The 70865-nt window shown below is 47.3% G+C and overlaps 1 protein-coding gene across 3 annotated transcripts; it reads left to right on the forward strand.

The window, feature by feature from the left end:
- The first annotated feature begins 8557 nt into the window (after nt 1-8557).
- On the forward strand, nt 8558-58355 carry ZCCHC2 (zinc finger CCHC-type containing 2). 3 transcript variants are annotated; one of them, XM_040985085.1, is made up of 14 exons: nt 8558-9580; nt 22876-22987; nt 25660-25736; nt 27720-27791; nt 29576-29688; nt 37215-37309; nt 42394-42477; nt 43650-43707; nt 45547-45682; nt 47075-47139; nt 47422-47516; nt 52238-52366; nt 54659-56158; nt 57093-58355. In XM_040985085.1, exons 1-14 carry the CDS (start codon nt 8693-8695, stop codon nt 57158-57160), a joined length of 3492 nt encoding a protein of 1163 aa, XP_040841019.1. In that variant the 5' UTR covers nt 8558-8692; the 3' UTR covers nt 57161-58355. The 3 variants fall into 3 exon arrangements, with proteins under 3 accessions (XP_040841019.1, XP_040841020.1, XP_040841021.1); XM_040985086.1 differs by having other exon boundaries at nt 45550-45682; XM_040985087.1 differs by lacking the exon at nt 8558-9580 and adding an exon at nt 12638-16228.
- Nucleotides 58356-70865: the final 12510 nt, after the last annotated feature.

Genomic DNA, 70865 nt, shown 5'->3' on the forward strand with positions numbered 1-70865 from the left:
AACGCATGTGAACATTTTTTGTTATATAATTTTCTTCCTCCCTTAAAAGCATTCCTTAAAAAAAAATAAAAACAATGTTGCTATTTAACCCAGATCTTGATGTTTATAAATGTATGTGTAGATATTAGTATGGCATCATGATCAAGAGGTGGGGATTTGCTTATCATAAACAAAATTCTCAATTTTTTTGTAAAGACGTGTTAACTAAGTACATTATGAAAAGGTGAGGGTGCCTATTATTTCCCTACAGAAAATGCTTTTTTTTTTTTAAAGGTGACCGCCTAGTAAAGTAAAATTGCAGGAAATCGTTTAAAACCACTTTTCAATGTTCTGTAAAGTGGAAGAATTCATTGGGGGGGGGGGGAGAGGGAAGCAACTTAACTTCTAGGAGAAAGCTTGGAGAGCCTGCAGTGTTTTCGCCTAGAGCTGTGGTGCTCAACCAGCTCCCTGGAATGGCAGTCCAGGGCAGAGAAGGTCAGCAGGGAAGCTGAGCTGCCAGAGGGGGAAGATGTCAACCAGAGCAGAGCTTGAAAAAAACAAACAAACAAACAAACAAAACAAAAACAAAAACCGAGTGCTCAGGGGAATTGTCAGAAACCCTTCAGACTGCAGTGGTACAGGCAGGGAACTCCAGCCTTGCATCACGTGTTGCAACACTGTTTGGGGTAAGAACAATCAGAATGCAACAGTGTGACCTGCAAAGCCAGCCAGCCCTCCCACGGCTTCGGGGGCTCCTGCAGGCAGTCTTCTAGGAGTCTGGAGGGCTGCTGGAATCTGCGTGGTGTTCCCAGGTGCTCCAGGAGACAGCAGAGAACTTAGCCAGCCACCAGCTGGTGGAGTGTGAAGCTTGGAGACACAGGGAGCTTGTGTGTTGTCTTAAAGAGCTTGTGTATTATATGCAATTTTGAACCTGAACACAATTCTGTCCATTGAAAGTGTAAGCTCTATTAGACCAGGGTGGTTCAGTCAGGATAACTTCTGATTGGCCATTCAACCAAACTAACCCGGAGAGAACCCCTAGGAAATACAGCTTAAAGTGACAACTAGAAAAACAACGATAACCATGATCTGAGCGGAAATCACCAGCAGCTGCATGTTGCAGGGAGGCCAGACCCTACAGTGGTCCTGGTCAGTCACTCAGCCGGGCTATTCCAGTCCAAAGACGCTAGAATGTATTTTTCTAGAATGTTCGGTTTTCCATAAAATGTTAAGAAATACAGGAAGAAAGAGGAACTGCGTCCTGCAGAGAGGGAGGGAAAAGCCGATGACGGAGGCTCTGCCCGAGGACTAGGGTTTTAGATGCAGCAAAAACTAAACATGTTCCAAGACCTAGAGGAGACATTGTCTAAAGAATTACAAGATGACAATAATGTCTTACTACACACAGAATATGAATAAAGACAGAAGTTACTGAGGAGAAGCACATTAAAATCCTAAAATTGAAAAAGTGCAACAGCTTAGATGAACAATTCATTAGGGAGTTCACTGGCTGATTTGAGAAGGCCAGAGTCAAGAGATGTGAGGATAGAGTAAGAAAGATTATTCAATCTGAAGAAGAGAAGAAAAAAGAATAACAAAAAAAATTGAGAACACTTTAGAAACCAAAAGATACCATATGTATAATGGGAGTACCAGACTATGCATAAAGAAATATAGACAAACAGACCTGGCATGTTAGCCTAGCAGCTAGAGTCCTCGCCCTACATGTGCCAGGATCCCATATGGGCACCGGTTTTAATCCTGGCAGCCCCGCTTCCCATCCAGCTCCCTGCTTGTAGCCTGGGAAAGCAGTTGAGGATGGCCCAAGGCCTTGGGACCCTGCACCTGCGGGGAGACCTGGAAAAAGGTCCTAGCTCCTGGCTTCAGATCAGCTCAGCTCCTGCCATTGTAGTCACTTGGGGAGTGAATCATCGGATGGAAGATCTTCCTTTCTGTCTCTCCTCCTCTCTGTATATCTGCCTTTCCAATAAAAAATAAATAAATCTTAAAAAAAAATAAACAACCTTTAAAAAGAAAAGAATCATCAGGCTGTAAAAACCAATGTTCTGATGTGTGAGTGAGCTCTGAGATAAAATATTATTTTCTTTGTTCATACCTGCATAGCCCCATGATTAGCAGCTGAAAAAGTAAAAGAGAAAAACACTTCTACATCACAAATTGTTTTAATTGAATAGTTCTTAAATCGAATAAAGAAATTCACCATTGGGGCCAATGCCATGCGGTAACAGGCTAATTGTTGCCTGCGGTGGTGCCAGCATTCCATAGTCCCAGCTACGCCACTTCCAATGGAACTCCTTGCTTATGTCTTAGGAAAACAGCAAAGGACGGTTTGGGGACTTAGGCCGCTACACCCATGTGACATGGAAGAAGCTCCTGGCTCCTGGCTCCTGGCTCCCAGCTGTGGATTGACTCAAGCCCAGCCATGGATCTGAAATCATAGTTTATAAAAAATCCTTCCAAGCGGGTTTATTTTAAAAAAATAGTGTTCTGAAATGGCATTGTTTAGGATCTAAATGATTATTTTCTTACTTGATGTGTCAGTTAAAATGATGCAAAGAGCAAGAACAGCAGCTTCAATTTGTCACCCACAAGAAGCTCTGTTTATCCCAAAGTGATGATTTAGGGGACAAGTGTGACCTCTTACTACGACAAATAAGCGGTTGTTAATTCAGTCACAGATTCAGCATGCGGGGTATCCTTTTGTTGGGGGAGTTAGTTACATAGATTCATTCTGCAGCCTTAAGGCCCAAGGAAAGTGAACTGCTAATCAAAAGGCTGTAAGAATTTATATCAGAAACACAGTGTGGAGATTTGATGCTTTAGAGAATTTTCATGAGGATGAGGGGACCCCCCCCCCAAACACTAACTTGTCTCCAGGGCATGTTTGGTCCTTCCAGTGATGGAAAAGTCACGTCCACCAGGCATTGTGCGTCTACACTGAAAATGCTGAGTCAGTCTTTACAAAGCCACACACTATCTCCTCCACTTTAGATAAGCAGCCTCCTCAAATCCCTTTTGAAAGATGGCAGATAATAAAATTATTTAATTAAGAAGACTTAATTAGAACGAACTCCAACGTGATATTCATGCTGCTTCCTGGTGATGTGATTACTCTGCAGCCTTTTTCAGCAGGGCTGCTGAGGACTAGCTGGTTTGGACTTGGCTGTCTCAGCTTTCCCTTAGAGCAATAGACAATGCGCTTCCTGGAACACCTTTTGACTCTAAAGCCACTGTGAGTTGATTTCAACCAGGTTCATGCTGCCATTAAAAAAAAACAACAACAATGCAAAACATTATATTGACATTAACACAATCAGAAAGCCTCCATCAAGCCTTTTGCCATCCCTTAAAAAAATCTTACTATTCTATTTGACATTAAGTTTCCAAGAGACTTCGTGAAATGTTTTGTCTCAATTGCAAAACCAACTAAGCCGCTTGACATGTGTTACACTGTACTTACTTATTTAATATAGACATGCCCCACTCCGCAACAGGGTGATGCTCTACGAACCACGAACCACGTCGTCAGCTGATTGTGTCGTGTGAACACCACACAGCACACTCACGTAGGTGAGGGCAGTGGCCACTCTGTGTGACCCCTCAAGGTGGTCAACAGACGTGGTAAACCCGAGACTGCTGCTGGCATCACCTGGCACACTGTTCCTCGTAAGCTTATTTAAAAAGGGGGTACACTCCAGGACGACGATTGACAGTAAGTACATGAACCAGAGTCAGTCATTTCGGGTGTTGTCGAGCTTGCGTATCACACCACTCTACAGCCATCCCTTCACGTGACTGACAGCAGAGGCGCATGTTCACCAGCGTCACCCCAGACGGGCGAGGAATACAGTGGGCTCTGGCGTCAGCACATCATGAGACAACAGGAGTCTTTCAGATCCATTATAACCTAGTGGGACCAATGGTATCGACTCCCCATTACCTTGTTCCTGTTCATCCTCTAGGCAATGCTTGCCTTCTTTGTTCATTGTCAATATTTTGCCAGATGTCCCTTATTTCTCTTCACATTATTCTTTTTTTGGAGCTATGTGAAAAGAAGTTACAGGTTCCATGTCATTTCCACTGTCACTGCTTCAGCAGGTATGTCAAAAAGAACAAATCAGCACTGGCATAGTAACTGCTAAGAAGTACATATTCAAATTGGCCTAATTATCAGCAAAATATGCCTAGAATTTAAATTTTTTTAAAAAAATATTTGTTTATTTAAAAGGCAAATTTACAGAGAGAAGGAGAGTCGAGTGAGAGAAATTTTCCATCAGCTGGTTCATTTCCTAAATGACCACAAGTGCCAGAGCTGAGTTGATCCAAAGTCAGGAGCTTCTTCTAGATCTCCCACGTGTCCCAGAGGCCAAAGGACTTGAGCCATCCTCTGCTGCTTTCCCAGTTCATAAGCCAAAAGCTGGATCATAAGTGGAACAGCTGGGACTAGAACCAGTGACCACACAGGATGCTTTCACTACACGAGGAGAAATAGCTTACTGAGCCACCACACCAGCCCCTAGACATTTTATTAAAATCCAAGATTCAATCAGATTGTAAATTGAATTTGGTTGTGATATTCTAGCTCTCTTTCATATAAAATAGTTTGGGCCCAGCGCAATAGCATAGCAGTTAAAGTCCTCGCCGTGCACGCGCCGCGATCCCATATGGGTGCCAGTTCTAATCCCTGCAGACCCGTTTCCCATCCAGCTCCCTATTTGTGGCCCGGGAATGCAGTAGAGGATGGCCCAAAGCCTTGGGACCCTGCATTCGCATGGGAGACCTGGAAGAGTTCCTGGCTTCGAATTGGCTCAACTCCAGCCATTGTGGCTGCTTGGGGAGTGAACTATTGGATGGAAGATCTTCCTCTCTGTTTCTCCTCCAATCTGTATATCTGCCTTTCCAATAAAAATAAATCTTTTTTTTTAAACAGTATAATATAAAATAGTTTGTGTTTGCTTTCATGACAATAAGATTTTTTTAAGCTTTTTTTTTATTACTATTTTTATTGGAAAGGCGGATATACAGAGAGGTGAGACAGAGAGGAAGATCTTCTGTCCAATGATTCACTCCCCAAGTGATTGCAACGGCCGATACTATGCCGATCCGAAGCCAGGAGCCTCTTTCAGGTCTCCCACGTGGGTGCAGGGTCCCAAAGCTTTGGGCCGTCCTTGACTGCTTTCCTGGGCCACAGGCAGGGAGCTGGATGGGAAGTGGTGCTGCTAGGATTAGAACTGGCGCCCATATGGGATCCCTGGGCGTGCAAGGCGAGGACCTTAACCACTGCACCACCGCGCCGGGCCCAGCTTTTTTTTTTTTAAAAAAAGATTTATTTTACTTGAAAGTCAGAGTTGCAGATAGAGAGAAGATCTTCTATTTGCCAGTTTACTCCCCACATGGTTTCAATGGCCACAGCTCAGCTGGTCTGAACCAAGGAGCAGGGAACTTAATCTGGGTCTTCCACATGAGTGCAGGGGCCTGGGGCCTTGGGCCATCCTCTGCTGCTTTCCCAGGCCATTAGCAGGGAGCTGGATTGGAAATGGAGCAGCCAGGAATCAAATCAAATCCCATATGGGATGCTTATGTCACAGGTAGAGGATTAGTCTACGACAAGGCATCAGTCCCTGTCATCAATATATTGAAAGATGCAGGCTAGTTGTTGCATATAATGTCCTGCAATGCTCAGCTGTCTGATTTCCTCATGATTAGATCCAACTTCAACATTTTGGTTGGTCCGGCGTGGTAGCCTAGCAGCTTAAGTCCTCACCTTATATGTGCCAGGATCCCATATGGGCACCGGTTCTCATCCTGGCAGCCCTGCTTCCCATCCCTGCTTGTAGCCTGGGAAAGCAGTCAAGGATAGCCCAAAGCCTTGGGACCCTGCGTCCACGTGGGAGACCTGGAAGAAACTCTGGGCTCCTGGTTTCAGATGGGCTCAGCTCCTGACATTGCTGTCACTTGGGGAGTGAATCATCGGATGGAAGATCTTTTTCTCTCTCTTCTCCTCTCTGTATATCTTTCTATGAAAAATAAATTAAAATAAAAAAAAAACATGTTTGCAAAACTACATACAACAAGTTGTGTGTACTTCCAAAGGCATTCATGACACGGGGAAGATGTAGCGTTAAACTGTCCCTAGCTGTGGACTGGTCTAATTGCACTGGCTGTAACAGTGTGCCTGAGGCTCGGTACTTTATTTTTAAAAGCCCATTTGTTTAGCTCACAGTTTTAGAACAATGTCCATGGAGCATGGAACTAACTTTTTGGCTTGTGAGGATCTCACGGTGAACCGCTTGTTGGGCCCACATTGCCGAGCAGTGACAGGAAAGGGGGTTTTAGAACAACTGAGAAGTAACAAGGGCCCTCTGAAAATTACACCAATTCCTTGTGAGGACAGAGCCTTCTGCAATCTAATTACTCCCCACCAGGCATAACCACTTCATGGTTCTACAGTGAGCACCAAGCTCCTGCCACAAAAATCCCTGAAGGACACAGTCAAACCATAGCCAAACCATGTGGATCATTCATGTGTTGCTGTTATTACTGCAGTCAAAATTTTTTTATTTCTCTTAAAGGGAAAGAGAGAACCAACACACTTCCCTGTGTTGGTTCACAACAGCCAGGGCTGGGCCACGCCAAGCCCTGAGCCAGGAGCTCCAACCCAGTCCCAAGTGGGTGGCAAGGACCCTTCCCACGGCCTGCCCAGAGGTGCATGCCGGGAGCAAGCAGGAGCCCCAGCATCAGGAGGTGGGTCTTTTCACTGCCAGCCAAATGCCTGCTGCAATCACTCTATTTTTGAATGTTGGCCAAAGCTTAAAGGACAAAAGTCACTATTATTGATCATAAATCTGCTTTTGATGCAGAACTTATGGATCAAGTGTTGTGCAGTGCTCATACCAAATGGCTTCTTGTTGCCAACTAAGATCCAAGGAAGAAAGAAAAACAGAGGGAGGTAAAGCATGGGCCTCCCCAAGCAAGACAACCTGGCTACTGTCTGGGCCTGCCCAGACCAGGCAAGGCAGGCTCTGCTCGCGTGGAAACGGGGCACCCAGCCAGGAGGGTGCAGGTCGGTGGAGCTTGACAGCCAAAGCTAGACAAGGATAGTCAGCCACTCTCAACAGTGAATTCTGCCCCAAAAATAGGTTCCCTGATAAAACGCATTCATGTTTTACCAGCCCAAAAGAGTGTGAAATATAGTTTTCCATCTTGTCCCTTTTATTGCTTAGACTAAGTGTTCAGCTTAGCTTTTTTTTTTTTTTTTTTGCTTGATTATAAGTCTTTGGGGGGCATAAAGCTGTGAGCTAAGGAGGGCTCAGCACGTGCTAAACGGGTATCTGAACACTCCGGGGAAACTTACACACGTGTGATTACCTTTCCAGGCATTATCACCGTACAGCTGTAGGAGTTTCAAATTTAAAACATTTTTTAAAGCCACCTTTTCCTGTTAGCCCTAAGTTGCGTTTTCAAATATCGATCTCCATCACCATAATTTTTTTTTTTTGGTAAGAGACGGGACATCTTGGAGGTCTTCACACAACTTCAGAAGTTGAAAACCTGTCAAGGCAGGTAGCTTATTAAAACTCCTGCAGTCCCAGGAAGTTCATGTTCGTGTGAGCCACCACCAAAAGACAGAAACCTGCAAAGATACGTTTCCCCAATAAATGGAGGCGTGAGGGGGGTCGTGGGTCGTTTCTGAGGAGCCTCAGAGGCCACAGGAACCGTTAGCCCGGCCTGCCCCTCTGCGGGTCCGCGGCTGGCTCAGGTGCCCGGCGCACCTGCGGGCCACGACCCCACACGCGCGCGGGCTCCGGGCTCCCCTCAGCAGCGCCCCACGCCCAGGGACCCAGTCCCCCAGGCGGGGTCAACTCGAGTGGCCTGGGCGAGTTCCCGCAGGTGGGAGCCATCCCCTAGCTGACTTCCGGGGAGCCCGCCAGGCGGTGGAAGATTCTCCACGCCGGCTGGCGCGCCCTCACTGCGCTCCCCGACCCGCCGCGTCCCTAGGCGGCCCGGATGCTGCGGCGGCGCCGGACGCCGGCACGGGCGGAGCCCGGGGGAGCCAGCAGCCCGGCCAGAGCCCGGGGAAAGGCGCAGCTGCGCGCTGCTCTCCTCTGACGTGGGGCCCGCACGCTGCCCGCCGCGCTCGGGTGCCCTCGCCGCCCAGCCCGGCGCGCGCAGACCTTAGGACCGCGAGGAAGCCCCGAAGCGGGAGGTGGCCTGGCGGCAGTTGGGCGTGGCCTCTCCGCGAGGGGCGGCCCCGGGGGCGGGGAGGGCTACGTCACCGTCGGCTTCGGGCGCTGATTGGCTGCGCTGCGGTGCGCGGAACCGCAAGCCTCCCGGCCCGCTCGGCCCGCTCGGCCCTCAGCAGCTCGCGAGGGGAACCGCTGAGGCGCCGCCACCGCCCCAGCCCAGGCCGGACCACGGCGTGAGGGAGGCGGCGAGAGCACCCGCTCGGCCGCTCGCTGCCACCCGCCCGCTCCGGCGCTCCGGGGCGGGGAGGAGCCGCCGCCGGCACGCCCCGCCTCCGGCCCGGGACGACGACGACGCCCGCGACCCCGCCGGCCGAGCCGCCGCCCCCTCGCCGGCCGAGCCCCGGCCCTCCCCCGGCGGCATGGAGGGGCCTCGCTCCTGACGGCCGCCGCCCCGCCCGCCCGCCGCCGCCGCCCCCGCTCGCATGTCCGCGCCGCCCTAGCCGAGGATGCTGAGGATGAAGCTGCCGCCGAAGCCGACGCACCCCGCGGAGCCGCCGCCCGAGGCGGACGAGCCTGAGGCGGACGCGCGGCCGGGAGCCAAGGCACCGGCGCGCCGCCGCCGCGACTGCCGGCCTCCGGCTCCTCCCGCGGGCCCGCCGCGGGGCCCCCCGCCGCCGCCGCCGCCGCCTCCGCCGTCTCCGCCGCCGCCGCCCCGGGGGCTCGGGCCGCCTGTTGCTGGCGGCGCGGCGGCGGGGCCGGGCATGCCGGGCGGCGGCGGGGGGCCCGCGGCGGCGCTGCGCGAGCAGGAGCGGGTGTACGAGTGGTTCGGGCTGGTGCTGGGCTCGGCGCAGCGCCTCGAGTTCATGTGCGGGCTGCTGGACCTGTGCAACCCGCTGGAGCTGCGCTTCCTGGGCTCGTGCCTCGAGGACCTGGCGCGCAAGGACTACCACTACCTGCGCGACTCGGAGGCCAAGGCCAACGGCCTCTCGGACCCGGGCCCGCTCGCCGACTTCCGAGAGCCCGCCGTGCGCTCGCGCCTCATCGTCTACCTGGCGCTGCTGGGCTCGGAGAACCGCGAGGCGGCCGGCCGCCTGCACCGCCTGCTGCCCCGGGTGGACGCGGTGCTCCGGAGCCTGCGCGCGGCCCGGGCCGGCGCGGACGGCGACGCCGAGCAGGACGGCTCGGGCCCGGAGGGCGGCGGCGCCGAGTCCCGGGCGGCCGGCGGGCTGGGCTCCAGGGCGCAGGAGGAACTGCTGCTGCTCTTCACCATGGCCTCGCTGCACCCGGCCTTCTCCTTCCACCAGCGGGTCACGCTGCGGGAGCACCTGGAGACGCTGCGCTCGGCGCTGCGCGGCGGCCCCGGCGAGGCGGAGCCGGCCGGCCCCAGGCCCCAGGTAACGCGCCGGGCCCGCGCTCGAGCCCCGGCCGGGCCGCGCGGAGCGCTCTGCAAGGGTCTGGGGCCGGGGTGGAAGCAGGAGGAGCGGGGTGCGTGGGGCGGGCGGCCTGGCGGTGTGGCCGTGCCCTCTTCCCCGGGGTGCCCGCCGACAGGTGGGAGGGGAGACGCCCGGCTGGCCGCTGGCACGGGACGGGACCGTCGTGGGGGGGGACGGGGTCCCCGTGGGGGGACGAGATCCACGTGGGGGGACGAGATCTACGTGGGGGGACGAGATCTACGTGGGGGGACGAGATCTACGTGGGGGGGACGGGATCCCCGTGGGGGGACGAGATCTACGTGGGGGGATGAGATCTACGTGGGGGGACGAGATCTACGTGGGGGGACGAGATCTACGTGGGGGGGACGGGATCCCCGTGGGGGGACGAGATCTACGTGGGGGGATGAGATCTACGTGGGGGGACGAGATCTACGTGGGGGGACGAGATCTACGTGGGGGGGACGGGATCCCCGTGGGGGGACGAGATCTACGTGGGGGGATGAGATCTACGTGGGGGGACGAGATCTACGTGGGGGGGACGGGATCCCCGTGGGGAAGACGGGATCTACGTGTGGGGGGACGGGATCCCCATGAGGGGACGAGATCTACGTGGTGAGGACGAGATCTACGTGGGGGGACGGGATCCCCGTGGGGGGACGAGATCTACGTGGGGGGGACGGGATCCACGTGGGGGGGGACGAGATCCACGTGGGGGGACGAGATCTACGTGGGGGGACGAGATCTACGTGGGGGGGACGGGATCCCCGTGGGGGGACGAGATCTACGTGGGGGGGACGAGACCTACGTGGGGGGACGGGATCCCCGTGGGGGGGGACGAGATCCACGTGGGGGGACGAGATCCTCGTGGGGGGACAGGATCCCCGTGGGGAGGACGAGATCCTCGTGGGGAAGACGGGATCTACGTGTGGGGGGACGGGATCCCCGTGAGGGGACGAGAGCTACGTGGGGGGGACGAGATCTACGTGGGGGGACGGGATCTACGTGGGGGGACGAGATCCCCGTGGGGGGACGGGATCTACGTGGGGAGGACGGGATCCCCGTGGGGGGTACGAGATCCACGTGGGGGGGGCAGGATCCCCGTGGGGGGACGGGATCCCCGTGGGGGAACCGGCTCGTGCCCTCAGCTGAGGGGAGCCCCGGGGTGGCTGTCCACCCGCAAAGCTCACAGCCTGGAGCCAAAGCCGAGCTGGTGATGGCGTGGATGCGGCTGGTGGCATCAGGGTGTCTGGGGGCTGGAAAGGAGCAGCTCCTCCAGGGCGAGTCCCCGCTCTCCGTGCTCCTGCCTTGGGCTGCGTGTCCTCCCGCTGCGCTGTAGCATGCCAGCGTGTGTGGTGACGCTTGTGCCCTTTCCGCCCCTCAGCCTACTCGCTAAAACATCCCTGCAACTATTTCTGTCGCACGGCCATCTCGCCAAGAAAAGGCGTGAATGCGGAAACGTCTCAAACTCGGTCTCTAGTGCTGCTGTCCCGCGCGGAGCCCCGCACGCAGTCTGCCCTGCCCCAGACGTGTGCGGTTAACGCAGTGCCCCGAGGCAGCTAGGGGAGGAGGAGGCGGGTTTCCTCCCGACCGCAGTGCGTGGCCTCTTGTGGCATCCTGGGCGGGTGGGCCGGGCCAGGGGGGCTTCTCCGGCAGCGCCCCGCGCTCGGGCCCGCGGTCGTAGGGGTCGCCCTCTGCGGAGGAGCCCTCGGGCTGCAGCTGGGCTCTGGGGTCAGCGACCCTGCAGCGGGCGGGGGGGCTCTGCCTTGGGTGGTGGCCCCCGAGGGTGCCCCAGCTGAAGGCGTTTTGGCGGACCTCGCTCAGGCTCAGCCTGTCAGTCCAGAGCCTGCCGATTGGCCGCAGCCCGGCCCGCTGCCCGTGCCCACCTGTGCGCCTGCAGGGAGGAGTCCTCGCTGCCCCGCGTGACCGCGAGCCCGGCCCGCCGCGCTTCCTCCCCCGCCCTGCAAGATGGCGGCCGCGGCGCCGCCCACGTGACCGGGGGCTGTGCTCAGCGGGGAGGCCGGTGCGGCCGCGTGGGGACCTGAGCCCGCGTGGAGGGCCGCGGGGCGGTGACAGTGAGCCCGCGAGTGGGAAAATGCGGGTGGCAGCGTCTTTTCCCGGAAGTAACCTTTCAGGCAGAAGTATGCAGCTTGTATTAATAGTTCAGGAGTCATTCATTTTCTTACTGCCGGCGAAGCTCTTGGGCGCTCCAAGTCCTGCATCCCCACCAAGTGCACCGTGTGAAACCAATTTCGTTTCTTTGTGGGGAGGGGGCGGGAAGTATGTTGGCGGGGCAGTTCAAAGCCCTTGAGGAGGGGCATCCGTGTTTAGTAGAGCTCTAGGCTGCCAGGTGTAAAATTCCCACTCCCCCACTAATTATGATGCTAACCTGACCGCCTAAGCCTCAGTCTTTCCTCCTGAGGTTGTAGTGGTTGGTGAGTTAGATATGAAGCAAAATAACGCGCATCCTGCCTTGAAGATGAATTCTCTCTTGGTAAGTGTTCAGGGCAAGTTTCTTATCCATCAGTCAGCAGCTTGTTTTTAGGAATGTCCCCCCGCTTAGCAGTACTCAGTATCATTGTTACCATCCCTCTAAACAGACGGGTGACTGGAAAGGGAGTGTTTGAGACACGGTTAGTTGGGGCCTTTAGTTTTGTTGGTCTTTATATAATAAACCGAGAGGAAGCAGTGCTCTGGGTCTGTAATCAAGACATATTCTCCCTGTGATGGATTTGGGGGTGCGAATGGAGAAAGTTGATATTTTAATGTGGATTATCATTAATTTGCATGCCACTGTAATCTTCTTAAATCTTTATTTAATTTTCACATTTTGTTAGAAAGCTGTTCTATAGTTCAAAGTTATTCTACAGTTTTGCTGAGGTACTTATTTTGAGTATACACTGAAATCTATGGAACATTAAGGGAACATTTTAATGTCATTTTTTACAGATATTGCTAAATTGGCCACTTTTTTAGCTTATTTAGTATTTTTGTCTTTCCTTGATAAAGAATTTGTGTATTTTTTTCTTCCTACAAGAGAGAAGCGCCTTCAGTACTTTCAAAGTAGACAACCTCAAATTTATGGACTGTTTTCATCGTGGAGGATTGTATGTAGCAACACTTTATGGCTTCCCTCCCCGCCCCCCGCATATACATGGCTAGCTGAGTCAGAAGGTCCTTTGGGGTGTTGAGTTGCAGGTGGGGAGGCAGACCCAGTCCCTTTCCTGGGGTTTTCCTGGGCTCCAGGCTGCATGTGACCCTTACTGCCCTACACAAGTGTCATGCGCTGTGTCAGTTTACTGTGTTTGAAGTGAGATTTAGGCTTTGCAAAGGTCCGTGGCAAGTCCAAGACTACAGAGTGCCCAGGATCCATCAGCGAGGTTATCTGTGCTGAAGGTGAATCTGATCATGTTTGTGAAGACACGAGTAAACAGGAGGGAGATGTGGGTGCTGTTGACTGAGTCAGTGGCATGATTTGGGTGCAGTGGAGGAACAGAACTGTGGGCCCAGATGACAGTGGGCTTGGAGCGCACGAGCAGAGAACTGGGTGTCAACAGGTTGTGTGAGAGCCGTGAGTGCCTCTGAAGGTAGCCTATGTAAAACACCATCCTTGATTTAAAAGGTCTTCCAGGCCTGTCCGTTTATCTCTGTGGTGCCCTCCCACAGGTGGTCACCCCGACTTGCTTAGTGACCTTGATCTTTACACTGCCCACCTCATATTTGAATCTGCACTGTCTTCATCTTTACCGGCAGTAGTTGTGAGAGGCTTTTTGTCTAATGACAGCCTCTTTATCGTTCCCCTGCATTCAGTTTTTGTACCTCTTGCGGGGGGGGGGGGGGTGTCCTGGCACCAGATAGTCTTTCTGAAGCCGTATATTGAGTTGTATTGCATTGTTCTTTCAGTGCCTGTTGGGTGACCTCTGATAGGTCTTAGGCTCCAGATCCTCTGTGCTGTGGGTCTCACGTGAGGCTGGGTTCTTTCTGTCATGTCTTGCACCATGTTCTCTGTGGCAATCAGGTAAAATTCCTTGCTGCCTCTTAACTTCAGTAACACACGTGTTCTGGTTACTTCTGTGATTCTTTGTATTAAGTTTATTGTGTAAGATTGGCCCGGCCTCAGGCATCATTTGGCATTGAACTTGGGCTTTTCAAATGTAGCTCCAAAAGAAAGTATCAACGTAAGTGTTGTTTTAACAAGTGTGTCATGCAGTTATATCTCTCTCTTGTCTCATTTTAAACTATATCTACCAAGTATTTTACAAAAATATTTGTAGCTCAATTGTTCTAGAAATAATGAAAGGAATTACTTTCTTATACAGTATGAACTTACACATTTAAACTGAATCATCAGTGTCTTTCAGTGTCAAACCATTTGCAGTGTCTCAAACTGCTGAATTGGTGCAGACCTGGTAGTTTTTTTTGACAAGGATGGATAGGTTGTAAATCACTGTTTTCTCTTTGGACAGTTGGCTGTCATAGCCTCAGTTTACCATGTGTTTGGGGGTGGGGTGGTGGGAGTTAGATTTGGATAGTACCCTGCCCATGATTAGAAAGTAAAAAACTTACTTAGGTTACTGAAGTGAGCAGTTGGTAATGAAAATGCTGTGAAATTTTTATGTTTCTTGTCAGTAGGTCTGGATTGGGATCTTTTCTTGCAGTAGAGTTGATTTTTGTTTTGTATATGAGGTAGTTGAAATTCACTAGCGAGCCTAGGGAGAAGGTCAGCTGTGGTGTTTGAGAGTACTTAAAAAGAGGTCTTCAGGAAGAGGTTGTGTTATGGTGTCGAGTTTCTTGATCTGGGAAGAATGTCTGTTCTAACAGGTGGTGTTATTCCTGATGCGGTGTTTCCCTATTACACTTGCGATCTTATGAATCGTTTAATTGCCAGAGATCTTTCTTGAACCCTCAGCTCACGTTCCTTCATGTATTCAGGAATGCTTTGCCCTAGGAGCAAAGCCTGACTGCCTGGGCTCACTTCCTTCCTGGGGCATCCAGGGACACCTTGCACTCTTCTCAAAGGGCGAGGCTGTAGAGATGAAGACAGCTCAAGGCAGAGGTAAGCTGCAGAGGGGAAAGGCCTGCTTACCTCTAGCTTCCCACACTGATGCTTTAGTGTGTGTGTCTCACCTTTGAAAATACTCTGTTGAAGGGATTTAATGGCTTGTGGAGGCTGCTGGAGTGGGATGTGGCAGTTCCTGGTCCAGTCTACCCGTTGCCAGGGTGAAAGAGGAGATCTTTTTCTTTTTGTAGTGAGAGCAGGAAGGGACACGATGCTGCTGCCCACTACAGCTCGCAGCAGTGCTTCCTGGGCGGCCATTCCTCTGTCCCTAGCTGGATTCCTATGCCTTTATTCTCTGATCCAGTGCTGAAGTTGGTGCTACTCTCTGGTCTGCTTGTCAGCTAACAGGTGGCATGGTTTGAATTGAAATGGCAGAAGCATAAATGGAGCTGTACTAGGAAAACATCAAGACCGGTTCTTGAGCAGAAACTGCTGCCTTTGCCTCTCTTTCATCCTCTGCTTTGCTCCTCTCCTGTTGTATCAGACTGTTCTTCAGCATTCTTTTGCCCCATTTTCCTGAATGTGCAACCTACAAGTTAAGTTCTCTAAAAAATGACAATAATGTTAGCAATTTAAATTTCCCACTTTGAGTTCCCCCAAAAAATACATGAAAGATAATGAAGACTCCCTTCCCAGCTTGTGCCACTCACTCTGCCTTCTCATATAGTGCAACCCTCCCACTGCACAGGCAGGCAGTGTTGGTTCACAGACATGAACTTCCATGGCTGTTGGTGGTGGCCAGGTTTGAATTGTAGGCTGTGAGAGCAAAAGGTGTACGTGGATTCAGCCACTTGTAACTCTACTGAGTCCCTCGTTACTCCATGGCTGGTGTACATTGTTCAGGGCTAAGATGGCTAATTTTGTACCTGTGCTGCAGAATCATCTCCTGCCCTGGTGTCTACTTCCACTAGACAGGAGGTAAGCTCTTGTATCACAGGAATGTGTCGAAGTCGCCAGGGGGCCGTTTCTGAGCTGGTGATTGAGAGGTCTTGCCCCACTCAGAGTTCTTTAGCCCTGTGGTTGTTGGAGCACAGCTGTGCTATTTGACCCCAGAGCCATGCCTTTTGTCAGCTTAAATGACTCTTCCTTTGGGTTGAGTTTGGCATTTTATTGAGTAGCAAAACTTGTACCTCTTTTGCATCTTCAGTTAGAGACAGGTGGTAAATAATCCTTAAATTCTCCCTGGCTCCCTCCCTCTTCTTCCACAGAAATGGAACAAATCTGACAGCTCAGTGATGTTCCTAAAAATGAATCATTTTGTAACAAAGTAAGACTTTCTATGAATCTTAAACAATAGCATATGTTTTGGTTATGACTTTGGTTATTTAAATGAAAGTATTTAAAATATATGGCTATAATAAATGACCCCAAAATTTAATGACTTAAAGCATAAGTATTGGAGCAAGCATTGTGACACAGTTGGTCAAGCCCTTACTTTAGAGTGCTTGGGATCCAGTCCGCAGTCCGCTCCCATCCAGCTTCCTGCTCATGTGTATGCTGGGAGGTGGCAGGTGATAGCTAAAGTGCTTGGTTCTCTGCCACTACTGTGGAAGGTCCAGATGGAGTTCTGGGCTCCTGGCTTTAGCCCAGACACAGCTGTTACAGGTATCTGGGCAGTGAACCAGCAGGTGGAGGAGTTCTCTTTCTCTCTGTCCCTCTGCTTTTCAAATAAGCAGAAAGATTAATAATTTATTATTTTTTGGGGGGGGGGGATATTTTATTTACGAAAAATCAGTTTGTTGGGCCCGGCACGATAACCTAGTGGCTAAATCTTCACCTTGCTTGCGCCGGGATCCCATATGGGTGCTGGCTCGTGTCCTGGCTCCTCCACTTCTCATGCAGCTCCCTGCTTGTGGCCTGGGAAAGCAGTCAAGGACAGCCCAAAGCCTTGGGCCCCTGCACCTGCGTGAGAAAACTGAAAGATCTGGCTTCAGAGCAGATGGGAAGATCTGTTTATCTCTCATTCTTTTTGTGAATCTGACTTTGCAATGAAAATAAGTACATCTTTTAAAAATTGTTAATTTGGTTTTCTTTTACTTCTGCTTTGGTTTCTTTTTTTAATTTAATAAGTTTATTTTTGGTGTTGATGTAGTTGAGATGGGTGTGTGCCCATGTGTACCACTAATTAGTTTGGGAAGGGTTGAGGAATGGGGAAAAGTAGATAAGTTGATTGCTTTCAATTGTTCCTGTTTCTGGGGAAAGGGAGAAGAGAAGGGGAGGCAGAGAGAGGCTCGTTTCCAACAGCCTAGCATCAGTACCTGGGGATGGGGAGGGCCACTTGATGTCATGGTAGGGTCTCCAATATGGAGTGTGCTTCGAGGGTACTGCTTAAGTGGTTTTGATAGTTTTGAGATGCTGTTGCTCCAAGATCCATTGGCTGGCATAGTCTACGCTAGTCTCCACTCACCCAGATACTTGCTGTCAGAGCTTGGCGGGGACAGTTGTCCAATTTGTTTTGTCTTCCATCCTCTGCCATGGCACTAGACGTGCTCTGCAGGCTCAGTGAGCTGTCATGTCCCCATGTGCACTTGTGCTTGCTGTCCACTGCACAGGCTTTGGCAATCAAGGTGGTCCAGTTCTCTCTCACGGACTCTACGGTCAGACCACAGATCCTGTGATTTTCTTTATCGCTGGAGTTTTTATTACCATTTCTCACAGTTCTATGGGGGTGGCAATTTAGATTGGAGAAGCGCTTGTGTCTAGAAATGGAATTGAGCCTGGATTGTGTGTCTTGCCCCCTCTCTTCTTTCACCCAAAAGCTCAGGTGTCCCAAGACGTGTGAGCACCTCAGCTCAGCTAAACCTTGCTGCCACCACAGCCTGTTAATCACACAAGCCTAACCCAGCCAGAGCTACTGGGCCGGGAATTAGCTCCCGTCTTTCAGTGGGAGGCTGCTCAAAGAATTGTTGGTTATCTTTTTATCTTCCATAAAAACTTAATAGAACATTGTCACATGCTAATGTTAACACTTTTTAAAAAAGATTTTTTATCTAAAAGACAACAGAGAAGAGAGGTGAGATTGAGATCTTCTTTCTGCTGGTTAACTCCCCAAGTGGCTGTCATGACCAAGGCCAAGGCCTGTCCTGCTTACAGTTATAGGCTTGAAACTCCATCAGGGGTCTCCCAAGTGGGGGCAGAGATCCAAGCGCTTAGGCTGTTCTCCACTGCTTTTCCAGGTACAGCTGGATTGGAAATGGAACAGCCGGGACAGGTGGCTGCTTAACTACCTGTGCACAGCAGGTGGTAATGTTAACTTTCTAAGTCTCATTTGCTGAGTGAAAAAATTTCAGGAGATAGCAAAGTTAAGTTAGTGAGGTTTTTTTCTTCTTTTTTTTGGTAAGATTTATTTTATTGGAAAATCAGATTTATAGAGAGAAGGAGAGACAGATCTTCCATCCACTGGTTCATTCCCCAAGATAGCAGCGGCTGGAGCTGAGCTGATCCAGCCAGGAACCAGGAGCTTCTTCCAGGTCTCCCATGCGGGTGCAGGGCCCCAAGGCTTTGGGCCATCTTCTGCTGCTTTTCTAAGCCATAAGTAGGGAGCTGGGAGCTAAGTGGAGCTGCCAAGACGTGAACCAGCTCCCATACGAGATCCTGGTGCATGCAAGGCAAAGGACTTTAGCCACTAGGTTACTGTTCCTGATCTTTTTTTTTTCTTTTTCTTTAACAGCTAAGAAAAATTGTACTTTCTGCTTTGTTTCTGTGTTTGACATGTCTTAGTATTTAAAAATCCATCAGAGTACTAAAGAAAACATGTAGAGTATTAAACAGGAGAACTAAAATCATTTTTGGCTGCAGTTTGACTTTTGCTAATAAAATGAAGCAAGTGAGCTTTAGTCTATGGTCTTATTTTCAGAGAACAGTTGTTTTGGTTTTCTTTTTGGGACTATCCAGACAGACTTAAAAATCTTGAGTGTATAACTGATGGATATGCCTATCTAGAAGTTAGATCTGAGTGGTCTAGTGACCCCACCCAGAGTCATATGGCATGTGGGTCATGGGTACCAACCAGGACTGCTCAGAAGGAGACTTGCCACAGGGCAGGAACGGCCACCCTTGGGCAGAGGAGGGAGAACACCGGTGCTGCTAGGGGCTTGGTGTGATAATGCATGCTTTTGCAGACTTAGAATTACTGCTTTTTAAAAGATTCATTTACTTTTATTTTGAAAGGCAGATTTTTATGTAGGAGAGAGAGATCTTCCATCTGCTGGTTCACTTCCCAAATGGCTGCAACAGCCAGAGTTAGGCTGCTTTTGGAGCCAGGAGCTTCTTCCAGGTCTCCATGTGTGTAGTGGGCCAGGGGCTTAGGCCAGCTTCTGCTGCTTTCTTGGGTCTTAAGCAGGGCGCCGGATCAGAGGTGGAGGGATTAGGACACAAACTGATGCAGTGGGCAGATGATTAACCTGTTAATTTACTGTGCTGGCACTGCGGACTTAGAATTTTAAAACTCTCACATCTTAATCTAAGCATAGCAAAATTCTTTGGTTCTGGACATGGATCTGGTCTTCATGAAATGTGTTATCCTTACTGAATGTCTGGGAGACTTGGAGCTTGCTAGACGAAGTGACTGTGATTCCTCTCCATCCAGTTAATAGCCCTTCCCTTATTGAAAGATGAAGTGTGTTTGGCAAGTGACAACCAGTGGCTTCTGGGTCCAGTGAACTGTGTAGTCATGATGTCTATGTTTGGGAGGCCAGGTATGTGTGGATTTTAGAGTTTGTAAACGAGCCTAAACGGATTTGCAGTGTTGATTCATGCTGAGAATGGAAGGAAAACAAGTTAGTTCTGTGGGTTGGTGAACTGAATTCCCTGGGTGGAATATGAAACACTCTTCCTAGATTATTAAACAGGAAGCCTTTTGTTAGTTGCTATATTCTTAATGTTTCTTTGAATTCTGAAAATATGATTTTTATTGCAACAAATTTTTTCATGATTGTGTCAATCTCATGTCTGTGGAGGCAGAATACTTTTTTTGGAGATTTATTTATTTTTATTGCAAAGTCAGAAATATATAGAGAGGAGGAGAGATAGAAAAGATTTTCCGTGTGATGATTCACTCCCCAAGTGAGTGCAATGGCGAGTTGTGCTGATCTGAAGCCAGGAGCCAGAAGCCAGAAACTTCTTTCCGGGTTTCCCATGCGGGTGCAGGGTCCCAATATTATGGGCCGTCTTCGACTATTTTCCCAGGCGACAAGCAGGGAACTGGATGGGAAGTGGGGTTGCTGGGATTAGACCTGGTGCCCATATGGGATCCCAGTGCATGGAAGGCGAGGACTTTAGCTGCTAGGCCGCTGCACTAGGCCCTAGATGACTTTTTTTTTAATTGTGTAAAATAGGTAAAGGAACTTGAAGTTTTTGAGAGTAGAATCAGATGCTTATTTCGATACAGAGTTTTGAAATACATGCATAATTTTTTCATAATTGCGTTTTTCCGTGATTTTTTTGAGGACTCCTTACATAAGTGAAGCTCTAAATATTTTTGCACTGAGAGACTTAGCCTGTTCCTCCATTTTTCCATAAACTTTTTTTTTTTTTTGCAGATAACAAAGCTTGCCATTTTCTCCTTTTGAGTGTATGATTCAGTGGTGTTATAGGTTCACACTCACTGTCATGCAGCAGCATCCTGTTTGTGCTCAGAGCTTTTTTATCATCCCAAATAGAAACTCTGTATCCACTAAGTAAAGCCTCCCCTTTTGCCTCTCCCCACAGCCCATTTTGCATGCTGCTCTTTCTTTGTGGTTTCTTTGGTTAAGCAGCTCATGAAAGTTGAATTGTACAGGACTTCTTTTTTGTATCTGGCTTTCTTCATTTTAGCACACTGTCCATCAGGATTTATTCATGTCATAGCAAGTGTCAGAATCCCATTCATTTTAAAAGCGTAATGCAGTCATTATATATGCATATGTATGCACACATACATTTTCATGTATATATCACAGTTATTGATTTGTTGATGGACAGTGGAGATGTTTCCACAGTGTGATGACCGTTGTAAATAATCCTTCTATTGAACATGTTTATACAAATTATGTTCTAGTCCCTGTTTTCAGTTCTGTGGAATATATGCCTAGAAGTAGAATTGCTGGAGCATATGGTAGTTGTGTTTAATTTTTTAGGAACTATCAAACCTCCCCCTTTTTACATCCTCATGGTCCGTGCACAAAGGCTGTAGTATCTGGCGTCTTTACTGGCATTTAACTCTCAGCTTTTTTTTTTAATTATTACCATTGTAATGGGCATAAAATAACATCTAATTATAGTTCTGATTTGCATTTCCCTCTTGAAACTATTGTTATAAAAAGTTATGTTCTGGATATACATGATTGCATTGTTTTTATTTTTATTTGAAAGGCATTTGTATAGGGAGGAGGAAAAAAAGAGCGATCTTCCTTCTGCCGTTCACTCCCCAAATGACTGCAACAGCCAGAGCTGAGATGATTTGAGGCCAAGAGCTTCATCTGGGTCTCCTACAAGGATACAGGAGCCTAATGACCTGGGCCATTCTCTGTGGCTTTCCCAAGCTGAAAACAGGGAGCTGGATGGGAAGTGTAGCAGCTGGGACGCCAACTGGTTCCCAAATGGAACACTGGTGCCACAGTTGAAGATCAGCTTGCTGTGCCTCTGAGCTAGCCCCGATTTTCTTTTTTTGTTTTAAATTTATGTCAATGATTTTTAAAAAGTAGCACTGTGATAATAGGGAATGGCTGTCAGGCTAAATGTCTGGGCAGGTGTCTGGGCTCTACAGGTCTGCTCTCCTGCTTGGGCAGTGCTGCTTTGTGGATGGCAGCTGCAGGACTATCCCTATCTTTGCGGTTGCAGTTGAGAGGCCCACGGGAGCCGTGTTGGTAGCTGGCACCCCTACCCAGTGCAGGCCAGGCTGCGCGATAGACTGTAGGACAAGAGGTTTTGTGTTGAGATTCTTGAGCAAGTGTTGGGACCTTTTTTCACTTCATTTCTTTATATAGTTAGAAAAAAGATCAACGTATTTGTTTTTAAACTGCAGGTTTGTAAAGTTGTGTAATTGGTTCTTAACTTGAATTTGGATAAGCTGTGTTCTTCGAGACTACATGAAGAGAAATAAGGCCTGAGTTGTAGATGGCTGCTTGAATTTTTTTTTTTTTTCTTTACCTAGTATATTGTAATAGTAATAGGCTCGTGGTGGTGCTTGAGTTCTGGAGAGCTCTGTATACATTTGCCATGCTTTTTGTTGCTCCCAGGCCAAATCTCTTAGGAGGAAACTTAATCCACTTCACTAATGCTTGAGCAAACTCAGAGTTAGATCATTCAGCTGCTATTAGATGACTTTTTTTTTTTTAAAGATTTATTTTATTGCAAAGTCAGAAATATATAGAGAGGAGGAGAAACAGAGGGGAAGATCTTCTGTCCAATGATTCAGTCCCCAGATGGCTAGTACTGAGCTGATCTGTAGCCAGGAGCCAGAAACTTCTTCTGGGTCTCCCACGCGGGTGCAGGGTCCCAAGGCTTTGGGCTGTCCTCGACTGCCTTCCCAGGCGACAAGCAGGGAGCTGGATGAGAAGCGGGGCTGCTGGGATTAGAATTGACACCCATATGGGATCCCAGTGCATTCAAGGCGAGGTCTTTAGCTGCTAGGCCACCATGCCGGGCCCTAGAAAGTAGGCCCTTCAATGATAAATTCATTGTCCCATACATATTGTTGAGAGAGATTTGACCTGTGTGGATGATGCCTTTTATGAAACTTGTCGTATCAGAGATTTTGTTAAACTGTCAGATCAAGCAATGAATAAGAATTGTGTAATGATTAGTGCACAAAGTGCATACATTACCCTTACAAAGGAGGGGTCAGTGTCGGGGGGGATATCTGTCACATGCTTTCCGTGGGTTCTGGTTCGCAGTGGAGAGCATTGACATAACTGGCAACTCTGGATTTCACTCTAACGTAATTTTGCTTGTTTTCTTTAGCGTTATGCAGTTTTTTTTTTTTAAACATCCCAGGATAGCTGGTGTAGTAAAAACAATTCACGAAATACTGTTGCCAGTTTCAGAGTATCACTGATATTCCTCCTCTTGTATTGACAGTCCTTGTGTGTTAGCCTGAGTCACCTGTTTGATCTCTCAAAACGGCTGTTAACCTGATTATTGAAAGCATTAAACTTAGGGTTTAATTTTTCTACCTTAGGTCTCTGGTGTGGATTAAAATGTCCCCCTCTTTCTTGTCTAGAACGACTCTGCTCATGGTGATTACATGCAAAGTAATGAGACCAATTTACTAGAACAAGCCCCAGTACCTCAGGATGGACTTACCATGGCGCCTCACAGAGCACAGCGAGAAGGTATGCTGTAGCTTTTGCAAACGTGAAGCTTCACCCACCGTGTGAAGACTGCAGGGGACTGTTCATACTGGTTTGCTCTGAACTCTTCATCTCTTTTTGGAGAAGTCCTGCTGTTTCCGAGTTTTGCTCTGACACCAATCGTCCCACTTCTGCCATCTGCATTCTGGGCCCTGGGCCCCAAGCCCTTGACTTGTCCTAGTACGTGATGGCTTGTTCTGTCTTGTGCTCACTTGTCTTTTCAGCTCTATCTTAAACCTGGTTGTGTATTTTATCATTTTCCCAAAGTATTCAGAATGGCACTTTATCTGTAAAAGCTGCTCAGTGTCTACTGAGAAAAAACCCCGGTTTTACGTAAGTTTTATTGTAAGCAAATGGAGAAATGCCCTACAAATCTATTCTTCCTGCAGTAATGCCACTTTTAAGAGCGCTGTGATGAAGGAGTGAGAGGACATTGCCTTCGAAAAAACACATGAACTCATACTCTTCCTGCATTAGGAGAGTCTGTTAACATGTGAGGAGAAAAATGGAAGTGGAAGATGTAGTAACCTGTTGTTTGAGCTTTGCAAGAGCAACGGTGATACAATAAGCATCACACTCCGTTACAACAATCTTGAAGTTACATCAGTGTATCTCCTTTTCATCTCAGTTGTCATCCTTTTTGTATAAGCTACAAGTAGAATTTGTACCAAGATGGTTGTAGTACTCCCATTTCTCTAGCTAGCCTGCTTCAGGCACAGACTAAACTATCTAAACCCACTACATGTTTACTAACCTAAACCAAAATTTGGTTTTGCAGTGCAGGTTATCCTTTATTTTTAAATAAATAGATTTCAGTGAAACAGAGATGAAATGAAAATGCTAGCCATACTATAAGGTTGTACTGTAGACTATTTTTCTTATATTTATAATTTTTATTTAAAGTGTATGGAGGCACTCATGATCAAGCATTCTTCACCACACACTGTCCTTCTTGTCTTGGCATACCTTCATCCTGATAGGTAGCAGCAGGTACAACTTGAAATTGAGGCAGAAGCTATAGCTAGATTTCCATGTCCTGAGTTGCCGTAGTGGATTCTTGGCTGAGCTTAACTGCAGTCTGACCTAATCAAATACTGAAGGTCTCTTGTCCTGAACCTGGAGATTTGCAGCCAGACCTAAGTCGGGAGCCTGGAATTTGGCCCAGGTCTCCCTCACGTGGGTGACAGGGATTCAAGCACTCAGTCCATCATTGACCACCTCCTAGGATGTTCTGTGCAGGAAACTGGATGAAAAGCAAGGGAGCCTAGGAATCAGGACTTGAACCAGGCACTCCTGGTAGAATGTGGGTGTCCCTAGTGACACCTTAATCAATTCTCCATATATGTGCCCCAATAGCACCAGTTTTCTGTAATTTAAAATACCTGCAATCACTTTCAGAAGCAGCAGACCTTTCCACCTGTGTTTTGGCCTTTGTAATACTGTACAGGTATAAGGAGGGTCGGGCTTTTTACCTCACTTTGCAGATTTTGTCAGCATTTCTGGCCCCCAGGAGAAAGCCGCACCACATGCTGTATATGTTGGAGAATTAACACCCAAGTGCTAGCAGTGTTATCTCCTTTGTTTCCTACGAGCAGCTGTTTGCCTACATGTTTCCGTATCTTAATGCTTCATGCCTTCTCATTGCCCACTTAGCATGACCTGTGACAATCTGATTTCCTCCCTGGAACTTTCTGTATAATCTGCTTCATCCATTGGTACTTCTTCCTCTCCTAAGGCAGAACTAATTGTCTCCTCCTTTCTCATCTCCTGTCCCCTTTACCCCCCAGACCCACTGCTACCCAGACAGGCCTGTGGTTACTCTTCCCCTGTTCCCTGTAGCCTCAGTCATGTTCATTACCATCAGCCTCTGATCAGACCCTGCTTGGCATCCAGTAAGGAGTGTTTTCCTCTGTTACACCCAGAGCAGCAGTCTTCATCTTGAGTCCTTGTAGTGTGTACACTCAAGACCTTGGATGTATTCAATCTGATTGATTTCCTGAAGTGATGGCTTTTACTAAAGGAGGTGTAAATGAGTCTTTGGAGCATTTGCCCCTTTGCTTATTTCATAATTATCTACTTCAAGTCACACTAATTGCTTTTTAAGTTTAATATCATTCATGCTCACTAATTTATAGTTATGAAAAATTTTGCTACCATAAACCTTCATAGTTCCTTGTATTGCTCAACTTTTATTATAATTCACCATTATATGATGTTAAGGGGTACATTTGAGAAAAACATTAATCGGGCAGAAATTTTTGTCAGTTATGTTACTTCTAAGTGTTTTTATTAAAAATAAAGCTAAATATTTCCTAGTTTATACTTTAAGTAATTGAATGAACCATATTTAGTTGATTATAAAGTGCTTTGGTGGTGGCAATCTGAAGAACAGTTCTCAAGACGATCTTTTAGAAAATCTGCTCAATGCTGGTGCCTTAGTCACCCTTGTGTGAGCAGGTCTGGCGGTTAGTAGATATAAAAGATATCACTTCATGGAGGGACAGTGCACTGCTGTGCTTCCATTTGTTTTATGATTTCAGGCCACTAGTAAAGTGAATTGTAAAGTATCTGTCACATTATAGGGTTATTGAGGTAACTGGAATGTGTATCAGGTCTCTGTAGAACAAGTCAGCGTATTTTTTTTTTTCTTTCAGCTGTACACATTGAGAAGATAATGTTGAAAGGAGTCCAGAGAAAAAGGGCTGACAAATATTGGGAGTACACTTTCAAAGTAAGCTAATTCATCTGCGAAAGATCCTCCATTACCATGTTAATTGACCTTTGGAAAAATACAGCAGGTTTGCTAACTCAAGGGGGAAAACTGTTTATTTACTTGTTTTTAGTTAAATGTATTGTGTGGTAGATATTGCATGGTTTGCCAAGTCTTTTTAATGTGATACAATTGGGGGAAAAAAATTACTTTGACAAATTTAATGATAAATAAGCCTTCAGAGATAGGGAGGCAGTTAAGAGGTAATTGTGTCTTATTTTTAAAGTCCAGGTCACATGTACTGTCCTGGGCCTTTTCTCCTCTCCTCATCCGCTCTTGGTTTGCTGCCTTGATAATTGTGGCTGCTTTCTGTTGTCTGTCCTTTAGTCAGTCAGTATCTGATCGACCCACTGTGTTCCACCCAGCTCTCAGATGTTAGCTCCAGGTTAAGACTGCTTGTCTCCTCTTTGCCTGAGAGCTAGATTCCTTGTCCATATTTTCCTTGCCTCTCTGAGCTGGGGCTTCCCCATGACCTTCCTCCTGAGTTTGGCCTGCACGCTCCCTGGAGCCTGAGGCCTCTTGGACCCAGCTGCCATGTCCCTGCCTCCTGAGCCGTTCTTCCCCTGCAGCTTTGCTGCCCCGGGCAGCTGTGTCTCCCTCTCTTGAAGTTGCATCCCATGCCAACAGATGCCTCATTTCTCGTCTGAGGGTCCCACCATCATGGCTGTCATAGATCCTCCCAGTGGGTGACACCTGGAGAGAAGTCTTCATCCCCTGCTCATTTGTGTCTCACCTGCTCAGGCCTTTGAGTGAGCCTCAGCACTCAGTGTTCTCTGCTTTGAGAGGGCAGACTTTGAGACTTGTCTCCACAAGCCTGCCTTGTGGTCTGTGTTTCATTCTGCTGTCTACAGTTGGCCTCACTAGCTTTCCCTTCCTTAGCTTCACCATCCCTCACCCGAGACACTTTGACCCTAGGCTAGGGTGCACCTGGCTTTCTGCTCAGAGGTGCTTCTTGGCACTCTAATACTGTTTCTCCCTGCTCTTTTTTCATACCCTGTTCATTTTCTTCAGAGCAATGATCACTGATGCAATCTCTTATTTGCTTGCTTTATCTGTCCCCTGAACTAGGCTGAACCCAGCCGACAGAGGTTTCAGTTGTCTTGTCCATTCCCAAGTACTCTGACACAGGAGTGAGAAGAGTGCCTGGCACAAGTGTCTGCTCAAAGTGCATGGACTTTAAAGAGCATTTAAGCAATGAGTCAGTTAATAAGAGATTGCCTAAGGGTTGGTAGATCAAACTTCCTGTGTATTTTCAAGTATCTGATTCTTCACGTGATTAGTTGGCAAGGCTGTGGTATTAGCATAACCTAAATACGCACCTAACTCAAATAATTACAGGGTAGAGTTTCTAGTGGGGCACAGTTGAGTGCCCTGAGCAATGCGCTAGATGTCAGTTGCAGCTCTGGTGCTTGCTTACATTCATACCTCATGAAGTTAATGCTTTTGAGTTTCCTTGGAAATGGAGGTAATAGCACCTGTCCTGTACAGTCTTCATCCAATTTTAAAGATCTGGGATGAAGATTGAATATCTAGCCCATAAAAATAGGAACTGGTACAACCAAAAGGGGGACATCAACTCTTCATTCTGTGACATTTCAACGTTTTAGGAAACAGAGTTGTCCTCTGGGGACATGGTCTAGGCCATCAGAGTCATTGTGGGGTCCTGTAACGCCATGGAAAAGCAAGTCAGGCATTTTCCTTTCTGAAAAAAAAGCTACACAATTTGAAGAATTATCAGAAAACTTTAGGTAAAAGATACCAGTGTATAGTTGATTTGAGTAATTTTGAAGAGATTAGGATAATGCCAAATGAACTTTATATTTCTGATTGATAATCTTAATAAAATTTAGGTAAGACCTTTTGTTTGACTCCAGACTTTTTTTTCTAGCCAGATCCTGTCCAAGGAATAACCATATATAATATGTGTGTTTTTTCTTAAATCAGGTAAATTGGTCTGATCTTTCAGTCACAACAGTAACAAAAACCCATCAAGAACTGCAGGAATTTCTACTTAAGGTAAAAGTATAGATTTTGTTGTTAAAATTATTTTTGCATAATACGCAGAATCCAAAATCTCCTTGTCCAAATGAATATGGATTACAAAGTATAGGTCCCAGGTGGCTAGAGCTCAGTGCACAGTTGGTAAAGAGCATCAGGCTTGCTATATAAAAGTCTTCGAATCTTGCATCTCAGACCCTGCAACTCTTCAAGTCTCTCTGTGTGCCTCCTTTAAATTTTTCTCTTGATTCTTCGTCTGAGTTGTAACTCCCCAACCTCCATGGAATAGACTTTAAAATATTAGGACTAAGAAGAAAGTATGAATCTCTTATTCATGCTTGCAGTAGGGAGGGAAATTCAGGGCCAGAAGGAGACGGCTGTCAGAATAAACATAGGGTGAGGGTGGCACTCCCTTGTGTGCCTTGGCAAGGTTGATTTTTCTTCACTCATAGCTTTTCTAAAAACTTAGGTGGTAATGTATATATCTATCTATATCTATGTATCTATCTATCTCTCCAGATAAGTTTATAATTGTGTTTATCAGCCTCCCTGTTTGGCCAGTGACAGGCTAGAGTATTTTCCTGAAACATGAGTTAGCTCTCAATACCTACTTCCTTCAGTGCTGTGTGCACAGAACCTAAACTGGCATGTGGCACAGGGTGGGTGTTTAATGGGTGATTGTCGATTGGGCAAGACAGGTTGAAGATAAATTTGTGGGGTCTGACACAGAAGCTTGTACAGGTACCATTGGCTTTTGAGCTAGTTTTATTTAGCTGTGTGTAGATACTTAGCAGAAGTCATGTTTTAATTTGGTAATATGCCAACTGTCATGGATCTATATTGACGTGCTAATAATACCAAAGCATAAATATTGGAGAATGTTCTCTCCTGTAGGGCTCAGAGAACATGATCCCATGTATGGAATGCCAGCTGAGCTAGGTCCCAGGGGGAGCCCTGCTCTCATGGGTGCCGTGGACTATTGTGCCTGGCATCAGTCAGCCTGTGCTACCTGGATAAAACTTACTAATTCTGAAGCACTGACTCAGAATGCTTACTTCTTCTGAAGAATATTTATTTTGGATTTCTTAAATATTTAGATGTAAATCAATTTATATTAGGTTTTATAATTCTTTGACTCCTTAGATTCTGCATTGTTCCCTTAATTTTCGTGGAAGTGCCAATAACTCAGGAGTTAACTAGCACAGGTTAGTTATCAAAAGTTGAATTTAAAACAATTCTTGAGAGACTTGCAAAGTTTGTTTAACAAAGGGTCAACTTAGCAGGGATTTTTTAAAGTCAAAGCAGCCGACTGAAATGATGGCGTTCTCAGTTTTGAAACTTCCTTGGGCGAGTGAAGATTTGTTGATGTTTTCCAGCATATTCTTCTGGTGACAGATCCATTCTTGGTGCTTCTGGTGCAAGGAAGATTAAAAGCTTTCTTCCTGAGTCTGTATTCAGGGCTTTGTCTGGTACCCAGCCCCTGCTGGTAGTCTGAAACTGTCTTTTAGGCACAAAAGTGATCATTATAACAACAGAAGTAGCACTTTCAGAAAACTCTTCCAGTATAAAAATACCATCAGGTGTGCTGTGCAGTGTTGGTTTTAACTTGAGAAGCATGTTGGTGCTCTGGTTCCTGGTGTCCCGTGGGAGTGCACAAAAGTGCTGTGTCTCCTGTGGGAGGCTCTGTGGGCTCCTGTGTCCTGAGGAGTTGGAAAAGGTTTCCCAGTGTCATGTGTCTCTGACCTGGTACATAGTTGTCAGGAAGTAAGAAAGCTAACCTTGGGCTTGTTCTTTCTTTCTAGCTTCCAAAGGAGTTTTCTTCAGAGACTTTTGATAAGACCATCTTAAGAGCCCTGAATCAGGGTTCCGTGAAAAGGGAAGAACGGCGGCACCCTGACCTGGAGCCCATCCTAAGGTGAGCGTTGCTAACGGGGGACTCGCTGCTCAGAATACGTTTAAGCGATGCCACAGAGGTGCTTTCTGAAATGGACATTTTATCTGTTAGCTGTTTAGGGCTAGGCTCTTTTGTCATTGTACTTTCCTAGTCCTTTAATATCATGAAGTTCAGTTGTGTCTGCAACAGAAAATCACTGGCAAAACTGCTTGTTTTCCCCTAAGAGTGTCAATGGAAAGAGGCCTTTGGGGATGTGTTTAAAGATACCAGTTCTTGCCAAAGCCCATTGCTAGTCAAGGTCTTGGTGTACCACTGTCAGGTTTTTGGGCTGTGGAAAAAACATGTAGGTGAGATGGGCAATTAAGTATACTGCCAGGCACCCAGAGTAGCTCCCAGAGCCCCTTTGTGTCTATAGAGAGAGGAAGAAATTGAAGATACTGGGGAGAGGTCCCTGAAGAGGCAGGAAACTTGTTGACTAAGGTAAGTTGTATTTAATGATGAGAAGTAGAGGGATGCTATGCAGATAATGGCTAACTTTCTCTCAAGAAGAGGTTTGCTTAAGAAGGGTGAGAGCTGGTTGTTGCTTAGCACTTAAGGCACCAACATCCCACATTGGAATACCTGGTTTCAGTTCTCAGGTTCAGCTTTCTACCAATTTAGACTGGGAAACAATAGGTGATGGCTCAGTCAGGGTCCTGCCACTATGTTGGAGACCAGATGAAGTTCTTTGCTCACAGCTTTAGTCTAGTCCAGCCCTATCCTTCTTGAGGGCACGATGGGGATAAACCAGTAGATGGGAATGCATTCTCTCTCTGTTAGTAATTTCTGTAGAAGCAGAAGCAGTGCTGGCCTTGTGTAGTTTATCAGGGCTTCAGTGCAACTTGGTCTTGCCATCTGAACCAAAGGGTGCCCAATTGTGGGAGTCGACATCCTGAGAGAGACCGCAAAGGTGTGTGTCATTTGCTGTACTAGTACCCACTGCACTGGAAGGAAACTGGACCCATTGAGTATTCTCAGGATGGCTGGGGCCAAGAAGGAGGGACCAAAGCCCTCACCTTAGTGCAGAAATCTGGGAGGGCAGGGAGTTCTTGTTGGACAAAATCCGAAGAGCAACCTGGCACTAAGTGGGCAGGATAAGATGGGAGACAGATGGCCTCATGGGGAGAAAGGCAGCTGAGCACAGAGTCTGCAGTGTCAGATGGGTCATCCTTGTGGCCCTCCAGCAGTGTGAAGAAAGGCTTGGAATGGAGGAGGCAGTATGACCGATGCCTAAATTGGGTAGGAATTGGCAACTGACCTGGGTTGGCACACGCCATATACCATGTGAAACTGGGTGAGGTGACTGGAGAGCAGATTCAGACAGTGTGGGCACATACATGCTTACAAGGTGTGTGCAGAGGAGCCTTCCACCTGCATGGCTGTTGGGAAAGCTGGAACCCAGGTTGTAGCTGGGGTAGGGAGATATATAGGCTTTATGTTCTGAAAGGTCTCAAGACAATGCACGGGCTCAGAAGAGGAAGGGGAGGAATGAACAGGAGTGGAGCAGGTGCCCCGGATGAGACCAGATAGCTGCAGGTGGGGAGTGGGTGATGGTTTGGAGCAGCTGATTGGAGTTCTCAGTTCCTGTGCTGAGGGGCTTTGATGGACATTTTTGTCCCCTAGGAATTGTGGTCAAGGGGGCAGTTCTTGTTCTGCAGTACCCAGTGGGTTTCAGGCCGTGCTGGGAGGCTCCAGAGCCCTTGTTTCATAGTGGACCCAGCAGCTGGCAGATTCTCAGTTTAACATGTGGAGAGGTTGCTTAGTAGTGAATGCCGCTGCACAGTTGCATGAGAGACTGAGACTGACAGAGTGAACCTGAGGTCTACACTGGCCAGGGGTGGTAGTGAGGGAGCCAGATGGCAGCCACTGGTATATGTCCAGCAGCGGAGTGTGATTCCTGGGCCCAGCAGATTGATGTTCATTGTTACCTTGTCCACATTGGCTTCCGTGTATGCTTTGATCCCTGTTGGGCTGGGTATATTACTTGGCCTTTGAGTCAAATGGCTTTTCCTATGAGAAGTTGATGTCTGGAGCATGTTCAGTGCGTTAATTTACCTGCTAAATGCAGCTTGGCCAGCTCTGAGTATCATCTTTAAGAATATTTGTTAATGTAATAGGTGGGTGGTTATCCCATTGATTTAATTTTCTTCCCTTTATCAGTGAAATTCAAAATCTTTCTGTAAGTTTAGCCATCCATGTGTTGTGGGATTATGTTTACCTTATCAGTTCCTTTTGGGTCCTTGTGGTTTAGTAGAGTTTTTATGTAATGTGTATTAATTTGTGGTAAAATTTTCAGTTAGCTGTGATGGTTAAAATGAAGTTTAAGATGCATGGTTTATCAGCCTTTGATTTTAGGTTCTCATTAGTTTCCCCTCAAGATTAAAAAGTCATCCCCAAGTTGTGAAATAGTAGGTACATTTGGGTAGTCATGCAGGAAAAATAAAGTTAGAGTCCTGTGTTGTTTCTGTATCCAAATTATGATGACTCAAAGAAGTAAATCAAAGGAGAAAACTTGAAACTTAAGACAAGTGTGTGATATGTCACACAATACTAGAAATCATTAAAGAGAAACAATCAAATATTCAAATTTTTTACATAATGTGAAAGAAAAATGTAAGGCAAAGTGAGACACATTTCAAGTTCAATACAAAGTTTCTTGTGTAGTATTTTAAAATGAACTAAGAATTGTAGGATATGCAATTCTTGTAGATTGACTGAAGCGGGGGGGGGGATGGGAATGTTATGGACCAAGAATATAGAGAAGCTGGAATTTTTGAGTGGCATTAAATATGAAAAGATACTCATGGGTGCTAAAAGAAGCTTTGAGATAGTTTGACCTATCACACATGAAGGATCAAAAAGTTTGTAGGTACTCTTTGATGAGGAGGAACAAATTGGTGTTGCTTGATAGCAGAAGATTCAAATGTGAATGTCCTGGACCCTGCATTTTGAGTAGCAGGTTAAGTCACTGTGACACCAGCATCCCGTGTGAGTCATGGTTGCTCTGCTTCCATTCCAGCTTCCTGTAATGCACCTGGGAAAGCAGCAAAAGTTGGCTCAAATGATCAGGCCTCTGCCTCCCACAAGGGAGACAGACCCAGGAGAAGCGCCTGGCTTTGGCGCCCCCCCCACCCCCCAGTGGCCGTATTGGCCATCTGGGGAATGAACCAATGGCGGAAGTTGTCTCTGTGCTGTGGTGGAAGTTGCCTCTGTGCTGTAGGATAAGGTAGCGAAGGTGGTTCCATGAAGGGGAAAAGAAGAGTCTGGCATTAGCAGTGAGACTCAGTTTTGGCTGCATATGTTATTTGATTTTTAATGGAGAGGGGACAACTCGCATAACATGTGGTTAAAGTTGTTTGTTTCTTACGTGAGAAACAGAGTTCCTGTTGTCTGGTTCACTCCCAGGATGCCTGGGACCTGAAGTGAGGCCTCCCAGGTGGGTGTTGGGGATTGACAGCCAGAGCCCACTCTGCTGCTTGTCGGGTGCGCATTACCTGGAGGCTGAGTGCGCGGCCTGCAGACCGGGCTGCTTCATGGCTGAGCCTGAGATCTGCTGCAGGTCTTTTTTTTTTTTTTTTTTTTTTTTTAACATGAAACTATCTCTTTAGAAACTCGGGTATTTTGTGTGATAATTTTTGTTTATTATTTTCTTAATTTATTTTGTTACATCAAATGAATCCAAGATGTAAATTGACTTCTCTTTCCAAATAATAAATAGAATTTTTATATTAGTGCTGTCTTACATGAGAGGGCTTTAGAAGAGTTAATGAAAAATGTGGTTTATGAAAAAACTTGTATGGATTTCACAATGTTTTTACACCAAAATAAGCTTACTTTTTCATCCCAGTTTCTGCAAATGTTTTAAGTCACTTCATAAGGTTCCTGGCCATACACTTGAAGGTACATTAACATCGCCTCTCATTCTTGTTCTTGGTTCATATTTCAGTGACTTGTACTTTATTAATAGTGTCGATGTGGTTTTTGGTTTCTTGGCACTTTTTTTTTTTTGCTTTTAGCACTGTTTCTAAAGCACTCATAGTCTCGTATTTAATTTGAGATATAGGCAGTTATTTTTTCCTAGGATACAGGTTGAATGTAATGGTCAAATTTTAGTAATACTTATTTTATTTATTATTTCAAAATTTATTTATTTGAAAGACAAAAAGAGACACCCGTATCTATTGGTTCACTTTCCAAATATTTGCAACAATCAGGGCTGGGCCAGGCCAAGAGCCGGAAACTCCTTCTGGGTCTCCCACCAAGTGCTTAGGCCGTCATCTGCAGGGAGCTTGATCAGAAGCAGAACAGCCCAGATTCAGCTGATACAGCTTACAGGCATCACAAATGGCAGCTGAATCCATTGCACCAGAACACTGGCCCCATACTAGCCATTTGTAAAAAATTATTCGTGATTCCCGTCCTTGTTAGCCCTGTCCCTGCTGAATGAACAGTTAACTCGTAAAGCCAGTTTCTGGAGAGGGTAAGGCAGCAAGCAGCATGAACAGGGAACTAGGTACACTGATGGGTGGGCTGGAGGAGGGGCCCAAGTGGGGTGAGGAAACCCTTTACTCCCTAGGAAGGTGGGCATTGCTGAGAAGGGGAGGGCAGGCATGTGGAGATCTGGCCCTGCTGGATGTTGGAGCCAGATCCCTATGCAGAGGGAAATCTGCACATAGCTTCTTTGTAACACACATGGCTTTGATGGATCTCTTTTTTCTCAAATGTATGTATATATTTTTTAAAATGAATGTATACTATATACACTTTTCCTGTCCACTTGCTGTTTCTACTATGTGTCAGGGTCATAGCCACTCATCCGTACATGTGAAGATTGTTCCTAATTTTTCTTGTTTGCTATGTAATGTTCTGTGTTTTTTGCTGAACCATGTTTCAATTAATTGGCATTTTTGTTGCCACCTTAGTTTGTAAGTATGTTTAAACTACTAGTCAGTACTACCATGGCTAGGTACCTATATCTAGACACATATGACTAGATTCTTTTGTTAGATAAGTTTACGCTATTTTAATTACATGTACTTTGGTTTTTGACTGACTTTAGTTTGCATAGACTCAGCCCCTTGCCGTGATCTCTTGGGTGCTCTAAGTGTATGTCAGTGCTCCTGTAAGTGGGTGCTGACTTGGTGTTTGGAATCATGTCTGGAATGCTGCTTAGACTTGGGTTCCAAGTTGAAGATATGTTTGTACTTTCTGAATTTATTTGAAAAGCAGGGTTAAGAACGGGGTTTGGGAGAGTGGGGGTGGGAGAGGCCATCCCTCATTGACTGGTTGATTTCTCAGATGGCCACAATGGCTGGTTCTAGGCCAGGCTGAAGCCAGGCTCCCATGGTGGATGCAGGGGCCCAATTACTAGGACTGTCTTCCCTTGCTTTCCCAAGTGCATTAGCAGGGAGATGGATCAGAAATGGAGCACCCTGGGCTTCCTGATGCTCAAATGGGAGCCAGTGTTTCAGGCAGTGGCTTAACCCCCTTATGCCGTGACACCAGCACTGTGCCCATGCTTTTGACCAGTTGGTTTGTGAACATAACTGGGAAGGAGTTCGACTGTTGGCCTTTGGACTTGAAAGGCACTTGTGTACGGTTGTTGACATGTCTCTGGTTCACTCCCCCAAGTGCTTACAATAACAGCTCTGGGCCAGGTTGAAGCCAGGAGTCTGGAACACCATGTCAGTATCCCATATGGGTGGCAGGGTTCCAGGCACTTGGGCCATCTTCTGTTGCTTTCCTAGGTGCGTTAGTAGTATCACAAGCAACAACTTAACTCTCTGCACCTAAACCCTGTTCTCTGCCTTTGGATTTTTTTAAAAAGATTTATTTATTTTTATTACAAAGTCAGATATACAGAGGAGAGATAGAGAGGAGGATCTTCCGTCCCATGATTCACTCCCCAAGTGAGCGCACCGGTCGGTACTGTGCCAATCCGAAGCTGGGAACCAGGAACCTCCTCCGGGTCTCCCACGCAGGTGCAGGGTCCCAAAGCATTGGGCCATCCTCGACTGCTTTCCCAGGCCACAAGCAGGGAGCTGGATGGGAAGTGGAGCTACCAGGATTAGAATTGGCGCCCATATGGGATCCCGGGGCGGGTTCAAGGCGAGGACTTTACCTACTAGGCCACACTGCCGGGCCGGATTTTTTTTCAAAGATTTCTTTTTATTGGAAAGTCATATATACAGAAAGGAGGAGAGGGAGGAAGATCTTCCATCTGATAATTCACTTTGCAAGCGGCCGCAATGGCCAGAGCTGAGCCAATTCAAAGCCAGGAGCCTCTTCCAGGTCTCCCACATGGATGCAGGGTCCCACGGCTTTGGGCCGTCCTCGACTGCTTTCCCAGGCCATAGGCAGGGAGCTAGATGGGAAGCAGGGCCACCAGGATTAGAACTGCCACCCACATGGGATCCCAGCGACTTTAGCTGCTGGGAATTGTGCTGGGCCCTGCCTTTGGGTTTTAATCACAGCTTGAAATTCCAGGTATTCAGCCTGGAAATTTAGATTAACTGCTTACTTAGCGTCTTGGTTTTTCTATTTTCATCTTCATTTCCCCTATGTCTCCTATTGAATATTTACCTCACATTAGTGTGTTAGGAAGCAGTGTTGTCTCATAGACTAAACAGTGTAGGCCCATCAGAGGTATCTGTTGCTGGGAGAGTATTTCACTATTATGTAATTAATTTGAATGATAAGTCACACACGTTTAGGGAAAATTAGGAACTAACCTGTAAAATGAACATGAAAGCGTTCAAGAGAAGAAGGGCTGTGTCTGTGGGGTCCTGTGTGGCAAGCAGGGTGACAGTTTGTTCACAGCTGACTGAGTCTTGTAGCCTTAGTGCATTGGTGGGGTTCTGTGAGGCAGTGGGTGGGGGCACGCATTGGGTGAAAGCGCTTGTGAGTGGTGGAACTAGTGTTGAGCTTCAGAGTTGACTTTGGGATGCTCGCTACCCTTTTTTACCAGTCTGGATCTTATTATTATGTTAATGAAACAGAGGAAAATGGGTTTTCAGGTAGCTTGGAATAATGGTTGTTTTACATTGAACATGGCCTGTGACTTGGCCGAGCCTCAGAAGTTGGTAGCATCACATATGGTTGTTGCCATGCCTCCCTCACTGTGTTCTGTGTTTTCCTACTCTCGGCATCCCACGTGTCCAGAGACAAGAATCCCCCTTCAGTAGTGCAGCCAGGTGATAAGGGTAATAAAGCAGAAAGGCAGCTGTGGTACCACTTGGGCAATAGGCTGAAATACATTTATTTGCCAAAGTGTAAACCTTACTACTGGATTGTATAAAATTAAAAATTACTTTATAGATTCTTGAAGTAAGTCTTGTTAAATTTTACTCACTTTTTCCTATAGGAAACATTAGAAATTACACCTAAAGAAGAAAAATAATATCTGTCTATATCTGAGTTAAACAGACTCTAAAACCTACTTTATCATCGAAACAAATTTCTGTGGCTATTTACTGCTTGAACTTGACAAGTCTCTTTTTTATGTGCAGGCAGCTATTTTCGACTTCATCGCAAGCTTTTCTGCAGAGTCACAAAGTACGCAGCTTTTTCCAGTCCCTGTCACCAGACTCGCTGCACAGCCTCAGTAAGCACTGCCTTTTCCTCCAGCGTTGACCGTGCTCCCTGCTTGGTTTTCTTTGCAGTGTCATCATGGGTAGATTTGTCACTCTAGAGATAGGATATACAGTGAGGAGATAATTGTTTCTCTTAATAACATTTTTGGGTTTGTTTATCTGAAAGGCAGAAAGATATTTTCATTCAGTTCATTCCCCCTACCCTACTTAGCATTGGTTTGACCAAGCCTACGCCAGGAACCTAGAACTCACTCAGGATCTCCTCCACAGGTCATCAGTTACTGCCTTCCAGGATGCTCATTGGCCAGAGTCTGGGATTGGAAGCACAGCTGGGACTCAAACCCAGGCATTCCAAAACACTGTATTACTGCTGCCAAACACCAGTTTGTTATATTTTAATAATGTATTAAAAAGCTATATCTGGGGCCTGGTGCCGTAGCCTACTGCCAAAGTCTTTGCTTTGCACGCATCGGGATCCCATAGGCCCCATCCCTGGTGGCCCCATTTCCCTGGTGGCCCCATTTCCCATCCAGCTCCCTGCTTGTGGCTTGGGAAAGCAGTCGAAGATGGTCCAAAGCCTGTGGGTCCTGCACCTGCGTGGCAGACGTGGAAAAGTTTCCGGGCTCCTGTTTTTATATCGGCTCAGCACCAGCCATTGTGGCTACTTGGGGAGTGAATCAACAGATGGAAGATCTTTATCTGTCTCTCCTCCTCTCTCTCTGACTTTTCCAATAAAAATAAATCTTTTTTTCAAAAAATTATACATGTAGGGCGGGCATTTGGCCTGGTTGTTAAGATGCCGGGTGTAACGCCCACATCCCATACTGGAGTACCTAGGTTCTAGTTGCAGCTCCACAGCTCTGCTTATTATTCCAGCTTCCTGTGAATGTGGGTGTTAGCAAGTGACAGTGACGGCTCAGAGACCCACACTGTTTCTGGCTCCTGGCTTTGGCTCTGCCCAGCCCCGGCTGTAGCAGGGATTTGGGAAACAAACCACTGGCTGGGACCATGCTTGTCCTCTTGCCTCTTTCTCTTTGTGCCTCTTAAAATAAGTAAAACTGTTGAAGAACTGGTAGGGGCAGATGTTCAGTTAAGTGACAGTGAAATCCCTGCTTGGCACCTCATCTGTATCCGTGTCTGGATCCACGTCCCAGCTCCGCTGCTCAGACCTGCCTTCTGGTGCAAACCCTGGCAGGCAGCAGGAGACTCAGGACTTCCTCCTTGCCACCCACATGGGAGATTGAGTACCAGCTCTTGCTTTGGCCTGGCTTTGGCCTAGGCTGGTTTGGGCATTCCGCAAGTGAACCATCCACAAGTTCTCTCTGCCTTTTTAAAGAAAAGGAAACTTCAAAAGAAGCACTGCAGAATGAAGAGGTGTATTTAGGTCTGTGTTGCAGACTGCGTCCAAGTGTAAGAGCACTAAGATTCTAGGCCCTACCCTGTCCCCCAGGTCCTTGGCAGAGCTGGCTTACAGTCTTGCTGATGCTGGTGCCTTCCCTGTTTGTCAACTGTTTCTGGAATGACCTTTCCAGCTGTTCATGCATGAGACATTCGATGGAGTGTTCTCACTTGCCCTCTGTTTCAGTCACTTAAAGGCCAGCCTAGACTAGACGGGTTGTCTTCCTTTTTGACCCTTTCCAACTGCCCCATTGTTTCCTTTGTGGCTAGGAAATTCACCAAGAGAACCTTGCTCTTTTCTTTACGTCTAATTCTTTAGTATATCCCAGGGTTTTCACAGGGACGTTTTTAAAAAATTACGATTATGTTTTTATTTTCACTTCACTTAAAAGGCAGATTGATTGCAGCCACTGGTTCAGTCACTAAATGCTTTCATCTTGCAGCTTGAGATAAGCTGCGAGCCCAGAATGCCATCCCTGGTCTCTTACGTGAGGGGCGAGTGCCCCCACCCCGGTCCTGGAGCCAGCACCTGTGCCTCCTGGGCTGCATGTTAGCAAGAAGCTACAGTAGGAATAACACACAGATTTCATTTGGCTCTCCAGTACAGGATGTGGACATCCAAAGTTGGGATATTTTTATTATTTTTTTTTAAGAATTATTTATTTTTATTGGAAAGGTAAATATACAGAGAGAAGGGATACAAGGAGAACATGAACTGGTACACGTATGGGATCCCGGTGCGTGCAGGGTGAGGACTTTAGCCACTAGATTATTGTGCTGGGCCTCAAAGTGGTGTCTTAACCACTGAAGAACGCTCACTTCAGGGTAATTTGATTTTTAATCCTGTTAAATGCTTTAAGAGTTTTTTTTTTTAAGATTTATTTTTATTTTTTTTTATTGGAAAGGCGGATATACAGAGAGGAGAGACAGAGAGGAAGATCTTCCGTCTGATGATTCACTCCCCAAGTGAGCACAATGGCCGATGCTATGCCGATCCAAAGCCAGGAGCCTCTTATGGGTCTCCCACGCGGGTGCAGGATCCCAAAGCTTTGGGCCGACTGCTTTCCTGGGCCACAGGCAGGGAGCTGGGAGGGAAGTGGGGCTGCCGGGATAGAACCGGCGCCCATATGGGATCCTGGGCGTGCAAGGCGAGGACCTTAACCACTGCGCCACCGCGCTGGGCCCAAGAGTTTTATATAGGGCCCAGGACGATAGTTCAGTGCCTAAATCCTCACCTTGCATGCGTCATGATCCCTTATGGGTGCCTGTTCTAATCCTGGCAGCCCTGCTTCTCATCCAGTTCCCTTCTTGTGGCCTGGGAATGCAGTTGAGGACAGCCCAAAGCCTTGGGACCCTGCATCCATGTGGGAGACCTGGAAGAGGCTCCTGGCTTTGAATTGGCTCAGCTCTGGCCATTGCGGCCACTTGAGGAGTGAAACAGCAGATGGAGGATCTTTCTCTTTGAACACACTCTGTATAACTGCCTTTCAAATAAAAATAAATAAGGTTAAAAAAAGAGAAAAGAGCTTGGTGTGAGATTCCAGCCTCACACCTTTCTGGTGTGCTCCAGCTCTCATGGGTTCTGTATTTCTCACTTCCTTGTGCCGTTTCCTTGCTATCTTCATAGATCACCTCTTCCAAGCAGCTTTCCCTGTGGTTCCTAATGTGTCACTGTTCCAGTTTTGCCTTCCTGTTTCAGGATTCATGACAGCCTGCCTGCTGCTTAATCTTACATTCCTCTGCCTCAGCCTTCCTCTGTAACAGATGTTTTGGCAGGAGCATTTATGTATGCTTTGGAAACTTCTGCTAACTAAGCAAAGCCACCATAGCAAAAAACATGTTTTCTTGTTTGTTTGCTTGTTTTTTTCCTTATACTGTACCTAAAGGGCAAAGACCACCTGTAAGTTTTCAATTTGAGGTAGAAGGGAAGGAGGTGAAAAAGTAATATTAAATGTTAAAATGCGTAGGTTGACTTTTAAAGTATCTCTAAATGTGCATATATGCCTCATTTAAAACATTCGATTTAACATTTAAATATGTTTCTGAAAGGTAGAGGGACAGGAAAGAGGTCCTGTCTAATGGCTCACTCCTTCAGTCCCCCCAGTGACTAGGGGCTAAATCCTGGTCCAGAGGCCTCCGTCCACATCTCCTGGGTGAGTGGCAGGAACCCTGAGCCATCGCTACTGCTTGCTGGATTGACAGCAGCAGGCAGCCAGGCACTCCAGTGTGAATGGAAGTGTAGTCCACACCTTAACTATGAGTGATACCCATCCCAGAATGAAGAATTGTGACTTTGTACATTGACTAAGGTACAGAGCTCTGTGGTCAAGCTTATGTCCAAATGTCGACAGTGGCTTTTATTAAAGAGAATCTTGATTGCTCTAAAGCTGAAGATTTAGCAATCAGTACTTTTCCCCCTAAAGTAGGTTTTTAATGAGTAACTGCAGGTAACGTCTGTTTCATTCCAAAAGGGCATCAAAACAAAGTTAAATTTTAAATTCAGATTAGCAGACTTCCCAGAAAACCTCACCAGGTGAATTATAAATGTGAGTAATAGGACGATATGTTTTGCATTGCCTGGTAGTGTCTTAAGTTAAATGAGCAGTGCTGGATAGTTTCCTAAGGGTATAAAGTTTGTCTCCTGTGTGACTGTGCATGATGTGAGAATTTGGGCAATGTTACTAGCATCCTATTCATGTGTGTCTCAGTTGTTTGACCCATGAACACATTGTTGTCAGGAGTGATCTGCAGACCTTTTCTTTGAACTTTTCTTTGAAAAGTTGATAGTTGTATCTTTTGTTGTCCTGGAACAGACATTACTATTTCCATAGTCAACATGTGACACTGAGAAAATTGTTCCCCACTCCTAAGTGACTGGGGTGTTAAGGCATCAGTCCTGCTGATCTCTTTTTGTAAAATTTTTAAATGGGAAGTAATACACTGCTATGAAAATATATTCCCTGGGCCTACATGTCACTTCTGACTAGGCTTTAAAGAAGTGGAGCAACTAAATAGTTGAACACACATATCTGACTTTCCAATAAAAATAAATCTTAAAAAATCTTTAAAGTAGTTCAGCATCGGTACCCTGTTACTGTACTTTACAAAAAGGATGATCCATAACAAGATGACTGTAAAAAGCCAAAGTAAGGACAGGCATTTGGCTCAAGCTTGGCATGCCTATGTCCCACATCAGTGCCAGCTGCCCTTCCCATTCCAGCTGCTTGGGAGGCAGTACCTGATGACTCAAGTACCTGGGTTCCTGCCACACCTAGCAGACACTTAGATTGAGTTCCTGGTTCCCAGCTTCAGCCTGTCACAACCCTGGCTGTTGCAGACATTTGGGGAGTGAGCCGGTTGATGGGGTGAATGGGAGCTTGTTGGCGTGTTTACACTCTTTCAAATTATAAAATAAACATTAAAAAAAATTCTTCTACCACAGGTGCCTGCTCCATTTACCATGTTGCTTGTCAGCACCCTGGGCTGACTGGTGGAGGTTTCTCAGCTCTGCAGTTCAGGGCCCTCCCAGTGCAGTGCTCCATGCTATGGCTTCAGGTGTCCTAATGGTCCCAGCTGGAAGATCTGTACTGTTCACCACCAGCCCTCCACTCCCTCCTCCTTGGGAATCGAGTAATCCCTGTGCTTTTCTTCATAATAGTTTTCCTGAAAAGCTAATAGTATTGAATACTTCCTGCAGATAACTTACAGTCCTCTCTGAAGGCTTCAAAAATATTAGAACACTTGAAAGAAGACAGCTCGGAAGCTTCAAGTCAAGAAGAAGGTAACTTTTGACTTCGTAGAGCCTGCTGTTGGATCTGGTACTGGCACAGGGCTGGATGAGGCAGAGGAGCTGGGAAGCAGGTGCTGACAGTTGTGGCTAAGGGGGCAGGACAGGCCAGGCAGTAAAGGGCTCTCCATGGGAAAATACTTATTTGGCGTCTCCATGTGAGTAATGACTTGATCTGAAATTGAAACTTCTTAGTGTCAGTCTGCGAAAACACCAGTAACATTATCCCAGAAAAAATATGGACAAAATCCACAAATAGGAAATCCATGGGAGAAGAGGCAGTCACTAAACAATATGCACTACCAGGAGTCGGGGAAAACTGAGCTTTCATCTTGTGTTAATCTGATTGGCAAAGTGTTCTCAAGTCTGAAGTTATTAAAGATATGAAGCAGGAGGGACTGTTGTGCTCAGGGATGGAAGTACAAATTGGCACAGTTGTGTTGGGCAGAAAATTGGCACTATGTTTTCTGGAGATCCTTCTGTGCTGCTGCCCAGCGATTCTGAACCTGTGAACGTTGCACATGTGCCCAGTGTTTATACTTAGAGCAGCGTTGTGACAGCAAATACCAGTAAAATGTCTTTGTAGAGTTAATAAATAAATGGTGGTACAATTGTACCAGGAGGCAATGAAAATAAAGGATATTTCTAATATACTCAAACATGCAGCACCATTTTATGAAGCCATTTATAGATGGGCAGTTAAAAAGCTGCGTTGTTTCAACAGGTCAATACTAGTTAGCTTCTCTGAGAAGGACAGGTGAATGGTATAGAGACCTTCAAATCATGTCATGTCACAGAGAAGCCTGGAGATGGGTGTGTGTGGCTTTTGGTTATGCTGATACGTGCTGTTTTGCATATTCAAAATGTTTTGTTTTAACGGTAAAAAAAATTCGACCTGAAATTCAGCACTACAATTTGTAATGGCTTGCTCATTTCGGACACTTAGAGCTTTGGCCAAGACTGACTGGCTGTTAAATTGAACATGCTTTAGAGGCTCTTGAAGGTAATTCAGGAACTTATTGTGTCTTGAAGCTGTTTTTTGTGCCAAGAAATAGAGCTTGCACCACCAGTCTGTCAGCACAGTAGGATTGTGTATATTCTAACGTCATATAATTTTTTTAATTTTTGCTGCAGCATTTAGTAAAATAAATTTTCCTCTGCTCTAGATGTGTTACAGCATTCCCTAATCCACAAGAAACATACCGGGAAAAGTCCCATTGTGAAGTAGGTATCCAGCTTATAAAATGTCAGTGGTTTTGTACTTTTTAAAATGAGTACAACTAATGCACCTGACTATAATTTTACCATTATACAATTTTTTTTTATTTGTCCCAACTTCTTTATGTTTTTCATCTTTCTTGACTGACTCCTTTTGTATGTTTTGTTTTTCTCTTCTGTTAGTCTTGATAGTTATACAGTGTTTAGGGGTTTCTTTAATTCTTCCTATGAATGATACTACACATCTTAAATGTATTCAAGTCTGATGTTAGTTTGTGCTTTTCCTTGTTTCCCAACAATCTGAGGACTTCAGATAACTCTACCTCCTTGATCTTTTCCTAATTTAGAAATCAGAGCTGCTGTGTATTTTAATTCTGTGGTTTTAAATGCATGGAACCTGTTTCAGTATTTGTTAAGATTTTGAGCTTCATTGTTCTTTGTCCCACACTGTTTCTAATCATTCACCTATGATCATTTTTCTTCTAACGGAAGAACTCTGGAGTACCTCCTGCAGTCACATGTGTCAGTAATGGGTGCACTTTGAAAGTATTTTGCCTTCATTTTTGAAAGTGGTCTCGTAGGATCTGGAGCTGGCTGGAAGTTTTTCTCTGCTGGTCTCAGAAAGCACAGCCTCCTGGTCTTCTTGTTCAGGAGCCTGGGTCCCTGCTGGGCTGTTGTTGCAACGCGCCTCAGGTTTCTGCCGGATAACGTAAAATCCTGTGTGAGGTTTAGCTTCCATCACAGTAGCACACACAATTGCTCCCAGCCTGAGGCTGATGGGGCACTCCCTGCCTAGGGTTCTGCCCAGTCTGGGGCATCCTGCTTGGGCTCTGTGGGCAAGCAATCTGGGGAGATGCCAGCAGCTTGAAGTCCCACTTGCTTCTAATTGTGGTTTCAGTGATAGATCCCTGTTTGGTCTCCTGCTTTTTCTCTCTCTGCTTGCTTGCTTCTGCTTTCTGGAATCACTTCTGATGCTCTCTGAGATCACTTAGGCATGTGCTTTTTTGAGGGGGAACCCTTGGTTAAGGTATTGGTATCCGTTGTTTGTGTCAGCATTAACTTTTGTATTCTAAAACTTAACATGCTGTTTTCTTTTGATAACTTTAAAGTTCTTATTGTAGTCTGAGTTTAAGCAGTTTTCCTACCATGTGTTCTGTGGTTTTCTTTGCGTGAGTTCTGCTTCCTGAATCTATCGTTTGGACTCATGATTTTTAGAGAACTTCTTGCTCTTACCTTTCCAGATACTCTGTCTGATAAAACTGAGTTCTTTCAGTAGAATTTTTACCCCATCTTTTAAATAACTTTTCAAATTTTTTTCTTTATAATTTCCTTTATTGTATTTTTTTCAAACCAAGTTCCCTTATATTTTCTCATTTATTGACTTCTTAACATCCCTATATTTTGCAGTTTTATGATTTAAATTATTTTTTTCTGTTTCCCAATACTTTTCCAAAATTCTCAAAAGTCCACAGGCAAGAACTTCTTTCCTTGAACTCTTAGGACCTGTTTCTGTTGTCTGTCATGTACCCTTTAACTTTGCTGTGGACGTATGACTGTGTGAGCCTCTCCCTTTCTAGCCCTCAGTGCTACAAGGGAGCCACCATGGCTTGCAGTCAGTACCAGATTGTGCACATATTACTGCTTTTTTCAGTGACCAACATTCATGATTACATAAATGGGGGCTGCTTTTTTCTCACTGTGTACTTTTCCCCTTAGACCTCTCACTAGATATTGTGTACAGAACTAATACATGGAAGAAAGGGTTACTGTAATATCTTCATTGAAATAAAAAAGCAGGTTAGATTACTGAGGACTTTTCACACTTTGATAAACTTCTCTCAACAGCAGCATTGGTACAAATTGTTCTCCATTGGATGGGCTTACCATGCAATACTCTGAACAGAATGGAGTGGTGGACTGGCGGAAGCAAAACTGCACCACCGTGCAGCACCCAGAGCACTGTGTGACCTTGGCTGACCAAGTATGTGAGGCTTTTGTTGTGTTTGATGCTGTGTAAAGTGTTGCTACTCTATGGATTTGTAAACATGCAGTCAGTCCGTGTGACCAGAAGAAATGAAGTGTTTACATGTTACACTTTATACTGAGGTGGTATGTGCAGTCTAAGTGCTTGTGAAATCCTTTGTTTCTCATGGATGATTAGTGTACTTTAAATATGATACCTAAGTGTTTTATTCCAGCTAAGACCGTATTGTTCTGCTAAAACATTTTGATCTTGAGTGAATTCTCATGATTCACTCACGACTGACTGCTTCATGAGTAGTTTGCTGGCTCTGTGACCTGTGGTTTTCTCAAGAATTGGGGGTGTGATGAGGCTGGAGTGCTCTCAGCATGTAGTATTGACCCACAGGTGAGGAAGCATATGTGCCACGTGTGTAGCATGAATCCTCTCTCTGGAAATGTGATTCCCTAGCCTGGTTTGTTTTCAGCCAGCACTTAGATCCGAGTATTAACTTTTCCTGAATAGTGTTTTCACAGGCTAATACACTAATACCTATTTGAAGAAACTGTCGTTTGTTTCCATCCTACTCAGGGACCCATTATCTGAGCCATCTGATTATAGTTTCCCCACTCCACTACCTATGCCCTCTTTTCAAACAGCTGGCAAAATTGTGTTGTCAGTTTGTCTGACTGAACTTCTAGGAGAATACTAATAAATCTGAAGTGAATGTCAGTCATTCAATTCCATTTTTATTTTGCAGTCAGTAAGAGTAGGGTCAGAGCTCTCCTTTTTTGGTCTGTTCCCCAGAGGCTTTAAATGGATGGGGCTAAGCTGAGTCAAAGCCAGGAGGGAGCCAGGACCCCAAGGCAGGTCCGTGACGAGGGTGGATGGGGGGCAAATATTTAAGCTATCACACTCTTCATCCCAGGGTCTGCCTGAGCAGGAAGATGGGTTGTGAGTAGAAGGACTCTAACCAGATGTTGTGACAAGGAATCCAGCTGTCCCGACGTGCATCTTCAAACACATTCCAGCCCCATTTGCGTATTCCAACACATTTTCATTTCCAACCTATTTTTAAATTAAGTCACCTGCTGAACCACTGAATACATACTCTGTGACAAATATTTAGGAGAAAAATACTTACTATTTTTTTAAATAATCTGCAAGAGGCTCCTGGCTTCGAATTGGCTCAGCTCTGGCTGTTGCAGCCGCTTTGGGGAGTGAATCAATGGATGGAAAATCTTTCTGTCTCTCCTTCTCTCTGTATATTTGACTTTCCAATAAGAAAAACTTAAAAAAAAAAAAGAGGACATGGAGCGGCAGATGCCATTTTAATGTTTGATAGCAGAATGAAACAATGCCTGCGTAAGTGTAAGGTGCCTTTCATCTCTGTCTTTTCATTGTTTTTACTAGCATTCTGCTGAAAAGCGGAGCACGGCTTCAATAAGTAAGAAGAAAGGAAAGTCACAAATAGAAAAGTAAGTTTCAGCCAGAGTGCAGTTTTGGGGACAGCATGCAGTGTGATTGGCGGCATGCTCATGTGACCCAAAGTATCATTCCTGTTTGGTGTCCTCTGTTTAAGTTTTGGACTTAATCTTTTTTAGTTGAAAATATTAACATAGGTGGATGATAAAGATAAAACTGTTGTCAAATAGTGTATTTAGTTTGGAGGCCCTGAAGGATAAATCTTACTTGTATTTAGTAATACTGTACTTAAGGTGTGTGGTAGAAAATGTTGGTAACATGTGCATTTCATTTAGGGAGAAAATGAAAAAAGCAGATAACAGATTGAATAGCAGAATAAATGGTCTGAGAGTGTCTGCTCCTCAGCATGCCCATGGTGGTCCTGTGGAAGGTAAGAACATTTTTCTTTCACGTTCTCATCGCCTAAGGAGATTCAGCACGTTTTCTGTGTTAGATCTAAATACTGTGATTTTTACGTCACATAAAAGCATCAAGCAACTTGCAAGTGAAGCAGTTGTTGCTAGAGTCAGCTCAGGAAGTGTCGCCAGCCATGGTGGTGGACTTGCCTGCCCTGCCTTGAGCTCCCAGCTTGAGTCTCAGGCCAGTCCCTGCTCCGTGGCTGGCCATGTCTCGGGTTCTGGGGAATCTCGCCTGCACCTGTGCCCTTGGGTTAAGTCACTTTTCAGGGTGGTGCTGACTTTTTCATGATTGAGTAACTGCCTCTCCTGGGTTGTGGAGGGGAGCTTCAGTGGTGTTCTAAGCCTGAGTGCTTGCCTCATTTAGTAGTGCAGAGGAACACAGTACAGTGGTGGTTAGATGAAATAGTCGTTTTTAGGTGTAAGATTTTCGTCACTGAAAAAGGCCCCTTCTGCTCATTGGTTGTGGACTTTTCTGTTTGCTTACCTTTAGCATCAGTAGTGAAGAATGCTGTTAAGAGGCAGAGCTCACAAGCCTCTCGGAGAGTAGTTGGTCCCCTGCGCACCTGCCATACAAATAGGGGCTTTTTTTCATTCAAGTTTTGTTCCAATACTAGTGCATTCCATTGTGACTACAGTATAAATAACTGGAATACCTTTCTTACGTGGAGAATATTTTCTAGCTAGATGTGTATATAGAAAAATGTGTGCATTGTGATGGAAGAAAAATAGTTGCATTTTAAGTTTTAAAATCATGTCCACTTAGTGAATCGGCTAAAGAGAGGCTGGTGAAGGAGCCGGGGGAGTGAAGCGAGAATGGTGGGGAAAGCCCCTCTTGTCTGTGTAAGGATCCAGTTCCAGGAGAGCATTGTAGCATCACCACCGGGATTTCCCATGGTGATGGTACCTGATGGAGAGAAGGCTAAGAAACACTGAGATCTGCCCTGTTCCTGAAGGTTGGGGTAGCCTCTGCCCAGTTGCCCCGAGTCATTTTCCGTACTGCTACTTACTTGTCTGAGGTGCACACTGAATCGGATTGTTCTACCAGAACCCCTGTAGGTGTGTGCCACCCTCCACAAGATCATACTCTTTTCCTGTCATTTGGAATCCCTGCATGCCAGAGGCATCTAACTGTACTGTTTCCAGCCCCTGGTTTCCAGAACAAGCCCAGGGACTTGGTCAGATACCTGCTTATGGGCTTGGAGCTTGGGCTACCCCCTTTGTTTTATTGTGAGGCTTCTCACCTCTCTGGTTTCTCCATTTTCTCATTTGTATAACAGGAATAATGTCTGCCACCAGACTGTAAGAATTAAATGTGCATATAGAAAGCATTTAGCGAATATCAAGCAGTTAGGTGTTCAGTGTAGTTCTGTTTTCCTATTCTAAGACTAATAGCATAAACTTTGTAATAACATTCCAATTCTTTTTTCCCTTTATTTCTTAATTTTCAAGTATTATACCAAAAAAAAAAAAAAAACCTTAGCAGTGTTGGTTAGGTTATATCTTATTCTTTATCTGTAGTCACTGCTTTGTATTTATTTATGCTTATGGATAATAATGGAATAGAGCACACATTGTACAGCTTCATCGTGTTGTCAAATGAGGATCATTTGTATACTAATTCCAGCTTTAAAAAATACTCTGTTAGTTTCCCTTTGAAATATTAACTAAGAAGGCACTAGTAGTCAGATAATACATTTTGAGTTTTTCTTAAATTAGAGCAGCAGCTTGTAAAATGCAGATACTGTATTGACACTGAAAGTATTGGATCCTTCTGTTTATTAGGCTGTTAGGATACTTAAAATCCATATTCTAGCTTAAAATATGTATTGTTTAAATTTATTTTAGCATTTCTGTTTCAAGTAATAGTATATTCATTTGCCCCCCCCCAAAAACAAAACAAAACAAAACAAAACAAAAACTACCGAAGGGAGCAAAATCCCTCGCCTTGCTTTTCTGTGGTGTCTCTCCTAGGAAGGCGATCTGTCCTCAGCACAGCCCAGCTTGGTGTGTCTTCTGCAGACAGATGTGTGGGTGGCCTGGGGCAACTGGCAGGAACTGTCACTGCTCTGGTCCTCACCTCCCACCCTGATCTGCTGGTGCCAGTTGTGACACCAGAAAGAATTGCAAAACAAAAATCTCCAGCTTTCTTAGATAACCCAAATATTAAATGTGATTCTGTCACCTGTGATTTATCTGCAAGTTCTTAACTCTGAAACCTCATTCATAATTACAAATAACTAGAATGTGTACTCTTAGAAGAGACTTAATGTTTTAAGGGTTTTTTTTGTCACCTTAATTATGTGTAAGGCCTTTGATTGTTTGGGACGTGATAAAAGCATGTAAATCTATTTAAAATAAGGGCAATTTATGGAATATCCTCTGTTATTTTTTCTTCCTTACCTTCCACACCTTTTAAATCTCTGGCAGATCACGTAAGTTTTGAGTTACAAGGTTCTTTGTTAATTCTGAATCAATTCTGAATCTTTGTTTCTTCTGAATTTTCAAAGAAAATTATGTTTAGTATAGTTCTGTATTTACCTCTGTAAAATGTAATTCAGCATGTTAATTTGATAATTAGTGTATCAGCATAGTGTAAAAATTGTCTTGAAGTTTTGGAAAGAACTAGTTTGCTTTTAAGATTTATTTATTTCAGCAGCTGAGTGACAGGGAGTGACTGAGAAGGAGATCTTCCAATCACTGGTTCATTCCCCAGATGACAATGCCCGAGGTTGGTCTAGCTCAGTCTGGCCAGGAGCCCACAACTCTCCCACATGGGTGGTGGGACCCAAGCACTCTGCTTTCCCAGGCACATTAGCAAGGTGCTGGATCAAAAGTACAGCAGCCAGGACTTGAACTGGTGGTGCCCATATGGGATGTCAGCATTGCTGGCAGTGCCATACCTGCTATTGGGTCCAAAGAACTGCGTTTAAGGGGAACAACAACAAAGAAACAATGGGCCAGCATTGTGGCATAATGGGCTAAGTCACCACCTGCAATGCAGCATCCCTTATGAACACTGGTTCAAGGTTCAGCTGCTCCACTTCCAATCCAGCTCTGTGCTAATCCACCTGGGAAAACAGTGGAGCATGGCCCAAGCACTTGGGCCTCAGCATGGCACCCATATGACAGATGTGGAAGAAGCTTCTGGTTCCTGAATTTGACCAGGATAAGGCCATTGCAGCCATTTGGGGAGTGAGCTAGCTGATGAAAAGTCTGTTCCTCTTTCTTGTAATTTTGCCTTTCAGTTAAACCAAATGGGGAAAAACATTCTGACGCTTGCTCTGTGATGTTTCAAAGATTCCTCCATAATGTTACTATCTTAACTTTCAGTATACACCACTCCCATATAGTTCCCTTTTAGTCCATCATTTCTATTTGAAAATATCTTTGTTTCTCTGAATCCTTGGATTTTGTCGTGTGTTCCTTGAAATGTTAGTGGGTATGATTTCCATGTGTGCTGCAGTTTTTTGGCTTCTTTTCTTTCTTCTGGTCAATGCCAGCTTGTTTGGCTGCCATGGCACATGAGGTGGTCTACAGAGAGCCAGTGGTGGTGAGGTGGGTCCATTAGTCCCGCTGGGATGGCAGTCACAAGCTGTTACTCAGAGAAAATTACATCGGCAAAGTCATATACATACATTTCTGTAGAAGTGGTCCATGAACTCTGCTGCCACTTTGCTCGTAACCGTATTAGATTGTGAGCAGTTTTCCCTGGGCCATTTGGCATCTAATTAGTTGCCTCAAAGGAATCAGCAATGTTTGCATTCTTCATGGCACTATTTTTCTTCAGCATTGATCCAGTGTTTACTTGGACTAGGCCATCTTAGCAATCTTAGCACTGAAATGTATCCTTTTCATGAGATAAAGATTAGACAACTAAACTGCTCATTATACAAAGTCTTGTCTTAAGCATATGTTTTGCTCAGGCAATCAATAGCACCTTTGTTGGTTCTACCAGAGGAGTCCTTTTTACTAACTTAAGAACCCTCTAGAATTCCTTACATGGAAATAGATGCACCAAGTATGTGTTGGATGCTTGCTGTAAGGTAGAAGCTATGCTAGCTGCTGGGGCTTACAGAAAGAACAGGCCCAAAATTGCTAAGTCTGGGCTGGAGTAGGGATGTCCACTCTTGCAGATTCCAGTAATTTCTCCTTAGGTTCTCAGAGCAGCTATAGCTGAATGATCGTAGCACATATTGAACTTTACTCTCACCTCACTATTTGGCTTGGCTGTGGGCAGAACAGAGGGCTACTTAATTTAGAAGACAGACAGCTAAATGTTATTTAAGTGCTCGGCCCTATAATTTTAATTGAACAGACATTTGAGCAGTCCTTTCTGTTCTGGAGCTAAAGTTTTAAAGACTAGATTTTCTAACAGTCTCAAGAATTAAAATATTTTGACTTTAGAAAGTGGCTCAAAGTGGTATTATTGAACCAGTGATATTAATAAGCAGACCCTATAAAGAATCCTAAGTCCTGATTTTTTAAGGCATTAAGACTTCTATGCCTTTAAATACATATTTATAAATTATTTTCTGTTATCATTATAACTTAGTTTTCACATAGATAAAGGAAAAAATTTCATAGGTTGATTTTTAAGAAAACTGACCAAAAACATTTATTACTATAAGTTTCTAATGGTTACATTTGTGAATTTTACTACTTAGCATGAGTTTTTAAGATTTGTTCTTTTTAGATGTGAATTTGGACATCGGATCTGGACATGACACATGTGGAGAAACATCTTCAGAGAGTTACAGTTCTCCCTCTAGTCCTCGACGTGATGGAAGAGAGAGTTTTGAAAGTGAAGAAGAGAAAGACAGAGGTTTGCTTTTTAGGAGGGGGTGTAGGGAGAGGGGATTGGGTGGAGGGAGTGGTAGTTGTTTCAAACTAAGACAAGGAGTTTCATGTTTCTGCAAATGAATGTATATGGCAATAGAAAGATAAAACCGTTCCAGCTATCTTCCAGGTCCTTCTTGGGTGTACTTTTTTTTTTTTTTTTTTTTTTTGCTTTTACTTTAAACCAAATTTGTATCTTTAGAACATAGGGATTTCTTCAATCTATGTTTCAGTTTCTATCATCTTGTCTGTTTAGTTCATGTTACACTGATGGAACTAGTGGAGAGGTAGGAGTTCCATTCCCAGCTACTGTTTTCTGTGTGTGTTACTCTTCCATGTGCAGAAACTCCAGTCTTCCTTGGAAGTACACGTAGCCACAATGAGGATGTAGCCTTCTAGATTGCCAGGAGTGTTTGAGAGCCCTCTGGGGACATCTTATTTCCAGTGTTCTGATGCTACTAAGTAATTTTGACACATGTCCTCTGCTTAAGAACCTGTGAAGGAACAGAGCACTCAGGCTACTGGATCCCTGGCACCACGTCAGCCCTGGGGACCTTGGGAACCTTGCAGACCTGCCACCCTTGATTCTCATAGCTGCTGTGGGTGAGGGACTGTTAGAGCTGGAGAAGTGGGGGGGCTAGGACTAAGACAAAGTTCTCTGAGGCTCTGTTTGCATGACCAAACATTTCGCAATTTGCTGCAAGCCTTTAGCTAATTTTGCCAGGATTTTTACTGCTTTTATGGGAAAAGTAGGTCATTGGCGGTCCTTTCCTCTGCCGTTTGGGTCTGGAAGTGAGATCTCTGAACTCAGTACTGCTGAATGAGGGCATCTTGCTTTGCACGTGTTGACAACATGTGAGGGTCAGCATCTTGGGCATAATGTATTGTCCCTCCTGGCAGGCAGTGTCAGTCCTAATGCCCCTGTCCTGGAGCTCGGGGCCACCACCTTGTGTGTTAGGGAGCTGGGGCACAGCGCTGCTTCGTCTCTGCTTTGCAGCTATGTTGTCATCACACCAGACACCAGACCTAGCCGGTGCACATAATGATTCTACCAGCAGGCCTACTGACTGTTAGGAGAAGTTAGGCCTGCTCATCTGTTAGGAGAAGTGCATGTTGGAGCCATTCCCCACTTGCTCTCGGCCCTTAGCTACACAGTAGCTGGCATGAATCACACCATCAGCATGTGGTGATGTTAAGTAGATTTCGTTTATCCTTTCCCAGGAAGACTAGTTTGTTTTTAGTGTCATATCAAAACTGATTTACATGTTAAACTGAAAAATCCAGTTTTTAACCTTAATAAACTTAAATATTTCTTTAGATTTTTAGTAAGTTGTAGCAGATTCAGTATAGCTCCTATATACAATTCTAAGACGCTTAATTTGAGTCAGCTTATGTCTAAGCAGAAAGATTTTAGAAGAGTTACTGTTTTTAGCTGTGTCGACTATGTCCACCTCACAGTGCATTGCCCTGTGCATCAGTGTGAAAATCCAGGAAAACCATAGCTGATGTTAGTGTGTCGAGGAGTGAGAGGAGTGCTGCAGGAGAAAGAGGTGCCTTCCAGTTCTGTGTCTGCCATTGGGCCGGTTTGTGTGTTATGGCTTTAAATTTAAAAATTTTCTTTCTATTAAAATACTAAGTAAGAATATTACATTCTTAACAATTTCATTCACTATCTTTAGAAGTTTGAATTAAATGTTGTCTTGATTTTCTTTTAAGAACTGAAAACCTTGGATTTGGCAGTGTAGAGTTAAAATCTCAAATGGATTATCTAAAATTAAGCATTAAAGAGTACCTAACACTTAGTAACAAGATATTAAATAGGTATGTTTTATACTTTGCTTTGTTCAGTCTCTCTTTAGATTTTTGTTGCTTGTATTTTTGTATCTGTAGATATATAGATACAGATTTTTTTTTTTTGAGAGAGAGACCTCCCATGCAGTGCTCCACTTCCTGGATGCCTGCAGAAGCTGGGGCGAGTCCAGGTTCAGCCCAGCTCGCGGCCACCTCGCAGGTTCCATATGTATGCAGGCCACTGGAGCCAGGAACCAGAGCCAAGGTGCAGGCCGTGCACTCTGCTGCAGATGGAGGGGTCTTCACTGCTGACCAGGCGTTGTCATGATGACCCCAAATTAAAAACTCATTTGTAGAGTCAGGGGACCTGGAAAGAGCACATTCTACATACTAGTAAATTTTAGCTCAATGTGAAATTCTAGTGGGAAAGGTGGGAGTTGGCTGTTGACTAGGCGTTAACGATGCCTGTTTTCATGTGTTTCTCTAGACACAGACAGCAACTCTGAGGATTCTGGGAATCCATCAACAGCCAGGTTCACAGGTTATGGCTCTGTCAACCAGACTGTCACCGTCAAGCCAACTGTTCAGATTGCTGGTCTAGGAAATGCGAATGGAAACCTCTTAGAAGATCCCTTAAGCTCACCCAAGTACCCTCCCATTCCTTTTATGCCAGCTTTACACTGTGTCATGCACAATGGTGCCCCAAAAGCTGAAGTTGTCATTCCTGTCTCCAAATCTACTGACGGCAAAACCTTGGGCATGCTTGTGCCCAGGCCTGTAGCTATTTCTGCAGTCAGGGAGTCGGCCAGTGCAGCACCTGTGGGAATCCTGGGGCCCACAGCCCCCACTGGAGAAGCAGAGAAGCACCGTGACCTGCTGGTTCCCCCTTTACCCACCCCATCCACCTTCCTTCCCCATGGGAGCACTCCCACATTGCACCCACCATTTCAGGGGCTAAAGTCACCACCGCCACAGGGATCTGCTGAGAATTGCACGGTGAATATCCCCCAACAGCCAACAGCAAGCCTGAGCATCGGATCACCAACCACTGCCTTTATTCATGTCCATAGCCCTGGGGGCTTCCCAGGATCTCCTGTGACTGCCACGGACCCCATCACCAAGTCTGCACCCCCAGTGGGAGGACTGAATCAAATGGTGCCTCAAATTGAGGGAAGCACAGGGACAGCCCCTCAGCCTACCAATGTGAAGGTAGTTCTTCCAGCAGCTGGCCTCTCAGCTGCCCAGCCACCAGCTCCCTACACCTTGCCGGGCTCGCCCCTCGCTGCCAGCGTGCTCCCCACCCCAAGTTCCAGCGTGCTCAACCCAGCCGCCACGTCGGCACAGCCTGTGAGTGCAGGCCTCAGCCAGGCCCAGGCAACTGTTCCTGCTGCTGTTCCCACCCACACACCGGGTCCGGCACCAAGCCCCAGCCCCGCCCTGACCCACAGCACCGCGCAGAGTGACAGCACGCCATACATCAGCGCCGGGGGAAGCTCAAGCACTAACGGGACAGTGGTGCCACCAGCGCCGCAGCAGATGGGCTCGGGTCCTTGTGGCTCTTGTGGGCGCAGGTGCAGCTGTGGGACCAATGGAAACCTGCAGCTCAACAGTTACTATTACCCCAACCCAGTGCCCGGGCCAATGTACCGAGTCCCGTCCTTCTTCACCCTGCCATCCATTTGCAATGGCAGCTACCTCAGCCAAGCACATCAGAGCAATGGAAACCAACTTCCCTTTTTTCTGCCTCAGACTCCATATGCAAACGGACTGGTGCATGACCCAGTCATGGGGAGCCAGGCCAGCTATGGTTTGCAGCAGATGGCAGGATTTGGGAGGTTCTACCCTGTCTATGCAGCACCCAATGGAGTTGCCAGCGCCAGCGGTTCGGGGCCCAAGAAGAATGCCACTGTGTCGTGTTACAACTGTGGTGTGAGCGGACACTATGCCCAGGACTGTAAGCAGTCGTCCATGGAGGCCAATCAGCAAGGTAATCCCGCTAACTCCCACAGGACTTGTTTCTGAGCTCCCCCGGGCCTCCTTCCTTCCCTTAGTGATCACGTGAGCCCCTGGGTGCTGAAGGAGCCGAGTGTGGATGTGTGTGTTTATGGAGATTGTGTTCACTGACATCATAAATGCGAGGAGAGAACCCTAGTGTAGGCCTAGCACAAGGGAGTTCAGAGGACTCTAGTTCTAACCAAAAGACAAACAAAAGGCACTTTGCGAGGCGTCTGTGGGAACTTGCACTCTAACATTAGATCTTTTGCTTGCAACACTTTTTTATTTTTAAAGTTACACTCCTGTTTCGCAGAGTAAGCAGAGTTTGAAATAGTAAACAGCTAACGAAGCCACCCAGCCGTCTGTCAGCCATCTGAGGGGTCAGGGCCTAGTGGCTGTGCTTTCCTGGCCAGCCTTGTCTCCCTTCTACTGTTCTCCATCCCGCATGTGGTCCGAGAGAAATTCCAGGTTCTGTTGCATTTTACCTGAGTAAATGAGTAGTCAGCTGAGTAGTCAGCTGAGTAGTCAGCTGGGGCTTGCGAGCTGGGAGAGCTGAAGTCAGTTTTAATATTACCACCAGGAAAAAAGACAGTGCTCATGAAGTATGAGTGAAGTGCTGAAGAATTTAGTGTTGACCTCAGCTGTCACTTTCCACTTGCATCTGGCCTGTGTAACCGAGTCAGATCTTTCTTAGGGAGCAGTCTGGAGGTGGGAATACATAAATTAGGCATTTTAAAAGGAGAAGCTGGTTGACAGCTCTAGGTTGAACTTGAAGCACAAACTTCAAGTCTTCAGAAGGAACTTTGCTGTTCAGAGTGGTGCTAGCACTGAGGCGGGTGCCTTTGAGAGCGTGCCGTTTGGGATCTGTGCGGTGTGATGTGGGTCGTGTAAGCGGTGACTTAGCAGTTCTGTCTCTCCCGTTTTAGGCACTTACAGACTGAGATACGCACCTCCCCTCCCCCCTCCTAGTGATCCGTTGGATTCTGCAGACTGAACCAAGTAAAGCTTCCTACTTTATACCCTGGAGTGTGGGGAGGCGTGGGTGTGGAGGGGAGGAAAGGAAAGGTATTTGGTTTGTTTCTTTGTCTATACATTTGCTAGATTTCTATGCAGTTGGGATTTTTCCTTTCTCTTGTACCAATGTCCAAAACAAGGATGAACGGGGTACCCCAAGCCCATCGTCTCCTGGTTCCCGATGCGGCCTCCGAGGGGAGACGGTGCCGCGCGCTGTTTATTACACTGAATACTTGCTGTGTGCAATGTTTACTGAATCTTTAAAACTGTGTATTTGATTTTTTTATAACACTGGTGACAGTCACATGGTTTTGGAAAAAAAAAAACTGCTTCTTCCCCAAGCTTTTCTTACTTTCTCCCTAAACTCCACGTTTCTCGCCAGCTCCCTCCACGCTTGCTGGCTACGCACGGGTGACCAGCTGTGTCTCTGTCCCCACTCATAAAGGCTCTGCTGTAAATCAAGGGCGAGTGGGAGACAAGAGCCCCCACGCTGTGTGTGTGCACACCGTGAACAGCATCCCACGCGCACAATGACACATGGCACTTGTTGTCCAAATCAGAATGAAAGCAAGAGGAACAGGCAACACCATATGAAGTTGAAAAAATAGGACACATGAAATAGACACACAGAGGCGTTCTTTAAAAAAACAAAAATGGAAAACATCACCAGAAACGCTCCTGACTTCCATCAGCCCTTCCTGGCCCGTTGCTTCAGAGCAGAGCCACCCTGCTGGCACGAGTGGTGTGCTGGTCCCCGTGTGCTTGTGTTTGTAGTGATGTCAGCCGGTTGTACATGCCTCCCACACCAGTCCCGCTCACACACTACCTTGTCCTGTACCAACTGTTACAGTGTTGCGTTGTTTCAGATGTGTGTGGTCTTACAGTCTGAACAGAGCTGTGGGGTTCCACAAAGTCAGGTCTTTGTTCCCTGTCTCTCGTAGCCAAGTCACTTTTATAACAGTTTACCACTCTGCTTGATTATAATGTGAAAGACTGAAATTCCAAGTGTGTTAAGATGGTATTAATCATGTCAGTGTCATGTCACTAAGTTTAATGCTGCTGTTGAAAAATGAGTTTTTAAAAAGCCAATCTATGTACTAAATTGCTTCCAGGTAATTTTTGATTTCCTAAAGTGCACTGGGGTTATCTGGAAGCGGGGGTGTGCGTGCTGGTGACTGCCGCGCCCCGGCAGTGAGCATGTGCCCCGGGAGCCCCTGCCTCGGGTGAGTGCCCACTGGTTGGACCCCGTCGCGGGCACTAACTCTGGCGTACCACAGAGGAAGCGCCGGGTCTGCTCTGGGTTCAGAAGCCTAATGGATTGCTAGACAAAAGCAAAAACTTGAAGAAGCTTAATTGGCTGCTTCCTAAGTAGCATTTATATTTATAGCACCAATGTACATTTTGAAACTTTCAGGGGTGGGGTTATGGGGAAGGGGGGGAAGGGGTGTGACGGGCTAGATGAAAGCTTTAATTTAGAAAGAAAAAGTTTGAGTAAAGGAAATTATTTTGAGTAAATATATTTTATTTGATCTGGGTATTTTTGGACCACATTATTAAATTAATTGTTAAGCTGCAGTTGAGTTGTTCAAGTGAGAGTGCCGGTTAGCCACGTGTGGAGCGCGTTGTGGATCACCTGCTGGTTGTACCTTATGGAACTTATTTTATGATTTCAGATACTGTACTGTACACAGGAGGTATGTCACCTCCTCCTTATTTGTATGTTTACCATATACTTTGATATTTGAAATGTTATGTACTGGAAAGGCCACTTATATTTCTAGAACAGATTGGATTTTATGCAACATTTTTTCCTTGAATTAACAGCAATAAAAAAAAAATGAAAAACAGCTTAAGAATTGTGCCTTATTGCAAATTTTCTGAAAGTGAAAGATAGGGCCATCATTTATGGTGTTTCTTCCAGATAAAGCCAGTTCTCTGGAACTGGGTGTTCAATCCCAGTTATTCATCAGTTTAGAGTTTCTTTCCTGGCCCCCTGGATAGGGAGGGAGCCTGCTGTGGGTGGGAGCACCTTGCACCTGCATTGCCGACTCCCTGAGGCCTTCCCTCATCTGTGAGCTGGGCCTCTGTCACAGGACACAGGGTTCTGTGAGCTCATTGCTTCCCTCTTACCTCACTGGCAAGACACGTTTGGGGGGGCCGCACTCATGCCCCAAAGCCCTGAGTGACTGCAGGCATCTGGTGCGACACGTCTGTCCGCAGCTGGGCCTGGAGCTGACTGCATGTCAGCAGCACCACTGCGTGCCTTAGTGTGGGTGCTGGGCCGCCCGGGCACGATCCCTGCACTGCCTGGGCCTTGCCTGTCTGCTCAGCCCAACGTTGCCCGCACACACGCAGCTAGCATGTCTGCGTACCTGACCTGGTGCTGATCCCAGGGATTCGTCACCGCAGCTGTTCACCTGCACATCCTGCGGAAAAGCTTGTGTGACTAACGGACTCGGCCCCCCATGATTTTCTATGTACTTAGTGCAGCCCCTTGTAGGGACGAATGGTGTTCCCGATCCTCTGTCAGCGGGCAGTTGGCTGCTGTTAGGAACAAGGCTGCTGACAGTTTTGTGCTGGTCTCCCAGTGGTCGTGAGCCCAAGTTCTCCAGGGTTATATTCCCTACCAGGCCGTTGGATGGCATCTTCGAGGTTGGCCACACTGCTTGCCAGGCAACTCGCGGACACACCTGCAGCTTACTAGAGACCTGTGGATCCACAGCCAGGCGAGAACCCTCTGGTGATCTCCCTGCACGGAGCAGGAGAGCGATGACAGAGGTGCGGGATGGTGACGGGGCAGCGGGCACTCCTAGTGCACAGCGGAGGGCATAGTCATGTGAGAGGTGGCTACAGCTGGTGAAGTCACTCAGTGGTGTTGCTGGGTGCACATACGCTGTTGCAGGTACAGGTTGCAGATGGAAAGGCAGAGAGGTAATTGTTAAGGTTGGGGAAGGCAGTGAGGGCCTGGACTGCAGTGCTGGCAGCGGGCAAAGTTTGCCTAGGAAAAACACGAGGAGCGGAATGGACCCATGACCCCCGCTTCCGTGCATGCTGATTGATGGTGCTCGAAGCCCAGCCCGTGAGGCCCTAGTGAGAGGATTCGGGGGGAGTCACATGCCTGCAGCAGAACAACAAGGCAGTTGGTAGCCCGACTCTACCCTAACCACATCTGGAATGAAAGGTGTGTGCTGGGCCCCTCCCCGCCAGATGCCCCAGGAAGCGCTGGGAGCACTTCAACGCCATACCCACCTCCTGCCTCCGGAATCTGCTTGGTTCTGTGGTCACTGCACGCAGCGCCTGTGCAGAGGGGGCGCTCCCATGGGCCACAGCTCAGAACAGAACCTGCCTTGCCCTCTCCGCTGGCCGCACATGGATGTGCAGCACCTGACCACCCAGGAGATACACGGGCACTGGAGACCCCATCCACAGTGGGCTGTGGGTGTGGCCACCATGGGCTCTCTGCACTCCCAAGTCCTGGTCAGCTCCCGGAAACCGCTGGGGTGGGTGGGGACAGCGAGGTGGATGGGGAGAATTCATCGCCACTTTGCTCCTTCAGCTCCGGTTCTGCTCCCTTGTGCAGAGCAGGTCAGAGGCGGCTTCCCAGCAGAAGAAACTGGTCACAGAGCACCAGCACCCCCTGGTGGGAGAGAAAGACCCTGCAAGCAAGCCGATGTGACTTCCTGGTGGTCTTGTATAGAGGAAATTAAATCTGAGAAAAACCTCTGGGCTTGTAAGCCTATACCCCACCACCCAGACAGCACAAACCGTCTGCTCCTCTGGTGTCCAGGTGTGTCCTGAACTGACTGCCAGGCCCCGCCAGTGCCCCCTTCCCTGTACTCCTCCCTGGCCCTGTCTTCACACAGAGCTTGTGAAAAATGGACAAATTAAAGTGATAGGAGAGCCCAGGGGTGATCCAGGCACAGGGCCCCTGGATTCCCGTGAGAGTCTGGGAACACCCCGTTGGCCTGCAGGCTGGAGGCCTGGGCTGCGTGGTCAGGAGAGGGCAGGCCTTGGGCAGCACCCAGCCCCCGTGTGGCCATACAACTGCACTGAGCCAGGAGGCAGCCCCGTGAGTGCCAGCCTGCACTGGTGGGGGGTGAAACACAGGTGCCCTGTTGCTGGGCTCTGTAAAGGTGGATGGGTGTGGATGTGGCGAAGGGCAGAACCTGCCAGGCCAAGGGGTGAGGGTGAGGGGACAAGCGGAAGTTCTAACTTTGACACAGCGACTGGCGCAGGCCACCCTGGCCCCTAGCCATAGCCCCTAGAAGCACACCATCAAAGCTCAAGAACATGGTGGCCACCCCTGCCTTGCCCAATGCCAAAAACGCCACCAGGATACTACCTAGTGGTCACTGAACACTTACTGCAAACACACTGGAGTTGGTTCTTGTGTGTTACATGGTAACCTGTGACAGTCCTGTCAGGGGTTCCCAGCACCAACCCCCACCCCCAGCCCACTTGCAGGTGACCTTCGCAGGCCACTCTGCAGAGGGGGACAGCAGCAGTTGCTTTGCAGCTGGGTAGGGAGAGTCACAAATGGCAAGACACAGTCTCATGCTACACGTGCAGGTGGTCCTCGGCGCACTTCGCACAATCAGCCCTGACACAGCTCACTACCCTCATCGCAACCCTGGGAGGCAGCTGCACACTGTCTCACTGTCAGGAAAACTGTCAGGAAGGCTAGGTGTCGGTGCCCAAGAGCACTGAGCCTGCAGCTATGGCTCCACACCACCTCCGTGTCAGCATCACCAACAGACAGCCCCACACAGGACCAGGCCCTGTCCACTGCCTTGCCGCACTGCAGCCCTCCTCACACCCACCCGCATCTTACCTGAAAGCTCGTGAGCCAGACTCCAGAGAACTGTCCAGGGCCAGCTCCTGACCTGTGAGCTTGCTTTGGGTGACCCGTCTGTGATGTGGCCAGGATCACCCGCCCCAGCCGGCACCAAGCTGGTCGTGAGATGGGGGTCTCTTCAAATCCTACGGGAAGAGACGGGCTCTGAAGTCCTGCCATCTGGCCACTAGGGGGCAGCACAAACATGCTCAGTCCTGAGCAGGGACCTTTCCCGGAGACTTTTTTTTTTTTTTTTTTTTTTTTTTTTAAAACGGTCCTTCTTCCATAAGGAGTCAGCTTTGTATTGAAAGCTTCTCTTTTTTTTTTTTTTTTTTTAAAGATTTATTTTTATTATTTTTTCATTGGAAAGGCGAATATACAGAGAGGAGAGACAGAGAGGAAGATCTTCCGTCCGATGATTCACTCCCCAAGTGAGCGCAACGGGCCGATACTATGCCGATCCGAAGCCAGGAGCCTCTTCCGGGTCTCCCACGCGGGTGCAGGGTCCCAAAGCTTTGGGCCGTCCCGGAGACTTTTAACAACAACAAAAAATCCCGTAATATGGTCTCTGCAGTCAGAGGGTGACCACCTCTGCGCCCTCTGCACCCTCTCCCCTAGCCCTACTGCCCACCGTGCGATCGTGCTATCCTACACGGTGCAATGTGCGGTGCGAGTGTGGAGTGTGAAGGCAGAGAGGAGCGCAGGCGGGGACAGGTACAGGGGCGGCCCTGCCTGCTGCCCTTGTGGAAGCTGCGCAGACTCTGCAGGGCCATGGAAGAAGAGTGGACAACCCTCCCAGACTGGCTGCCCTGCCCGCTTTCCCCCCTGGCGGCAGATAGAAGAAGTTCAGCCCGAGAGAGGGCTCTTCCCGCCCCAGCCAAGCCCTGGAGCACCCAAACCTCGCCCGTGCTGCAGCCCGGGGGCTCAGCGCCAGGGCAGCGCCAGGGCAGCGTCAAGGCTGGCTACTGTGAAGCGCGGGGAGAGGCCGGGGACACGCGACCCCGCGACCCCGCGACCCCGCGACCCCGCGACCCCGCGACCCCGCGACCCCGCGACCCCGCGACCCCGCGACCCCGCGACCCCGCGACCCCGCGACCCCGCGACCCCGCGACGAGCCTTTTCTGAATCCGCATGTGCTCTGAAGTCACACCCGGCCTGGCAGGGTGATGGCAGGCCGAGGTGTAGTGGCAGTGCTGGGTCGAAGCGCTTTGCAGAGGCTCTGGGAGTGTGGCGGGCAGGGGTGGGGCACAACCTCTGGCCGGGCCTCCCCCTCTCCCTCCCCCTTCACCAGAAGCAGCTCACCAGTGCCCAGGCCACTCTGGGAGACCGCATGTACTTGAGTGTTGTCAGCTCTCACATCAGCTGAATCAGACATAATTTTTCCTCGTGGCAGCCTTAGTGTGCGTCTGCCATTAGGTCTTCAAGTTTCATTCCTGCTCATTGAGGCTGGAGTGTGTTCCATTGTGTGCCTGCATATCCCACGCTTGAGTCACTTCCAGCTCTTGGCTGTGGAGAAGAATACTGCTAAGCTACAAATGCCTTTGTAAGACTCTGCATTCATTTCTTTAGGGGATAAGCTCATAGCCAGATGTGCAATCGCTTAGGTCATATGGTAATTGCATTTTTGAGGAGCTGCCAGGCTGCCTTTCATATAACTGCACCATCTCGTAGCGCCTAAAGCAGCGTGTGGAGTTCCAATTTCCCAGCCTTGCCAAACTTCCTGGTTTCCTGACCTTTGCCCTCCCAGGGGCTGCCTGCGGCATCTCACTGTGGTTCTGCTCGGCATCCCGAGGGGACTAACGCTGCACAGCACCTGTGCTGCTTCTTGGCCACTGGCAAGTCCTTATGTCTATGCAAGTCTTTGGCCATTTTTAATGATATTGTTTTGTTGTAGTATTCTGACTATGTATTACTCTCAGAAAAATCACAGATGAGTTCTATTTTTTTTTAAAGATTTATTTTTATTATTATTTTTTTTTATTGGAAAGGTGGATATACAGAGAGGAGAGACAGAGAGGAAGATCTTCCGTCCGATGATTCACTCCCCAAGTGAGTGCAACGGCCAATGCTATGCCGATCCGAAGCCAGGAGCCTCTTCCGGGTCTCCCACGCGGGCGCAGGGTCCCAAAGCCTTGGGCCGTCCTGTGACTTTCCCGGGCCACAGGCAGGGAGCTGGAAGGGAAGTGGGGCTGCCGGGATAGAACCAGCGCCCATATGGGATCCCGGGCGTGCAAGGTGAGGACCTTAACCACTGCGCCACCGCGCCGGGCCCAGATGAGTTCTATTTTATGGAGAGGGGAAAGGCATGCCGAAAAACAAGAGTCACTCGGGCTTGGTCTCTGAGAGTAGAAGATGCAGCCACCTGTCCAGTTATTGGGCACTGACTATATAAGTCAGGGCAGGTTAATCATGGTTGTCAGCAACCCCTGAAGTCGATGACTTGAATTTGAATGTGGTATAACAGGTAACGCTGCCACCTGTAATGCCAGCTCATGGGCGCCAGGTCAAGTGCCTGTTGTTCCACTTCTGATCCAGCTCTCAGCTAACATGCCTGGAAGAGCACACACAGACACATGCGCATCTCACCCAGAGACATACCTGGAGTCGCCCATGGTCAGGGCAGCAGAGGCTTGGCCCTTCTCCCTCGGGATGAGACAACAGGCTGCAGAATCGGCCCCCCACCTGCACCCACAGCTTTTGCGGATCCATACATGGAAGTTTGAAGGTGGCATCCGAGTCACACTTTGGCCAGAGAGAAGGAACTGCAAGGGCATTGGCACTGGGGGATCAGGTGCCAGGGCATGGCAGATGAGGCAGGGCAACCACACGAGGCCCTGGTCCCACCCTAACTGGGGCGAGAGGCTGCTGGAAGGTGCTAGACAGAGTCCAAACCCAACTTTGGCTCCAGACCCATCTTTGTGTGCCATGCAGAGCTGAGTGCAAGGTCATGGCCACCGGCAGAAGTAACATTGACCCCCTTCCAGGAAGGGCGTGGTGAGACTTGGCCATCTCCACGTAGCGCAGCCCGGTGGCTGTCAGGAGTACTTGCGATAAAGTCATCAGAACAGATGGATGATCTGAATGTGGCGGAGAAAGAGTGCAGAGCTGTCCTGTGGCATTAGAGAAGCTTTAGATAGGGCCACCCGGATCAGGGAGATGCCGACATGTGTGCGTCTGCCAGGGACCCACACAGAGGCACACATGGGGGGGTCTATGGGTGGGGAGAAGCACTTGGAATGCCAGCTTGAGGACAGCTTGGGCCAAGAGATGGCTCTGGCAGAACCACAGACAGGGAGGAACCTGCCTGGCGAGGGGAGTGCCCAGGAAGGAGCCACAGGCCACAAAAGAATGGGGTCCTGAAGACAGCCCATGTCCGGGGGAATGGGACTTAGCCTGCTTAAAGGCTGGCTGTCCCTTGAGGCCCGACCCTGGTGACCCAGGCTCACGCAAGCTCACACCCTTTCTCCCCCTCTCCAAGCAGGAGCCCTAAGCTGAACACAGAGCGGAGGGGTGACTCATGCATTAGAACTTGGAAGCCCATTCCTCTTCACCCTGGAAGACATGAAATTCTCCAGACAGGACCATGGTGAAAGTGCTTCTTGGATTTGTTCATGAAACACAAATAAGAGCGGCAGAGCCAAGCAGTCCCCGTGGCCTTGGGACACCGTCAGGGACAAGCCCAGGCGCTCCCAGGAGGCATGGCATCGGCAGCTTCCCATCACCTGCATGGAACACCACCACGTCATTCCACACAGGCCCATACCACGTGCTCTGGTTACGGCGTCTTAAGTCAGGACCAGCACCCCAGGGTAACTGGTGATTGGTGCAGGACCTGTCTGGGCCGCTGCAACCCACACCTGCCTCTGTGGACCCCTGCTCCTCCTGGCACATCCTTCACCCCCACTGCCACGCCCATCCTTGTCTGCCTGCTGCTGCAGTGGTTCCCTCAGACCCCCTGCACAGCGAGTTCTCAGCTTCCCCTTCATCACTAGCTGCTTCCTCAAGTCAGATTCAAGACGTCGAAGTGACCAGGCCAATGAGTTCATTTTCTGGGGCTGCCGGGATAAAACCCAGTCAACAGGGCAGCTCAGACCACAGATGAGGTGTGTACCTGGGGACCAGCAGGCTCCAGGACTCCAGATAGGGAGTTCCCTGGCCCTTGGCCACAGCTCCTCGCCTTGCCTGTTCAAACGCAGATAGTTACAGCAAAGCAGGGCAGCTGGTGACCAGCCTCTGGCCACAAGCCGGGCAAGATAACAGCCAGAGCTGTTGTGGAGGGACTTCAGGATCAACTACAACGAAGCCCAGCAGGTGGCTCCCACAGTCCAGTCCTTTTATGGGACTGCGAGCCACCCTTCCAGCTGCTTTCCCCCAGTTAACACCAGCCAGGAGGTCTCGCTGCAGGCAGGGAGGAGCGTGGAGGACCCCCAACTAGGGCTTGGAAATGGACATGTAATTTGCATAGCATTCACAGTTCATCGGTTTAAGCCTCCCTCATGGACAGCTGTTCCAGCTGGAAGGGACAAGCTGCTCCTTTCCCTTCTGCCTCCACTAAGGAAAGCATCTCCAGGTACCAACACGTGGTGGAGTTGTCACTGTACAGATAGGGAGCTGCTCGGTTTATCACACCATAACAAAGTCATCAGGTGTTACCTTAGGCATGACTCACAGGTGGCTTGCAATGTGCCGCTCAATAGCAGAAACCCAAGCCCTCAAGCAGATCGCAAGCTGGGATAATTCATCCTCACTCTTCCCCTTTTCAAAACTACTAACAGGAGCAACTTGCAGAAAAATCTAGAGAACACATAAGTTCATGAAAATTTTTTTTGGATTTATGTTGTTATATGCATTCAGTTTGCAAAGCTGTAATCAAGGTGTGCACACCACTTTCATGTCCCACATTTCTTGAGTGTACTATTTCCATTTCCTGGAATATTCCTGAATGCCTGCTAGCTCAAAGCATCATATTAATGAATGGGTTTCTATTAGGAAGTGCTGGTTGTTTCCCATTGTTCATTTTATAAACAGTAAGGCTACTAGACTATTCTCATTCCTACATGCAATTCCCCAAGATGAAACTACAAGCTAAGGGGTACAGACCTTCAGAAAACTCTCAGCCATATTGCCAGATTTATTTCCTTTTTAAACTTATTTTACAGGTCAGAATTAGGAAGAGAGACAGCGAGAAGGATGACAGTTCTCTTCCATTCACTGGTTCTACCGTCTGCACACACACACACACACACACACACACACACACACACACACACACACACACACACATACACACGTACACACACTGGCCACAACCGTGAAGTTGGGTTGATGGGAAGCAAGGCGCCTCTTCCAGGTCTCCCACATAGGTGCAGGAGCCCAAGCATTTGGGTGGTCCTCAGCTGCTTTCCCAGGTGCACTAGCAGGGAGCTGGATCGAAGGTGGAGCAGCTGGGACTCTAATGAGCACCCATATGGAAACTTAACCAGTCACACCTCAATGCTGGCCCTCTTTTTTAACTTCCTCTCCTTTCCTTACCTTTTTAAATTTTTAATGTGCATATTCTACTTTGAAGAGTTGTTTTCAACTTGAAATTCTTCTGAAGTTGAAATTAGGGCAGCCCCTGATGCCAGCTCAAAGTATCAGAGCCTCTTTGCCTGACAGTTCCTGGCAAATGTGTATAAATCAAAGGGAGACATTTCTTCAACTCCTAAGACCAGCCAGCCAGCTCATAAATACATGTGACTGCTGAGAGAGGACATGGGGGACCTGGAGACCCCACAGCAACTGCTAGCTCCATCTCTGGTGGAAGGGATGGATGCTAAGCAGATACCCACCTGCACGTGTCTCAGGGGTGTTGAGGAGCGTGATGGTGTGAGCCCTTCCTCCCCAGAAATGACATGACGACCACACGGACCTCCCGGAGAGCCCTTTTTGTCTTCTCTCCCGAGCATGGCAGTTATGTGTCCTAAATCTGCCAACATTTCAAACACTTGGTCCCGTTTTCCCCATAAAGTGCACCCATTCTTTTGAAGCTACATATTCCTAATTTGGATTTGAAAAACATGGTCACTACTATTGTGGTGCCCTGGCCTCACATACACGACCAGAATGCAAGCTTATTAAAAGCAAGAGCTATGTTTTAGTCATCATTTTGTTCCTTTCCTATTACCTACACTGGCCTTTAATTACAAAATAGTTTCACTTGCTCTCTCGCCACTTAGACACACACTGTTCTTTCAAAACATGGATCTTAGAACAGCACTGTCATGCCACAGGAGCCATAAATCCAAGAGGACTCATGTGCAAGTTCATTAACTCCAAAGAAAAACATCCAGAAGTTGTGCTGGGAGAGGCACTTACCTTCCTTCATGGAGGGATTGACAGCAACTGGTCAGTCTGTGGCACTCCACAGTGCACGGTTGGAGTATCCAGCATTGAATGGTACAGGGTCAACAAGCACAATTGGCTCGCAATCAAGACAGCCACACAGGGGCCCCGGATTGGATGAGCAGCAGCTATATTGGGGCATGCACTGGCCCTGCCTGCCAGATTGTAGTTAGGATGTTTATCCTAGGGTGTAGACGGAAGCCGATCCCAGAACCCTGCCCCCACCCCAGCCCAGGGCCCTGAGAGGATTCTTGTGGAGGAAATATGGCACCATGAACTCTCCCTACAAACTCCCTTTTCTCTCTTCGAAATTTCCTGTTTGTGTGTGAAAAATGGATTCCAAAAATCATTTTCCTTGATGTTTTCCATGCGGCACGGTCGATACTAAGGGCAATAATAAATACAGTTTTCATAACCTATAGAATTAATTCTGAACACTTCATTGTCCTACTGAAACTTAGGGAAGGGTTGTATTTAAAAGTCACAACTTTCACTGAATGCAGAAATTAAAGTTGATTTGGCTAGTGAAAGAGGCAGGTGTTGGCTACAGGTGTCACAGCAAAGTTTACTGGGAAAGCATGGTTTTCAAGAGTATAATGATGGCAAACGCTCTTTCAAAAATGACATGGTAACCTAGCGAGTTCACACAATAAATCCTCTGGGATTTCTGAAGAAGAATTCCAGCAAATGCTTTGCTTCTAAATTTTCTGCATGTTATTGACTTTATCACAGACCCCATCACTTGACATTTTGTTCCGGATCCCTCCTCCCAGGAGCTAGTCTTGTGGAGTAGGCACAGTCTTCGGAATGCCAGCAAATTATAGCCATTCTCAACCTCGAGCTCAAACTCAGGTTTTGACACAAGACCGACACATCTATAAAGGTTAGAGGAACGTGGAGTGAAGGGATGTTTTTCCATGTGTAGGAAAGTCCATTAGTCAAAAATGATCTTTCATCATTCATTAGGATTTTTATTTCTCCACCAAAGAACTTGAACCAAAAGTTCAAGATAAACAAGGAAGCGTCCTCTGAGAGCCAAGCACCCGCTGTTAGTCCCATTTGTGCGTTTCTAAGAGAGCCAGCGTGAATCCAGGCGAGTCGTCGCCATCTTTCCCCCTCCTGGCTCAGCCACGCCTGGCCTCAACCCAGAGCCTGCTACGGCTGGAAGGTTTGCCACTTCTGACTTCTGCGCTGCCCATTCGGCGTGCTCGCCTGCCCGAGGGCCAGCAAGCTGCACAGCAGCGTGTCTGTCTTGTCTTCCTCCCGATGTTCTGCACGACACGAGCTCCAGACCTGGTGCAGAGCAAGCCAGGAACTCACCCAGCACCTACTCCGAGCCACTGCTTCCCGAGGCCAAGGCAGGAGCCCCGCTGGTGCGGGAGCCTGAAGGCGGAAGACAAGAACATGCAAGAGCCCCTGGGAAGCTCTCTGTATGTGGTAGAGTCCCAGCTGGCCAGCAGAACTGGAAGAACAAGGCAACCGGACCAGGAAAGAAGTATGGCACAGCCATGAGAAGACTTGGCCTGGGCGAGCAGGGAGGAGGACTGGTAAAGCTAGCTTCGGGGGCAGGCTGGGTTGCCCGGCAGAGAATGTGGTGGAGCTGAGTTAGAAGCTTGGCTCTGCATTCTGAATGAGGGGGAGAGATCTCTGCGACCCAACGTCTCCCCCTGGGAGACCCAGATCCCTAAGTACGGCTTCCTCACTATGCACACCTACGGAGCTGTCTCATAGCTGGGCCGTGTTCCAGGACTGGGAACCTAACAGGGAGTGAGACAGACACATTCCTGCCCTTAGGGGACAACCTGGAGGGAGAGGTTTTCAGTAGGAAGAGCTGGGTATTATAGTGACATTTAGGGCTTGTACCCAGACCCTGAACTCCACACCGCAGCCCGTGACTCAGTCCCTCACTCTGCCGCAGCATTCAGCACTCTCTGCCTTCCTGGGGTTTGGCTTAGAACTAAGGTGAAGCTGTACCGAAGGGTACCAATATGCTGATTGTTACAATAGAGTGTGTAGTTTTGCCACATACATGATGAATTAACGGGGAGAAGGACTATTTTTTCTCTTTATGTTGCCTTTGAAATGTGGGTGTGTATGTCCAACTAAGCTTAGACAAGTTGAGGAAGAGAACTAGGAATGCTCTAACTCCAGAGGCCACAGCTAATACAAGGAGTACAAAGTTTGGTTTAGTAAACGGAATATGACGTAAGCCCAGAGGGATGCATGTTGCTGTCAGGGGCACTCTGCACGCACGTCATCAGGAAGCCTGAGAATGAACTAAACGGAGGGGTCCCGTTGCCAGGTGCTTGTCGGCACAGAGACAGCACCGGAACCACCTGTTCTGCTGCGAAGCCGCTGGGGTTACCTGCACAGGTGCTCCATGTTGACCCCCTCAGCATCCTCTTCAGAAGAGAAGCTGGTGTTAAAAAGTAACACCAGGGCAGCCCGAGACTGTGCTGAACAGATT

The sequence above is a fragment of the Ochotona curzoniae genome, unplaced genomic scaffold, assembly GCF_017591425.1.
Source record: "Ochotona curzoniae isolate NIBS_2020 unplaced genomic scaffold, NIBS_Ocur_1.0 contig_43, whole genome shotgun sequence".
NCBI classification, from domain to species: Eukaryota; Metazoa; Chordata; class Mammalia; order Lagomorpha; family Ochotonidae; genus Ochotona; species Ochotona curzoniae.

Excerpts from the sequence above, each read along its gene's own strand:
- ZCCHC2 (XM_040985085.1), top strand. The coding sequence starts at position 8,693 with ATGCTGAGGATGAAGCTGCCGCCGAAGCCGACGCACCCCGCGGAGCCG. Across the intron at positions 47,140-47,421 it reads GGAAAGTCACAAATAGAAAA|GGAGAAAATGAAAAAAGCAG; the intron begins GTAAGTTTCAGC and ends CATTTCATTTAG. Across the intron at positions 56,159-57,092 it reads CATGGAGGCCAATCAGCAAG|GCACTTACAGACTGAGATAC; the intron begins GTAATCCCGCTA and ends CTCCCGTTTTAG.